The 72,089-nt window shown below is 38.4% G+C and overlaps 1 non-coding gene and 1 pseudogene across 1 annotated transcript; one reads left to right on the top strand and one right to left on the bottom strand.

The window, feature by feature from the left end:
- Positions 1-24,039: 24,039 nt before the first annotated feature.
- Positions 24,040-57,845, top strand: LOC127108013 (uncharacterized; annotated as a pseudogene).
- On the bottom strand, positions 54,510-54,616 carry LOC127110005 (small nucleolar RNA R71). Its single transcript, XR_007797245.1, has one exon. It is a non-coding gene; the product is annotated as a small nucleolar RNA R71 (small nucleolar RNA).
- Positions 57,846-72,089: the final 14,244 nt, after the last annotated feature.

Here is a 72,089-nt window from a genome sequence, read left to right as displayed (position 1 = left end):
TACAATAAAATAGTCACTCAAGCTTCCAAAAACAAACTTTATTCTTTACCTATGTGTTTTTCAAATTCTCCAACACTCTATATATGAATCACAGAAGCTCAAAGTGTTTAAAAGTGTTTTCTAATTCTATTAGATATCTCCAAAAGTTTTCCAAATTTCAAGAACACATTCTTAGGAATTCACCCTTACCTTTCTAAGATTACTAGTAGAATTCTCAAATCATTCTCTCTATCTTTGGCTATAATATTGTGAAGACAAGAATGATGGAGATATATATTTATAACTATTGAAACCTAGTGGATGCTCAATAGGCTGAAAGCACAACCCATTAACAAACTAATACACAAACTGAAACAACCAAGCATGATATATAAAAAATGCCTAGACTAAATATGATACCTAACCAACTTGAATTGACTGCCGGAACTACCGACCATTACCGCTATTTGGCGTCCAGACCCACCGCTGGCCTTGCCTTTGACCTTCGTCGACTTCCAGGTTAATTTTTTTATTTCTACAATTTCAAAATATTCTTTATTTATCTTTTACACTTAAGATTTTAAGGAATACTTCAACCATTGAAAATTATCAAAGGTAATTATATTTCTCTTGATTCCAATCCTCATTAACCTCATGTGTTATATGACTATCTTTTACTTCGATGTCTCTTACTGTGTGTTATGCAATTTGATCTAAGAGTTTTTTCTGTCATATTTTCGTTTGTGATATATCCCAATAAATTTGATATAAAGTGTTTAGGTGGCTAGGTTGGGATTTGGTCATGGTTGCTGACAATGATTTGTTATTAAGTTGTGTTGTCGATTTTGACTTAGTCTAATGATATCATCTTATTTAATCTAATGATATCATCTTATTTAACGAGACTTTGTCAAATGAGCTATTGTTACATCATATTCAAACCTCCTCTTTAAAATATTTTTGTGTATATTTATGGGAAAGATCATTTCCTTCTTTTTCCCTTCAGCATCATTCTGCCTTAAATTTAATAGTTAAAAGAATTAATTAATACAATTAATTAAAAGAGAGAGAAACAAAATATACATTCAATGGTTAGAATTAGTGTTGCAGACACACAGCAGGAGAGAGAGAGCATGAGAGAATCCTGGTTCAAATTTATGAAGCATTTTTGTACATTTAATGTGTGGGTAGTTAAACCCTCATTATGCTTGTACCGTATATGGCCATTGATTTACTACCTTTCTTAAGACTTCGATTTGTGGTTAGCCATTTTGTTTTTGGCTATATATTCTTTCTAATATTTATTTGCTTCTTTCCCTATATAAGTTTTGGTTATCATTTATATTATAATTTATTAATATCTTTTTTTTTCATTAAAAAAGCTAAGGAATATCTTAGAATTTACTTGAGATTTATATTAGTAAATACTAGATATCTCTTCAACCCAAACTTATATATTCACTCTTCGATATCTCCTAAATGTGTGCACCTCTCTTTTTTTTTTTCAAACATTTTTACTACCCACTTAATATATATTTTTCCACCATATTCATATCCACTAAGGCCTCTTTCACCATCATGTTTAGGCCTCTCATCACAAATATTCATATCCAAATAATAGTTGTCTTGAAAAGTATAATTTGATGAAAATTGATTGTCTTGCCTCTACAAATAACATAATTTTATGATAGAAAACTTTTCACAAGATTAAATTAAATCTCTACATATTTTAAAATATTGCTCTTAAATTTACTCACTTGAATTAATACTTTGAAATTTGATTTAATTGTTGTAAGCAATTTAACATTGTTGGCTCATTGAATTATAACTTTTAATTACATATTTGTAGGATAAATTTTGTATTTCCTAATTTTTCTATAGGCAATTTAATATAGTGTTTTAAACTATTTTATAATGGATCCTTGCTGTGCAGGTTCATCATCAAAATAATGGTTGGTTCAACTTTGAGTCTTTAAAGGTTTGTGTGCTGAAACCATATTTATCAGATTGAACTTAAATAGTATTTATATTTAGATATTTATGTCTTATTGTTCCGTAATTATGAATGTTTAACTATTGTTATTGTGGTTTGTATGACTCCATTATCTTTTTATGCTACATAATTAAAGCACTTTATTTTAAATTTTAACTTTGATTGAACAATGGATAATGTGACCAATTCTGAAGTGTACAATATTTCTGAAAGTAAATACAAACATCAACTTATTATGGAATATAGTAATTAATTTGAAATAAAAGATGTAACAATGAAATAGTAGCAAATTAAGATGAAACTAAAATTGGGAAAATTATAAGATTACATTTATCGATTGTTTTATAGTATATAAATAATCTTTTGAAATATATCAAAGTTTGCCACAAATATTGTTGTGAATTCCCCTTCTCCTACTGTCTCCTAAGAAGCCCCTTAAATTTAAAAAATACCATTCATATTTTAATTTTTTTTGTTACATTTATATTTTAATATTTGAAATGAGTTTGAGTGTTAAGATATTAGAATTGTTACAGGTAATGACATTTCGATATGGTGCCCGCCACGTTAAGTCTCTGCGAGAGAGCCCAATTAAAATTACCCAAGTCCAAAGCTATTCACCAAATATATAAAATGAAATAAAATGTTGTAGTTTTGCACTAAGGTTGAGGATGAAACTATATTTCACCAAAAGAGCAAAACAACATTTGTGTAAATCTATTTTCAAAGCAAAGGCAACAACTACTTAATAAGAATACGAGGATAAAGACCTTTATAAATATGGTCTTCTTTGTCTCTTATTTTGCATCAGATTTTGAACAAAGAAACATCAACTCATCTCACATTTCAACCTTACTCTTATTAAAGACTCAAATTTTATAGTATGGATTATTCTTTGTTAAGAGTAATCTTAAACACATTATCTCAATAGTTACATATTATGAAGATTAAAACGAATTCTCACAATAAACATCACAAGAACGAACTTGTGTTATACTATAAATTTGTTGAAGCTATTTAAGTTAGTGGTGTATGCAAAATAAACAAGTTCTTGAGCATTAATTGGAAAATATAAAAAAAAAAACTATGAAGACTGTGGTAACAAATTTTTCTGAACCAATACAAATTCTTGTATGAATTTCTTAATGCTTCTTTTTGAATTTTGTAGTTGATTTATACATGAACAAACACAATAATATTTTTATTATATTATTGATTATCTTCGCATATTATTTGATAGTTTTATCAGTGTAAAGAACAATTTTAAAGAGTCATTATTTAAACACCCTGGATAACGTATATTTTAAGCTGAATCAAAGGCATATTTATTATGAGAGGGATAGATACAAGTGAAAAGTTAATGGATCCATTGAGGAGTCCATTTATTAAATTAAAGGAAACTATTTATTATTTGTCTTAGCTCGACATTCGTACCGACAGTTAATAGTTGATTTTCAGAATTGTTTTGAGTTAAGGAATAAGCTTGATCAATTCAAGAACATTTATTTAGATAAGTTAGTTTGATTTTATTCATTTAATAAACTATTATTAAGAAACTATATTTTTCCACCAATTAACTTTTTTTTTTTTTTGTAAAAACTAACTTGTACTTGCTAAAAAAAGTTCAAATGCGTAACACACCTATGCTGGTAGGGGTGACTATAGTCTTTAGAGTTTGTGGTGGTTTAGCACAAGCTCACGATGGTGAGAAGTACTAATTTGAGATGTTTTCTATGAGGGGAGAGCAAGCTCACGAGGGTGATAAATTTTGTATTTTAGGGGTATTGTGGTGAATTCAAAATATATCCCTCAATCCTAAGAATGAGATATTTATAGAGGCCTATGAGTCTGGATTTGGGGAATCCTTAGAAGTAGTAACCACTCCACCTAGACTAGAAAGCATGTTAACTTCCTAATTCTTAGGGATTTGTGGATATGACTTCTTACGCACATGGTTATGGACTGCATACACGTCACCATCCAAGTTTTCCCCTTGGGTCGAGCCGCATACTGCGTGGGGATTATGCATATATCTCATATTTCGGGGCGGGCGCCTGATGGGTGTCGGCCCCATATTTCTCTGTTGCAAGTCTTACAAATATATCACTACACGGTCCCTTAAGCATAAGGAATTATAAAGGGAGAAATGTTTAACCTCCTCATCCACGTAATTTCAAACCCTTTATTTATTTCAAGTGAATCACGTAGTCATGGGTGAGTCGCTCAGTTAAGGACGGGTCCGCCAATTAGGGGTAAGTCCCTTAATTAGGAAACAAACATGTATTCAAACTTTCCAAAATGGGTCATGGTAATCGATCGTTTAGGTCATCCAATCGACTGGGATCTTAAACCAATCGATTGTGCCATTAGAATTCCCCATGGATCATCTCCTAAGAAGAAAATCAAGATGTTACACAAGATGGTTCAACATCTTTCTCATACTTCTGATTTACCACATATGGACTATATAAGACTCAGACAAGGGTTTGTCATTGAAGGGAAGGTTGATAGTCAGTCTGGAGGTCCTCCCAACTTTGAACAACCAGTAATGGTTCAAATGAAGGAGTTGAAAGATTATGGTATTCTTTCTCATATGTCTGAAGTTTTGTTTTAACGAAAAAATATGATAGTATGTTTGGTATTGGTGTTACTCTTATTGTATTGAAATATACTCCAAATATTTTTCTCCACAACGTTCCATGTGTTAATAAATTTGATTTGGATGATGTCCCACTCCTGTATGGACCTATGAGAAATACTCGTCTTTTTCACATCTTTGTTGGTGAAGAATTATAGGAATCCAATATGGGAAATCAAGATGTTGATAAAGATGTGCCCGATATCTTGTTTGACATGTTGTCAAAGTTTCAAAGGCTTAAGGAGAATGATCATCATATTCATGAAAATGTTGAGGTCGATTATGTTAAGGGAAATGGTGTTGTTAATAACCATGATCATATGAAGACATTGTGTGAAGATATGATATGTAAGGATGAAATCTTATTTCTGGTTTATGCTTATATTAACAAGGTGTATGAATTGTTTACCAATGGCACACGGTCTATAGTTCATATGACTCCCCTTAATGATGAAGACTATGATTACATTGATCTTGACATGGTGCAAGTTGTTACTAACAAATAAGGAAACACTTTACTACTTGCTGAAGAAGATGGATATTTGTGTGATACTTAATCTTTTAATTTTATTGATAATCTGGGATCCATCATATTGATACCAATAATGTCATGTATTATAAAGCTCAAACTTAATGATATGGATGTGCATAATGCCTCTATCAATAGGTACTTAAATATGGAAGTTGAAGACTTTAATTTTTCCAACATAATGGAGAATTTGACCATGTCTCGTGACAAGGCTTCTTAAAGAAGGATCAGGTGAAAAAATGTGAATAATAACAGTGATAATGTTGTTAAAGACTCTGTCAGGGCTGATGAGGGTTCTACCATGTGAACGTAGAAGTTTATGATTGGTATGAATCAGTCATTGAAGGCGTTACTTGTAAGATTGGAGTGCGCCTAAGAGGGGGGTAAATTAGGACCAATTAAAAATTATGGTTTTAGAGACAATGTTATTCTTATTTTTCTGGTTTGGTGATGAGTTTAGAAAGCGATAAAGTGCATAAAAATAAAAACACAAGGATGTATCCTAGTTCCCTTCACAGTCTGAAGGTATGTTTAGTCCCCTTTCAACACGAAAGAGATTTTACTATCTGTTAGGACTTGTACAAGACTGACATAATCACTAAGAACAAACCTCTTGTGATTCACCAAGTTGATTGTTGGTTCTAGGTGTTGGCAACAATTTTGGTAAAACCAAGAGTGTTCACAAGTTGTCACAAGGGTTGTCTTGACATAAGATAACATGTACCTACAGGGTGTTTAAAATGTGAATATGCAGGATTTTACTGAGATGTCAGACCCGATGTCATGACATCTGTATACAGAACATTCAGTCTGAATGTTATGTATTATGTGATTGTGTTTTTATGCTAATCTATGTGTGATTGATGTAATGATTTAACGCGCCCTCAATCAATAATTACAACCAGATTGACTTATTTTCTAACGAGATATAATCAGCTGTCATGAGAAGATATGAATGGAGAATAGTTTTAGGGTTTTGTGATGTCCAAGCCTAGCCAAACGATTCTATAAATAGGGCATGGAAAACCTGGTTTTATACATAAGAAATAACAAACGAAATATTGAGAGAGAATAAGGGTTTTAGTATTGTGTGGTCGTGTGTATTGTGAGCCATTCATTCATCCATAGATGATTGAATTAGAATGACTTTTGAGTTGTAACTTGTCCACTCTAAGCTTTGAAGCATGGGTGTGTGTTTACTTGATTGAAGCTTTTAAGCAAGATCAAGTATGTGTTCTTGAAGAGTGTCTTCTTTTCATTGTAATTCTTGTTTTATATCACCGCTGTGATTGAGGGGGAGTGAGTAGGATCTCATATCTAAGAGTTCTTAGGTAGAAGTCACACGGGTATAGATTAGGTGAAAAGACTGTAACTTGAAGTTGTTTACTGAGAGTCTTTGAACTAATTTTGTTTAGTGGATTTCCTTCCTGGCTTGGTAGCCCTCAGACGTAGGTGAGTTTTCACCGAATTGGGTTAACAATTGCTTGTGTCACTTGCATTACTGTTCTTTATCTTTTATCCTGTTTATATTGTTCAGATATTAGTGTCGTGACATTACCTTCGACATATCATATCTGATACAGAAATTTCAATTGGTATCAGAGCAAGGATCCTGCTCTGGTTCTGGGTGAGATCTAGGGACGGGACTTTCTGGTACTATGGATAGAGACGGAGGATTTGTTCACATACTACCTATTCTGGATGGATCCAACTATGACTACTGGAAACCTCGAATGGTAGCCTTCCTGAAATCTTTGGATAGTAAGGCTTGGAAGGTTGTTTTAACAGGATGGGAACATCCAGTTATTACTAAGGAAGGAGAAACTACAACTGAGAAGACGGATGAGGAACAATGGACCAAGGAGGAGGATGATCTAGCCCTTGGAAACTCTAAAGCATTGAATTCTATATTCAATGGGGTTGACAAGAACATCTTCAGATTGGTGAACAACTGTGAGGTGGCTAAAGATGCTTGGAATATTCTCAAAACCACTCATGAAGGCACCTCTAGAGTGAAGATGTCTAGATTGCAGCTGCTCACTACCAAGTTTGAAAATTTAAGGATGAAAGAAGATGAAAACATTCATGACTTTCACATGAATATCCTTGAAATTTCTAATGCCTCAGGAGCCCTAGGTGAGAAGATGTCAGATGAAAAACTAGTGAGGAAAATACTCAGGTCACTTCCTAAGAGATTTTCCATGAAAGTGACAGCCATAGAAGAGTCTCAAGACATTTGCAATATGAGAGTGGATGAGCTAATTGGATCCCTCTAAACATTTGAGTTGGGAATGTGTGATGGATCTGAAAAGAAAGTCAAAAGCATAGCCTTCATGTCAAACACTGAAGAGAACGAGGAAGAAAGTGGTCAAGATACTGATGAAGATCTGGCAAATGATGTAGAATTGCTGGGAAGGCAGTTTAACAAACTTCTGAAAAAGATTGATGTAAGGTCTAAGTCTAATGTCAAGAACATCTCATCTGACATCAGTAGGTCCAATTATGCTGGTAGAAGAACAAGATCTGATGAAAAGTCCAAAGAAGGAAAAGAATTTCAGTGCCATGAATGTGATGGGTATGGACACATTAGAGCTGAATGTGGGACCTACCTCAAGAAATAGAAGAAGAGTCTTGCTGCTACTTGGTCTGATGAAAGTGAAACAGAATGAGAGTCTGCTAATCTTGTGACTGCCTTGACCGGAAGATGGGGTTATGATGAAGACTCAAGTGATGATGAAGTAACCTTTGATGAGTTAGCCACTACCTACAGAAAGTTGTGTCACAGAAGTGAACAAGTGTGTCAACAAGTGGAAAGTCAGAAGAAAGTGATAACACAACTAGAGAATGAGAAGGCAGAACACTTAGAAACCATCTTTAAGTTGAAGACTGAAGCAGTGCTCTTGAACTCCAAACTGGATGAGATGACAAAGTATGTCAGAATGCTGAACAATGGATCTGACACCTTAGACAAAATTCTCCAGACTGGAAAAATGGCAGGAGACAAGTCTGGCCTTGGGTTCAATGAATCCAAACCCGAGTGTAGTCACACTGGTAGCAAACCAAAGATGTCACATCATGTGTCACAAAATCATAAGAAAAGACAACATAAAGGAAAACACCAAAGATGGAGATGTCATTACTATGGAAAATTTGGCCACATAAAACCATTCTTCTATAAATTGTATGGTTATCCTAGTCCTTCTCATCATCAACCTAGACCCAAACATCACATCCCTGTCAACAGAAAATAATGGGTTCCTAGGGCTGGTGTTACTAATCTGATAGCTCACACTTCCTTCAGAGTTTCAGCCAAAGAAGACTGGTATTTTGACAGTGGATGCTCCAGACACATGACTGGAAACAAAAACCTGCTAACTGACCTTCATCCTCATGCCACCAGCTATGTAACCTTTGGTGATGGAGCAAAGGGTGAAATCAAGGGGATTAGAAAGCTAAACTGCCCTGGAGTCCCTAACCTTGACAATGTCCTACTTGTTAAAGGACTGACTGCAAACCTAATAAGCATCAGTCAACTATGTGACCAAGGTCTAACTGTAAACTTCACAAAAACTGAATGTCTGATTACTAATAAAGAAAATGAAGTGATCATGAAAGGAGTCAGGTCTAAGGACAACTGCTATATGGGAGTTCTCAAGAAACTGGTTATTCATCAATGTGTACTCTAGCCAAAGAAGAAGAAGTGAAGATATGGCATCAAAAATTGGGCCATCTGCATCTTAAAGGAATGAAGAGGATTATATCTATTGAAGCTGTCAGAGGAATTCCAAACTTGAAGATTGATGAAGGAAGAGTTTGTGGGGAATGTCAGATTGGAAAACAGACAAAGATGTCACATCAGAAGCTCAGACATGACACCACTTCTAGAGTGCTAGAACTTCTCCACATGGTCTTAATGGGACCCATGCAGGTGGAAAGTCTTGGTGGGAAAAAGTATGCTTATGTGGTGGTGGATGACTTCTCCAGACACACCTGGGTCAATTTTATAAGAGAAAAATCTGATGTATTTGAAGTCTTCAAAGATCTTTGTCTAAGACTTCAAAGAGAAAAAGGAAGTCAGGTTATCAGAATCAGAAGTGATCATGGGAAAGAATTTGAGAACAGAAAATTTGCTGGATTCTGTGCATCAAAAGGAATTAGTCATTGTTAGATGCCCAAGTTTGCTTATTTGAGCTATCAAATGTGGGCATCTTTCACTCCTTTTTGTCGAAAAAGTGTTCGAAACCGCCCTTGCTTTTGTTGATTCGCAATACTATGGAAATGATCTTGGTACCTTAAATTTGTGTGTTATTGTGCAGGAATTAGGCATGAAAGAGTAGAAAACTAAGCCATAAGAAAGATGGCAAAGGAACCAAGAAAGAAAGCAAACATTAGCAAGCTCGCTAGGCGAGTGAGGTAGGGAAGTGCTCGCTAGGCGAGCACTCAGCGAGATTCCAGCGAACACTCCCAGACTTGGACAGAACCAAAAAGATCAAGTACTCGCCAGGCGAGCATCCAGCGAGCAAGCAACGAACAACTCTAGTAGCAAAACCATCAAAACTCGCTGTGGCGAGGGAAGTAGCTAAGTACTCGCTAGGCGAACATCCAGCGAGCAGGTAGCGAGCAATTCCAGTAGCAAAAACATCATAACTCGCTGGAGCGAATGAGAGAAGCGAAGGCTTCGCCTAGCGAAGGATTGTTCGCCTAGCGAACAGATGCAAACTTTTCTGGGATGTTTCCTCTGGATGCAGGCTATTCTGGTGGCTTATTTTAGGGCTCGCTAGGCGAACCATTCTGCTCGCCTAGCGAGCATGACAACTCAATAATCATTACTATAAGTAGCATGGGCTACTTTTTGGAAACTGACTTAGATATTTTTTCATCATCTTTTTACTTGGTTTCTTGCTATAGGTGATTTTTGTGCCCTAGAAACCCCATTTTCTCATTCTTCATCTTCTCTTGACAATATTTTGTAAAAAGAAGGTGGATTCCCATCCAATCTCGATTCTTCGACTCGGATGTTGATCAACCTTCTTCCGAAAGTTGTTGCTCAAGCTACCATGGAAATGAGTGGCTAAGTCTTTCATTTTGTCAAGGTTAGATGTAGATGATCATAAGCTTTGTATGTATATGGGTTGATCTTCATTTGTAAACTCTTTGATGATGAATGTATGGTGAAAACCTTGTTTTATTGATAACTCTTTGTGTTGGTTTATGATTGAAAGGTGTTTTACAACTCTTGACCTAGGTTTTCATCCATCCTTGTTCTTTAGCTAGAGATAATATTGAATGAGTTTGTTCACTAAAAAAGTTAAACCTAAAAGTTGTCATTTTGATAGATTGTGTGAGAAATCAACAATGGATCAAAATGGGAAAAACCACAATGTGTGTTAGAAATAAACACATTGGGAGGACTTTGTGAATGTGTTTATCATCTAATGGAGTTTATGAGTTTTGTTTGATCGAACATATGCATGCAAAGTGATCGTCGAACCCTAACTTTGATAACCTTTCTCAAATCGTAAAACCAAAACTTTTACCGTAATTTCTTACTTTTTATGCAAGCTACCGTAACCGAAAACTAAAACCCCCCTTGTTACTATAAGTTAAGAACTTAACAACTGTCGAACGGCGACAATATCACATAATCCCTGTGGAGACGATAACAAATCCCGATACTCTACCCATGTTTCAACAAAATGGCGCCGTTGCCGGGGATTGTGAATTGATATTGTGAGCATCGCAATAGTTGCTTAATCTTTAACTTCTGAATTTTTGACTTGTGCTTGTTAATTTGTTTGGTTTAGTGTGCAGCTTTCGTTTTATGCGAGGGCAGGTTCCTGAGAACCAACTTCTTTTTGATCCCGAGATCGAAAGAACCGCAAGGAGACTGAATAGCAGAACGAGACGAAGGAGGCAACAAGCTAGACAACGACAAGAACAAGGAGAAGGTTCTTCTACAACACACCCACCACCTTTCGCACCTATCATGGATCCACCACCACCACCGCCCGCTTCCACACCATGTGTCAACAGTCCGAGGAATACAGCTCAGTTTGCCAACCACCAGGGAAGGCAAGCCGAGATGAAGACGGGAACTCTTAACTTACTATACGGAAGTCCATTCACCGGAATGGACCATGAAGACCCCTTTGCTTTTCTCACCAAATTTTACGAGATAGCATTGGCGGCCGGAGTTGATCAAGCTCAAGAGCTACCGTTGTTCAAAAGACTATTTCCTCATGCTTTGCTCGGCAAAGCCAAAGATTGGTACTTGGATCAAACACCTGCAGTCATGACGGATTGGAACGTGTTGGAAGAGAAGTTCATTGAAAGATTTTTCTCCCACAACCGGTTCATGGAATCAAAAACGGAAATCTCCGTGTTTTCGCAAGGAGCCAACGAATCATTGAATGAGGCATGGGAAAGATTTAAATCCATGCTTCGGAAGTGCAAAGGGCATGGTTTTGACGAATTGACGCAAATCCACATTTTCAAGAATGGCCTTCAACCTAATTGCAAGACTTTATTGGATGCTACCTCGGGTGGTTCTTTGTTGTCTAAAAGCGCCGACGAAGCTACTGATATCATTAACCGTATGGCTCTAAATGACCTCCAAAGTCAAAGTAGAGGCAACACTTTGAAGAAACCGGGAGTGCTTGAACTTGGAACAAACGATGCTATTCTTGCCCAAAATAAACTCATTTCACAACAAGTTGAACTCTTAACTCAACAAATAAAAGAGTTGAGAGAGCCTTCAAAAGCTAAACAAATAGCTTGTTGTGAGCTTTGCAAGGGTGATCATGACACCGGGTTTTGTCCACCTCCCGGGTTCGAAGAGGTGAATTACATGGCGAACCAACGAGACTACCAACCGAGGCAACAACAACAACAACCGTATCAACAACATCCTCAAAATCAACAACAACACTTTCAAGGGAATCAAGGGTTCCAACCAAGGGCTAACTATCACCATAACCAAGGTTATAGGGGTGGTACTTCTAGCCGTCAAAATCCTTACCAACCTCAACAACCGCCGGTCGTGACTTCAAAGTTAGAAGAGACATTGGCACAATTTATGCAATTGTTGATGGCTAATCAAAAGAGCAACAATGCGGCAATCAAAAATCTCGAAACTCGAGTCGGTCAACTTGCTAAACAACTAGCGGAACAACAACCCGGACCATCTTTTTCGACGAACACGCATACGAATCCAAAAGAGCATTGTAAAGCGATAACGACGAGAAGTGGAAGGGAGTTGATTAGTGAGAGTAAAAAAAGAGATGAGAGTAAAAAAAGAGAGGATGAGAAAAAAGATGAGGAGAAAAAAATAGAGGATAGCATTGATGGTGAAGTTGGGGAGTGGAGTGAGGAAGAAGTTGAAAAGAATGAAAAAAATGGTGAAGTAGAAAATAAAGAAAGTGTGGAAGTCGAAAAAAATAAGAGTTATGAAGTGATGGTGGAGGGAGTAAAAAAGAAAAGAGAGAGGAATTCTAGAGTTTCTAAAGGAAAGGTGGTAGTGGGCGCTACTCCAATCCAAAACCTTCCGTATCCACATGCTCCATCTAAGAGGGAGAATGAACGACATTATGCCCGGTTCATGGATATTTTCAAACAACTTCAAGTGAACATTCCGTTTGCCGAAGCATTGGAGCAAATGCCTAAGTATGCGAAATTTATGAAAGACATACTTACTAAAAAGCGGAGGTACACGGAACCGAAGAAAATTGTCCTAGATACTAGTTGTAGTGCAATCATTCAACGGACGCTTCCGAGAAAAGAGGTTGACCCGGGACGAGTTACTTTGCCGGTTACAATTGGTGATTTCTATGTCGGAAAAGGGCTAATTGATTTGGGGTCAAGCATTAATCTCATACCATTGTCTATTGTGAAGAGGCTTGGCAACATTGAAATGAAGGCCATCCGAATGACTTTGCAATTGGTTGATAAGTTGACTACCCATCCTCATGGGTTAGCCCAAGATGTATTGGTCAAAGTTGACAAATTCTTCTTCCTGGTTGATTTCATTGTGATTGATATGGAAGAGGATGACGATGCTCCACTTATTCTTGGCCGACCGTTCATGAAAACCGCACGCATGATGATTGACGTTGACGACGGTTTGATGAAAGTAAGGGTCCAAAATGAAGAAGTTACTTTTGATCTATTCGAAGCCATGAAGCATTCAAAGGATAGGCGTGATAGCTTTCGCATTGATGTGATCGAAGAGTTACATCCGTGGGATGTTGAGGAGGAGGTATTGAAGAAGGAGGTTAATGAAGAAAAATCGCCGATTGAATTGAAAACGTTACCTTCTAATTTGAAGTATGCATTCCTCGACGAGACCGAAGCAAAGCCGGTTATCATAAGCAATCTTTTGTCAAAAAATGAAAAAGCCCGTTTGATCAATGTTTTGAAAAAGAATCAAGAAGCCATGGGTTGGACTCTCTCCGATCTCAAAGGAATTAGTCCTTCCTATTGCATGCACAAGATCTTAATGGAAGAGGATTTTAAGCCGGTAGCTCAACCGCAACGCCGCTTAAATCCTACTATGAAGGAAGTTGTTAGAAAGGAGGTTATTAAGTTGTTGGATGCGGGAATGATTTACCCGATTTTGGATAGCCCATGGGTTAGTCCTGTACATGTGGTTCCGAAGAAAGGTGGCATTACCGTGATTCGAAATGAAAAGGATGAGTTGATCCCGACAAAAGTGGCAACGGGGTGGCATATGTGCATTAATTATAGGCGGTTGAATACCGCAACTCGAAAAGATCACTTTCCACTCCCGTTCATGGACCAAATGCTAGAAAGACTTTCTGGGCAACAATACTATTGTTTCTTAGATGGCTATTCCGGGTATAACCAAATTGCGGTTGACCCGGCCGATCATGAAAAGACGGCTTTCACATGTCCTTTTGGAATTTTCGTATACCGTAAAATGCCCTTTGGGTTGTGCAATGCACCGGCCACTTTCCAAAGATGTGTGCAAGCTATTTTTGCCGACCTTATCGAGAAAACAATGGAAGTCTTTATGGACGACTTCTCCGTATTTGGTGGTTCCTTTGGTCTATGCTTGGACAACTTGGAAACGGTTCTTGAAAGATGTGTGAAGACAAATCTTGTTCTTAATTGGGAGAAGTTCCACTTCATGGTGACCGAGGGGATAGTGCTTGGCCATAAAGTCTCTTCAAGAGGGCTTGAAGTTGATCGTGCTAAAGTTGAAGTGATTGAAAAGTTGCCTCCTCCGGCGAATTTGAAGGGAGTCCGAAGCTTTCTGGAGCACGCCGGTTTCTATCGGAGCTTTATCAAAGACTTCTCAAAGGTAGCTAAGCCTTTGAGTAACTTGCTAGCTAAGGATCAAGTATTTCTTTTAACTGATGAGTGTTTACAAGCTTTTGAAATTTTAAAGGAAAAATTGGTTACCGCTCCAATTATAGTCGCTCCAAATTGGAATTTAAATTTTGAGCTCATGTGTGATGCGAGCGACTATGCAATCGGAGCGGTATTAGGCCAAAGAAAAGAGAAAAAATTTCATGCGATACACTACGCAAGTAAAGTTCTTAATGAGGCTCAAGTTAACTATGCCACCACTAAAAAAGAATTGCTTGCGATAGTGTTTGCGCTTGAAAAGTTTAGGTCCTATCTTATTGGTTCCAAGGTCATAGTGTATACCGACCACTCGGCGATTAAATATTTGCTCACCAAACCGGACTCGAAGCAAAGGCTGTAAGTTGTAAATGCGCCTAAGAGGGGGGGTGAATTAGGTGGTTAAAAATTCTTCGAACTTGTTTCCGGTTTTTGGTTATTTTATGTTTAAGTGCGGAAAGATAAATTGCGGAAAGTAAAAAGACACTGGAAATTATAGTGGTTCCCTTCACAATCCGAAGGTACATCCACTCCCCTTTCGACTCGAAAGAGATTTCACTATAGTTAGAATTATGGTACAACCTACTCACACCAATGGTGGTGCTTACTATCTAACCTATAGGTAAACAAGTGTATGAAGAACAATCCTCTTCAACACAAACCCTTGTGTCCAACAATCCTGGATCACAAGTCAAACAGAAATAAGTCTTTTTGATGATTTTAACAAAGTGTAGTATTATCAATCTTCTCTTGATTGATCTTCTCCTTAGATAAATAATTCACTCAATGAATAATATACAAGTGTTCAAAAATGGAATGAAAATTTTATTATGAACACTTTTATGAAATATTGAAGAAAATATGAAAGAGTGATTATCTTAAGTTTTTATGAAAATTCTTGGAGGTGAAAGTTCATTTTGAAAATTCAAGAATTTATATTGCCAAAACACCTTTTCAAAGAGGTATAAATTTTTCATTAAAAATGATGAAAAGGTACAAGTTTCTGAAAATACTTTTTCACTGAAACGAACAGTGTTAACCGGTTAACCAAATGGGTTAACCCATATAACGTTAACAGAGAATTTCAAAAACTGGGTCGTTAACCGATTAACCCATATGGTTAACCGGTTAACACTGTTGAAATGCAGAAAAATACTTTAAGAAAAAAATGTATATCATTTCAACATGTTAACAAATGGTTATGTTAAAAATGCAAATGCAGATCATGATTGTTGAACACTTGTATACTAATCTAAGAATGAATTAGATATACCTTAGAAGTGAATCAACAATCTTGCAAACGGTTGACTTGAAAAAGAAGCTTGATCAAAATGTTTCTCATGCATATGTGGCTTGATAACTTTGATGCTTGAATTATCTTTGAAGCTCTTCTCTTTTTGCATTGATACATGTTGTCTTCATCAAAATACTTTTTGGATTGAAGCTTGCTTCTACAATCTCCCCCTTTTTGATGATGACAACCAACTTTGAGATAGATGCTTGAAAGTGAAGTTTCTCTAATTTGATTCTCCCCCTAAGTTTAAGAACTCCCCCTAAATGAGAGGCATACAAAATTCTGCATAGAGAAACCATTAGAGAAACAAGTCTTCTCCCCCTTTGGCATTAGAAAAAAGGAAGAAACTTATGAAAAAGAAAAGTAGACAAGCATACACATATTATGTGATCATTAGATAAGCATTCAAGCACATAATGACGACAGAATTAAAATAAGTGTACGGTACACATAATCAGCATAATCATAATCTATAACTAAAAACAGAACAACACATAACAAGAACATAGATAAAACATAATGCTTTAATCTTCTTCCGAACAATCCTCATTCTCCTCGCCTTCCGCTTCACTACCGGCTTCACCTTCATCATCTTCCATGGGAAGGTTGCGAGAACTTAACACAAGGTTTCGAAGGCTTTTGATAGCGCGGGTGGTTTCACGGTGTTGGCTCATCATGGTGGTATATAGGAACTCGTTTGTAATGCCACCCTCCGGAAAAGGGAAGTTTGAAGAAGAAGACCCGTCATCATACTTGTAAGATCCGTCATTGCATTGAATAATCCCGGTATTCTTCATAATAGTAACGTCGTTGATCTCATTGGTGGTAGGGGTCATAGCCAGGAACGGTTCTCTCCCGATTTCCATGTCTGTTAATTCCAAAATCCTTCAGATAAGACGACCATAGGGTAGCCTTGTTTTGAGGGATAGTTGCTGTTTGAGATGATACATCATAGTAGGTAGCCAATTAATTCTGATTTTGTTCTTCACAATAAATAGAACTTGCATCTCCAAATCATTGATTTGTGAAAGGTTTGAACCCTTTGGCAGCAAGACATGGAAAATAACATAATGTAGCATTCGATCATCAACAGACAAGTTCTTAGCATAACAGAGTATGCGAGAAGTCCGTTGTCCCGACACAACAGCATCCCTTGAAAATCTACAGATTGAGTAGTAATATTCCATTTTATCATATGGAGCCCATTTTCCATCAACATGATTAACACCTTTCCGAAGAAAAAATCCTGAATAGGGAATCCTAAGAGATGCAGCCAGCGACCTTAGGTCTGTTACAATTTCACAATCTCTCACAGTGGCAGACAGCATATGTTGATCATCATCATTCAGATTCAAGGTGAAATGGTTCAGAAAAGATTTTACCAAATCAGTATAAATTTTGCCATTATCAGTTATAAACTCATGCAACCCTTGATATCTCAACAACTCAGGGAAAGTGAAAGTAATAGGGGTGAAGGATTTGAGATTCACATACTTACCCTTGAGCAGATGTCTAACCCTGACTCTGAAATCCATTCTTCTCTTCTTTGCTGTTTCCATTTTCACTTCTTCCTCTTCACTGCTAGATGCTGACACAGGAGCCTTTTCTCTTCTTGGAGGAGCCATGGAGGAAAAAGGAGGTGCTAGGGTTTTGAGAGGATTTTCGGGATTTTGAGAGTTAATAAGAGAGTATGGTTGAGTGGGGTTTAATGGGTTTTAATATCACTCAAGAAGGTTGAAAGTTGAATGAAATGAGATGAAGGGTTTATGGTGAGTAATGAGGGAGGAGAGAGTTATGAGGTGTAGGTGAAGAGTAAAGTACATGCACCAACCATAAACACACATACCACGATTTAAAAACTAAAAAAATATTAAAAAAAATTATGTATTTTTACAGCTAACGCAGAGTTGCTGTTTTGGAGGCGTTAACCGGTTAACCTATACCGTTAACCGGTTAACAGACTGAAATTTTCAAAAAATAATAAAAAATAGCAGCTCTGTTTTGAAAAAATGGGAAAAGATTTTTACAAAAAAATTTCACAAAGTATTAGCACTTATCAATACGCAACTTTTGATTTAAAAATATTTTAAAACCGATAATTTTCGGACATGCGAAAGTGAGAAAAACTAAAAACGGCGAAAGAGAAGTGCTAGCATTGCATAACATAAAAATTGAAAATAAACAATTTTTTAGCAACTATACCACATAACAAGTAATTTTAAGACAAGGTTAGATGTCACCTTCATTGAGAATACCAAGTTCTCGCCGAATCTTGAAGAATTGCTCTTTAGCCAATGGTTTTGTGAATATGTCGGCGAGTTGGTTATGTGTATCCACGAACGTAACATCTACATCTCTGTTCAGCACGTGATCTCGAAGGAAGTGATGCTGGATATCTATGTGCTTTGTCCTTGAATGCATGACCGGGTTCTTTGTGATGTTGATGGCACTTGTGTTATCGCATCTAAGAGGAATGCAGCCGAGGTCTACACCAAAATCCAGAAGTTGTTGCTTAAGCCATAAAATCTGTGCACAACAACTGTCTGCTGCAATGTACTCTGCTTCAGCCGTGCTAAGTGCGACACATGCTTGCTTCTTGCATGCCCACGACACTAGTGCATTTCCGAGAATGTGACAAGTACCACTTGTGCTTTTTCTATCGGTCTTACATCCTGCATAGTCAGCGTCAGAATAGCCAATCAAGGAACATATACTACCTTTTGGATACCATAGTCCGACGTTCGTTGTTCCTTTGAGATATTTCATAATCCTCTTCACGGCGGTGAGATGCGATTCCTTCGGGTTTGCTTGAAAGCGTGCACACAAACATACACTAAACATAATGTCAGGACGGCTTGCCGTTAAATATAGCAATGAACCAATCATACCTCGATATTTTGTAATATCTATTGAAACTCCGGATTCATCTTGATCAACGTACGTTCTGGATCCCATTGGAGTGGACATCACTTTGCAACTATCCATATCGAATCTTTTCAACAATTCCTTGCAATACTTGGATTGGCTGATGAAGATGCCATCCTTGGTTTGCTTGATTTGTAGTCCAAGAAAATAGTTCAGTTTTCCCATCATGGACATCTCGAATTCTCCTTGCATCATGATTGAAAACTCTTTGCAAAAATCTTTGTTTGTTGAACCGAAGATGATGTCGTCGACATAGACTTGAGCCAATAAGGTGTTACCCTTGATCTTCTTTATGAACAAAGTCTTGTCAACCTTTCCTTTTACAAATCCCTTTTCACATAGAAAGTTGCTGAGGCGGTCATACCACGCTCTTGGTGCTTGCTTTAAGCCGTATAGTGCTTTCTTCAACTTGTAAACATGTGAGGGATTCTTGAAGTCTTCAAAACCCGGAGGTTGTTTGACGTAGACTTCTTCATTGATATAGCCATTTAGGAAAGCGCTTTTGACATCCATCTGAAACAATTGAAAATTCATAGAACAAGCATAAGCAAGTAATAATCGAATTGCTTCTAACCTTGCTACCGGAGCGAACGTTTCATCAAAATCAATTCCTTCCTGTTGGTTGTATCCTTGTGCGACCAATCTTGCTTTGTTACGAACTATGATCCCATTCTCATCAAGTTTGTTCTTGAAGATCCATCTTGTTCCTATGATGTTCTTGTTGTCCGGTCTTGGTACAAGACTCCAAACTTGATTTCTTTCGAATTGGTTGAGTTCTTCTTGCATTCCTACTATCCATTGATCGTCGCCTAAGGCTTCATCGACTTTGGTTGGTTCTATTTGAGATACAAAAGCCATGTTGAGACAAGCATCCTTGAGATTTAGTCGTGTTGCAACGCCTTGGCTAATATCACCAATAACTTTATCGATCGGGTGATCTCTATGAGTTTTCCATTCTTTCGGTAGATCATGATGTTCTTCAATGATTGGTGAGCCATCTCCTTGTGGTATTGATTGAACCTTTGAAAGTTCATTTTCTTGTTGTGACATATCTATTATATCATCATCATCAACAACAATAAAGTTATCCTCTTTCGAGGGGTTAGTTTCATCAAAAGATACATGCATTGATTTTCAATAGAGAGAGTTCTTTTGTTGAAAATTCTAAATGCCTTACTAGATAGGGAGTAGCCAAGGAAGATACCTTCGTCGGATTTCTCATCGAACTTACCAAGGTTGTCCTTTCCATTGTTGAGGACAAAACAATTGCACCCAAAGATGTGAAAGAAAGATATATTAGGCTTCCTTCCTTTGAAAATCTCATACGGAGTCTTTTTGAGAATCGGCCGAATGTTGACACGGTTGCTAACAAAGCATGTTGTGCTAACTGCGTCCGCCCAAAAGTATTTAGGAAGGTTGGAGTCACTGAGCATTGTTCTTGCGAGTTCCACCAAGGATCTATTCTTTCTCTCTACGACACCGTTTTGTTGTGGTGTTCGTGGTGCAGAGAAGTTGTGGGAAATTTCGTGCTCTTCGCAAAATTCTTCAAAGAATGTGTTTTGAAATTCTCCACCGTGGTCACTTCTTATGGAGGTTATTGAGAGAGACTTCTCATTCTGAATTTGTATCGCATATTTTCTGAAAGCCTTGAAAGCATCGCTTTTCTGCACAAGAAACAATGTCCACGTATATCTAGAGAAGTCATCAACAATCACTAAAGCATAAACATTACCTCCGAAGCTTTTCGTTCTTGATGGACCGAAGAGATCCATGTGCAAGAGTTGAAGTGGCCTCGACGAAGATACAACATTCTTGGATTTGAAAGTTGTCTTGGTTTGCTTTCCCTTTTGACATGCGTCACAAAGCTTATCCTTGATGAACTTAATCTTTGGAAGACCAACAACTAGATCATGCTTTATTAATTTGTTCATGTGCTCCATGTGTATATGAGCGAATCTTTTATGCCATAGCCAAGCCTCGTTGTTGTTTGTCATTAAGCATTTTACCTTCAAGGAAGAGTCATCAAAAGAAGTCATAAAAATATTATTAACCCTTTTACCTTTTAGCAAAATGTCATGGGTGACTTCATGCTCTATCACACATTCATCTTTTGAGAAATTGATCCGGAACCCTTTGTCACACAATTGACTTATGCTAAGTAGGTTGTGCTTTAGGCCTTCAACATAAAGGACAACTTCGATGATGGTAAAAGGAGGTGCTCCAATGGTTCCTACTCCAAGGATCTTTCCTTTAGTGTCATCACCGTATGTAACATATCCCTTGGCCTTTAAAGATAGATGTGAAAATTTGTCGATATCGCCCGTCATATGCTTTGAACAACCGCTATCAAGATACCATTGATTCGAGGTTGTCTTCAAGCATACCTACAAAACAAAATCAAGTTTTGTTAGGTACCCAAATTGCTTTGGGTCCTTGGTAGTTAGTACCCTTTTTAACCCACACATAATGCCCTTTTGGAACGCTAAAGTTTCGCACATAACAAGCATTAGGTGTGTGCCCTTTGATTCCATAATAAAAGCAAGTAGGTTGAAAATCACTTCTATATCTAGGAACATAATTCTTCTTCTTAGAAATCATTTTCTTTTTATGACTTTGATGCATACATTTAGAGTTGTTTACTTTCTCTTTAACAACTTGTTCACTTGCTTTAACAAAAATGGTCTTATTTGTGCTTGGTTTAGAAAACTTAGAATATCCTAATCCACTTTTATCATTAGAGTACCTTTGGTGCTTAAGAATTTCTTCCAAGCCAATTTGACCTTTTTCATATCTTTCTAAAACTCTTTTAAGTTGAACAATTTGAAAAGATAAAGATTCACAATTCTTACATACAAGACTTTGTTTTTCATCCATCAACTTTTGTTTTCCACTTTCAATATATTTTTCCAAAGCAATATTTTTTTCTTCTAAGGATGAAATTTGTTTCTTTTGGGATGAAATACTTTTATACAATGTCTTGCATTCTTTTAAGAGTTCATTTATAACATCTTGTGCGTCATTGTCATAAACAGAAAAATTGCTACTAACCTCATCAATTTCTTTATCGGAGTAATGTGAAGCCATAAGAGCCATGTTGGCACATTCATCGCTTTCCGATTCCGAAGATGAACTGATCTCATTATCGTCCCAAGCGACGTAAGCCTTTTTGTTTTTGAATTCCTTCTTGCCTTTGAATCCTCCTTTCTTTGCAAGTTTTGGGCAATCCGGCTTTATGTGGCCTTGCTGTCCACATTCATAACAAGTGACGTCTTGCATTGATGTGGAGGATGCTTCCTTTTTCCTGAAATTTTTATTCTTTTTAGGATAAGAGGAATTTTTATTTTTATTAAAAAACTTACCAAGCTTCTTCACAAGAAGCATAAAGTTCTCATCTTCGGACGTCTCATCGTCTTTGTTATTTCTTGAATCAATTTTCAAGGCAATTCCCTTGGACTTCTTTTCTTGACTTTCGTGCTTCTCGAGCCTTCCAAGTTCCAATTCGTGTTCTTGAAGTTTTCCAAATAGAGACGCGGATGTCATCGTTGAGAGGCTCTTCTTTTCCGAAATAGCGGTCACTTTCGGTTGCCATTCTCTTGTCAAAGATCTTAGGACTTTCAGGTTGAGATCATCATTGGTGAAGGTTTTACCAAGAGCAATCAAGTGATTTGTTAGATGGACGAATCTCTTTTGTAAGGCAACTATAGATTCACCGGGCTGCATGCGGAACATCTCATATTCTTGACTTAGAGTGTTTAGCCTTGATCTCTTCACTTCGGTGGTTCCTTCATGTGTTTCTACCAAGGTGTCCCAAATTTCTTTTGCCGATTTACATTGAGATATACGAAAGAACTCGTCCATACTAAGAGCGCTTTGGAGTATGTTGATTGCCTTCTTCTCATTCAGAATCTTTTTCCTATCATCTTCGTCATAAGTGTTTTTCAACTTTGGGGTACCAACTCGATCCATTCACCATATTCACCGGTTTGTGTGGACCTTCTTCAACTGCTTCCCATATACCTTCCCCTTGGGCCTCAAGATGTGCCTTCATTCTGATTTTCCAGAAATCAAAATATTCTCCGGAGAAGAGTGGGGGCTTGTTGCTACTTCCACCGTCTTTGAAAACCGGGTTTATGCTTGCGGAAGCCATGCTGAATCTCTAGGAACAAGTTACCTATAACTTGCTCTGATGCCAATTGTAAGTTGTAAATGCGCCTAAGAGGGGGGGGGGGGGTGGTGAATTAGGTGGTTAAAAATTCTTCGAACTTGTTTCCGGTTTTTGGTTATTTTATGTTTAAGTGCGGAAAGATAAATTGCGGAAAGTAAAAAGACACCGGAAATTATAGTGGTTCCCTTCACAATCCGAAGGTACATCCACTCCCCTTTCGACTCGAAAGAGATTTCACTATAGTTAGAATTATGGTACAGCCTACTCACACCAATGGTGGTGCTTACTATCTAACCTATAGGTAAACAAGTGTATGAAGAACAATCCTCTTCAACACAAACCCTTGTGTCCAACAATCCTGGATCACAAGTCAAACAGAAATAAGTCTTTTTGATGATTTTAACAAAGTGTAGTATTATCAATCTTCTCTTGATTGATCTTCTCCTTAGATAAATAATTCACTCAATGAATAATATACAAGTGTTCAAAAATGGAATGAAAATTTTATTATGAACACTTTTATGAAATATTGAAGAAAATATGAAAGAGTGATTATCTTAAGTTTTTATGAAAATTCTTGGAGGTGAAAGTTCATTTTGAAAATTCAAGAATTTATATTGCCAAAACACCTTTTCAAAGAGGTTTAAATTTTTCATAAAAAATGATGAAAAGGTACAAGTTTCTGAAAATAATTTTTCACTAAAACGAACAGTGTTAACCGGTTAACCAAATGGGTTAACCGGTTAACGCATATAACGTTAACAGAGAATTTCAAAAACTGGGCCGTTAACCGGTTAACCCATATGGTTAACCGGTTAACACTGTTGAAATGCAGAAAAATACTTTAAGAAAAAAATGTATATCATTTCAACATGTTAACAAATGGTTATGTTAAAAATGCAAATACAGATCATGATTGTTGAACACTTGTATACTAATCTAAGAATGAATTAGATATACCTTAGAAGTGAATCAACAATCTTGCAAACGGTTGACTTGAAAAAGAAGCTTGATCAAAATGTTTCTCATGCATATGTGGCTTGATAACTTTGATGCTTGAATTATCTTTGAAGCTCTTCTCTTTTTGCATTGATACATGTTGTCTTCATCAAAATACTTTTTGGATTGAAGCTTGCTTCTACAAAGGCTCATCCGTTGGATCCTCTTGTTGCAAGAATTTGATGTTGAAATCAAAGACAAGAAATGATCGGAAAATTTGGTGGCAGATCATTTATCTCGCTTAGTTAATGTGGAGGTTACCGCTTCCGAGAAGGAAATTCGGGAAGAGTTTCCTGATGAAAAACTTTTCAAAGTTCAAGTTAGGTCGTGGTTTGCGGACTTTGCGAACCATAAGGCTAGTGGTTTGGTGCCTCCCGACCTAACTTCGAACCAAAAAAGAAATTTTCTCTCGGATGCTAAGTACTACGTATGGGATGACCCATACTTGTTTAAATTGGGTCGTGATAACCTTTTGAGGAGGTGTGTTATTGGCGATGAGGTGCAAAGCATTCTTTGGCATTGTCATAACTCGCCTTACGGCGGACACTACAATCGGGTAAGAACGACCACTAAAGTCCTTCAGTCAGGATTTTATTGTCTTACTATTTTCAAAGACGCAAATGCCCATGCGCAAAGTTGTGATAGTTGCCAAAGAAGTGGTGGGATTGGTAAGAAAGACGAGATGCCTCTCCAAAACATCCAAGAGGTTGAAGTATTCGATTGTTGGGGTATCGACTTTGTTGGACCATTCCCACCCTCATATGGCAATGAATATATGTTTGTGGCGGTTGACTACGTTTCTAAGTGGGTTGAGGAGATTGCCTCACCTCGGGCGGATGCTAAAACGGTAATAATTTTTTTGAAGAAAAACATCTTTTCCCGTTTTGGAACCCCCCGTGTGTGGATTAGTGACGGAGGGTCGCACTTTTGTAATGCACCGTTAGAAAACGTTTTGAAACATTACGATGTATCACATAGAGTGGCGACTCCGTATCACCCACAAGCAAACGGTCAAGCCGAAGTCTCTAATCGTGAGATTAAGAGAATTCTTGAAAAAACCGTGTCGAATTCTAAAAAAGAGTGGTCGTAAAAGTTGGATGAAGCTTTATGGGCATACCGTACCGCTTTTAAAGCTCCGATTGGGCTAACTCCTTTTCAATTGGTATTTGGTAAAACTTGCCATTTGCCGGTTGAATTGGAGCACAAAGCTTTGTGGGCTCTGAAATTATTGAACTTTGATAAGGATTTGGCCTGTGAAAAAAGAAAATTGAAATTGCTTGAGTTGGAAGAAATGCGCAATGCCGCATATCACTCGAGTTGGTTGTACAAAGAAAAGGTGAAAAAGTATCATGACAAAAAGCTTAGGAAGAAGGAATTTGTGCCCGGACAGTTGGTCCTTTTGTTCAATTCTAGGTTGAGGCTATTCCCTGGAAAATTGAAATCTAAATGGTCCGGGCCATATCATGTCAAAGAGGTCAAAAATTATGGAGTTGTTATCATTGAGGACTTGGAGAAGAAAGATAGTTGGACGGTTAACGACCAACGTTTGAAGATTTATCTTGGCGGTCTTGTGGATCGCGAGAGCTGTGCAATCTGCTTGGATGCTCCTCTGTGAGCATCTCGAACCGTCGAGCTTATCCGACATTAAACAAGCGCTTGTTAGGAGGCACCCCAACACTGTAAGTATTTACAACTTTGTGTTGTGTGGTATTGGTGTTGAAATTGGTGAAACCTTGCTGAATTTTGCTGTGCAGTGCTGTTTTGAAAAAAAACAGATACTGTCATGTTCGCTAGCTGCTCGCTAGGCGAAGCCAGTAGCGAGCTGTTCGTTAGCTGCTCGCTAGACGAAGACAGTAGCGAACATTGCGTGACAGAACTTTGTTCTATTTCACAGGGCCACTCATTTGGGCCCAAAACTCTTTATTTTGTTTTAAGTCTGAATATAAGGTCGAACTCACTCTCATTCTCACACTTTTCACTTCCATCTCACACAATCTCTAACTGTTGCATTTCAAACCCTAACCGTTGCATTTTAGAATCAATCAACCTCTTCAATCAGGTTTGTTCTGTCTCCATTCCTTTGTGCTTTCAATGTTGTAAATTCTGAAGAATGAGTCATTAGGGTTGAATTTGGGAGATTGGGTTTTCTGAAATTGGGTTTGCATGTATGTTTAGAACGAATCCTAGCATGTTAAATTACTTTGTTTCTAGAATTTGGGAAATTGGGTATCATTAGACTTTGGGTTTTCTGAAATTGGATTGTTTACAGTGGAGAACTCAGAATCCCGTAACATTCGCTAGCATCCTCGCTGGGCGAATCAAAGGCGAGCATTCGCTGCCACTTCGCTAAGCGAACCTGTAGCGAAGCTTCGCTGGGTCCTCGCTAAGCGAAGCGGTAGCGACCATGACAGTATTTGGTGTTTCTGTTTTGATCTCTAATCTGTTTTGTGGTTGTGTGTTGTTTCTTTTCTATGATTTTACAGATGGCATCCAGGTCAAGTGCTTCAAAAAAGAGAAAGGTCGGGAGCACTTCCCAAACTGTGCCAATTCAATTTGACACCGACAAATTCATTGGGCCGAAGCAAGCCGCACGTTATGTGGCGTTGGAGAAAAGGAAGATCTTACCTGAGAAGAGGTTTTTGATCAACCCCGAAGGCGATTATCGAACATTTGCAGGGTTGATACATAGCAAGAAATGGGACAGGTTGATCTCTCCACTCGAAAGCTATGATATTGAGATAGTGCGTGAGTTCTATGCGAACGCGCTGCCAAATGACGACGAGCCTTTCACTTGGACTACAAGAGTGTCAGGACGTCAGGTTGCTTTCGATAGGGATGCTATTAACCGAGTGCTAGGTGAACCGCTCCATCTGGGAGCTAATGAGAGGGATGCATACCACAGAGATCTGAGGCTCCACAGGGACACTGATTCTATTTCTGCGGCCCTGTTGTTTGAGGGAAAGTCAGTTGAGGTGAACCCATTTGGGGTTCCGGTGAGGTACCATCAGGAGGATATGATTCCCTTGGCTCAGCTGATCTTGATGCTGGTTCTGATCAATATTAAGGCCAAGTCACACACGTCGACCGTGCCGATCCTAGTGGCACACTTGGTCCACTATATTCTGACTAATGTACAGATCGATGTGGCGCGAATCATTGCGATTGAGATGAAGTTTGTGGTTGAGAGCGAGCTGAAGTCGCGGGCACGAGTTAACTGCCCCCTTTATTTCCCTTGTCTCATCATGGCTTTGTGCCAACAGTCGAGGGTGAAGCTACCCTCCCGCAGTCAGGTAAGGATTCCGTCCGCAATCGACGATCGATATGTGGCCAAGTACTGTAAGCCGAAGAACTTCCGAGGTAGTACAACTGCTGATGATACTGGGGCTTCTGATGGTCCTGGTGTTTTTTCTCAGGGGTTTGATCCTTTCCAGCAAGCTGTTTGCAATTACAATTGGGATTGGATGGCGGCAACTCAGTGAGCCATGATTGATATACATGACTCTATGCAGTTATTACAGTTGCAGGTACGTGACCCTTCTGGAGAGCATCCTATGATGACGCGTGAGCAGTTCCTGCAACATGCTAGCTGGCCTGAGGACAGACATGTTTTCGTAGAAGGGGCAGGTGCTGGTGCTTCTGATGCTGATGCTTCTGGTGGCGCTGATGATGATGGTGATGATGATGATCATTCCGGTTCTGAGGCCGGTAGTGAGGAGAGTTCTGAGTCCTATGAGGACTAAGTTTTTTTTATGATATGTTTTATTTTCTTGTATTTTCAGATATTGGGTAATTTGGTTATGTACTTTTTGGGGTGTTTTGTCCCCCACACACATTTTAACATTTTGAAGTTATAGTTGTTGTTTATGTTTTCAATTATTGTGTTTGGTTTGAATTTCTTTTGTTTAATAAAATTTTGGTTGTTGAGGGTCAAACCTTCTAGATTGGTTGCTCCTCAAAGAAGTATCCAATGAAGGTGCATCCGAGCTTGGATGGCGATGATAAAAATAAACAAGCGAATAATGCTAAGGTACATGGTTACCTCCGGTTAGAATTTTAGAATGCATTAAGAACTTTACTCTTTTCGTAATTGAATATTGTTCTTTTTGCAACATAATTGAATGAATGATTCACCTAGGACTTAGAACCACAAATTGTGAGGAAACCTCCATTGTACACTAAAATGCTGGATTCTAATAAACTGTGTTGATTCATTTGATTCATGCTTTGTCTTTTATTATTGTGAATTTGAGGAAGCAATTAGAAATGATCAAGGCGCTTGTTTTCGTTCGAGCACAACCAGTTCCAAATACAACTTACCCGTGAGCAGAGAGTATTCGTGAACCCCTTTGAGCTTAAACAGTTGAATCTCAGCTTGAAATAAGGCGAGATGTCAAAATCTTTTTTCTTGAAACCCTGAAATTTTTTATAATTGTTCTTTTGCCGTAAAAAGTCAAGAGCATTCACTTGGGGTGAGTAAAAGATAAGTTGGGGAGAACGAAAGTGAGAATCGGTAGGTGCCACAACTCTTGAATAACCGAGCAAGCATTGAGAAAAAAAATTAGAAAAGAGAAACATCTGTTTTGTGAATACGATGTGAAAAGAAAAAAAAAGAGAAGGAAAATGAAAATGAATGCTTGCTTGGAAGAAAATTAGTGAAAAACAAAAATTGAGTTGTGAAATAAGAGTTGTGAAGGTTTCAAATGAGAAACAAGTGGAACGAAGTTGAGATGTGTGAATAGCTTGTACAGTGAATGTCTCTTTTGCGTCGGCAAGTTCGTTTTCAATGGCCTTAGATATGAACCTTGTTTGTAAACCTAACCATGCTACAACCGGAAAAGACCTTAGTGATCTTCGTGCTTCCGCATTTTCATTTATAATTGTTAGACATTGTATGAATTAAATTGACTTTTGCATTATTTGTTGGAGAGTGAGATTGTCCCCGCGGTTGCAAACGCGTAATTTCTTCATTCCTTAATCGAAGAGGAGAGATAGGGTGATTCATTCAGGATAACATTGTTGTGGATTGATACATGTTTTGCATTGCTATAAGGCTTTAGTTCTTGTGTATTGTGTTATTCTAACCATTGGTAACTTGTGTCTGGTTGATTCCCTTGTGTTTGAGCCATTTTATCCGATTTCGGAGAAATCTTTTTCTTTAGGCAAATCCTCTTGTCCTTCAAGAGGCATACTTTGCTTGAGGGCAAGCAAGAATCTAGTTGGGGAGAGTTGTTAGATGCCCAAGTTTACTTATTTGAGCTATCAAATGTGGGCATCTTTCACTCCTTTTTGTCAAAAAAGTGATCGAAGCCGCCCTTGCTTTTGTTGATTTGAAATACTATGGAAATGATCTTGGTACCTTTAATTTGTGTGTTATTGTGCAGGAATTAGGCATGAAAGAGTAGAAAACTAAGGCACAAGAAAGATGGCAAAGGAACCAAGAAAGAAAGCAAACATTAGCAAGCTCGCTAGGCGAGTGAGGTAGCGAAGTGCTCGCTAGGCGAGCACTCAGCGAGATTCCAGCGAACACTCCCAGACTTGGACAGAACCAAAAAGATCAAGTACTCGCCAGGCGAGCATCCAGCGAGCAAGCAGCGAACAATTCCGGTAGCGAAACCATCAAAACTCACTATGGCGAGGGAAGTAGCTAAGTACTCGCTAGGCGAACATCCAGCGAGCAGGTAGCGAGCAATTCCAGTAGCAAAAACATCATAACTCGCTGAAGCGAATGAGAGAAGCGAAGGCTTCGCCTAGCGAAGGATTGTTCGCCTAGCGAACAGATGCAAACTTTTCTGGGATGTTTCCTCTGGACGCAGGCTATTCTGGTGGCTTATTTTGGGGCTCGCTAGGCGAACCATTCTGCTCGCCGAGCGAGCATGACAGCTCAGTAACCATTACTATAAGTAGCATGTGCTACTTTTTGGAAACTGACTTAGATATTTTTTCATCATCTTTTTACTTGTTTTCTTGCTATAGGGGATTTTTGTGCCCAAGAAACCCCATTTTCTCATTCTTCATCTTCTCTTGACAATATTTTGCAAAAAGAAGGTGGATTCCCATCCAATCTCGATTCTTCGACTCGGATGTTGATCAACCTTCTTCCGAAACTTGTTGCTCAAGCTACCATGGAAATGAGTGGCTAAGTCTTTCATTTTGTCAAGGTTAGATGTAGATGATCATAAGCTTTGTATGTATATGGGTTGATCTTCATTTGTAAACTCTTTGATGATGAATGTATGGTGAAAACCTTGCTTTATTGATAACTCTTTGTGTTGGTTTATGATTGAAAGGTGTTTTCCAACTCTTGACCTAGGTTTTCATCCATCCTTGTTCTTTAGCTAGAGATAGTATTGAATGAGTTTGTTCACTAAAAAAGTTAAACCTAAAAGTTGTCAGTTTGATAGATTGTGTGAGAAATCAACAATGGATCAAAATGGGAAAAACCACAATGTGTGTTAGAAATAAACACATTGGGAGGACTTTGTGAATGTGTTTATCATCTAATGGAGTTTATGAGTTTTGTTTGATCGAACATATGCATGCAAAGTGATCGTCGAACCCTAACTTTGACAATCTTTCTCAAATCGTAAAACCAAAACTTTTACCGTAATTTCTTACTTTTTATGCAAGCTACCGTAACCGAAAACTAAAACTCCCCTTGTTACTATAAGTTAAGAACTTAACAACTGTCGAACGGCAGCAATATCACATAATCCCTGTGGAGACGATAACAAATCCCGATACTCTACCCATGTTTCACCAGTCATGAGTTCTCATCTCCCATTACTCCTCAGCAAAATGGTGTGGTAGAAAGGAAAAATAGAACTCTCCAAGAATCAGCCTGAGCTATGATTCATGATAAGAAATTGCCCTACCACTTCTGGGTTGAAGCTATGAACACAACCTGCTATGTTCACAACAGAGTAACCTTGAAGAAAGGGACTCATACTACTTTATATGAAGTCTGGAAAGGGAGAAGACCTACAGTCAAATACTTCCATGTGTTTGGTAGTGAATGTTATATCTTGACTGATCGAGAACAAAGAAGGAAGATGGATCCCAAGAGTGATGAAGGAATATTTTTGGGCTACTCAACAAACAGCAGAGCATTTAGAGTCTTTAATTCCAGAACAAAAGTAGTGATGATATCTATCAATGTTGTGGTTGATGATCAACAGACTGATGTCACAAACGATGTTGAGACATCCCTAAATGATCCCCCAGCTGATTTCCCAGACAAAAGTAATGAGAGTGAACTCACTAAAGCTGAACCTGAATTAAACAAAATTAATAAGGGACCCTCTATCAGAATTCAGAAGGATCATCCTAAAGATCTCATTATAGGAGACCCAAATAAAGGGGTCACAACTAGATCAAGGGAAGTGATCTCACATGGTTGTTTTGTGTCCAAGATTGAGCCTAGGAATGTCAAGGAAGCCTTGACTAATGAATTCGGGATCAATGCCATGTAGGAAGAGTTAGGCCAATTCAAGAGAAATGAAGTATGGGAACTGGTTCCAAGACCTAAAGGAATAAATATCATTGGAACAAAGTGGGTTTACAAGAATAAATCTGATGAACAAGGGGTGGTTACTAAAAATAAAGCAAGATTAGTAGCACAAGGATACACTCAAGTTGAAGGAGTTGGCTTTGATGAAACATTTGCCCTTGTAGCTCGCCTTGAGTCCATTAGACTATTGCTTGGAGTGGCATGTATTCTGAAGTTTAAACTGTTCCAAATGGATGTAAAAAGTGCCTTCTTGAATGGTTACTTAAATGAGGAAGTGTATGTTGAACAACCTAAAGGATTTACATATCTAAATCTTCCAAAGCATGTGTATAAGTTGAGGAAAGCCCTCTATGGTTTAAAACAAGCTCCTAGGGTTGGTATGATAGACTCACAGTGTTTCTCATTAACAATGGATACAGGAAGGGAGGCATTGACAAGACCCCATTTGTTAAGAATGAAGGAGGAAAACTCATGGTGGCTCAAATATATGTGGATGATATTGTGTTTGGTGGGATGTCAGATCAGATGGTCGAACATTTTGTTAAACAAATGCAGTATGAATTTGAAATGAGCCTTGTTGGAGAGCTGACCTATTTTCTTGGGCTACAAGTCAAGCAGATGGAAGATTCTATCTTTCTATCTCAAAGCAAATATGCCAAAAAGATTGTTAAGAAGTTTGGCATGGAGAATGCAAGTCATAAAAGGACACCTGCTCCTACACATCTGAAAGTCTCCAAATATGAAAATGGTGTTAGTGTAGATCAAATTCTCTACAGAAGCATGATAGGAAGTCTGCTATATCTCACAGCAAGCAGACCTGACATTGCTTTTGCTGTAGGTGTTTGTGCTAGATATCAAGTTGAACCAAAAGTCAGTCACATAAACCAAGTGAAAAGGATACTGAAATATGTCAATGGCACCAATGACTATGGGATGTTGTACACTCATAGATCTGAATCTATGCTGACTGGATACTGTGATGCTGACTGGGCTGGAAGTGCTGATGATAGGAAAAGCACATCAGGAGGATGTTTCTTCTTATGGAATAACTTAATATCATGGTTTAGTAAGAAACAAAATTGTGTTTCTCTGTCCACTGCTGAAGCTGAATACATAGCAACTGGAAGTAGTTATTCTCAACTGGTTTGGATGAAACATATGCTGACTGAATACAATGTCACGCAAGATGTCATGACATTGTACTGTGACAACCTGGGTGCTATAAATATTTCTAAGAATCCTATTCAGCACAGCAGGACAAAACATATTGATATTCGTCATCATTTTATTAGAGAACTAGTGGAAGAGAAAATCATAGCCCTGGAGCATGTTACTACTGAAATGCAATTAGTTGATATATTTACAAAGGATTTGGATGCTAATAAATTTGAATGTCTAAGAGGAAAATTAGGGATTTGTATCTATGAAAATTTATAGCAGTTAATTTGGAGTGGAAAAGGTAATAAAAATATTGTCTACCCACTTAAAAGAAAGTGCCCCAATTATGGTAAATCATCACCTAGTATTGGAACTTCCCTCTATAGCATTTTCACACGCAACCTCTACTCAAACATTTCCACCTTCCTTCAATTTCATCAACCTTCTCTGCTAGGGCAACAGAAACCTTTCCATAAGAACAACAAGATGTCACAACATCCTTCACCATCTGGTTCTAAAAACACCAAACCTGAGCACAAAGCTAAAATGCCCTCTATGGACATTCTTAATGAAGACATTTTGGACGTGATTCCCCTGTCTGTCATTCCAGGCGACGCTCCTGGTTCATCCTCAACTGCATGCCCTACTCAAGGTAACAGTTCCAATATCCCCTCTAGCTCTACTTATACTCCTAGTTCTAAGGACGACATGCATCACACTGATCGTGTCATTAGAAATCTTGTCACGAGGATCCTCAATGAAGGACACTCTATAAAGGGAGTTTCTACTCCTCTATCAAGAAGGGACCCCTCTCCTGAGGTTGGACCTCACAATGAGAAGGAGGATGATTCCTCTAATTCTGAAAAAGATATAGCTGCTGAAGGATTATGCTCGTTAGGGCAAACTTTGTCTAGTAAGAAATCTGTGGCATCACCTACTACAAATGCTTCTCAATCTAAGAAGCATGACTCTGCTAAGAAGGTGATTGACGTAGAAGTTGTGAGTTCGGATGATGAAGATGATAGATTGCTTCATCACTTGAAGCCTAGTGTGGCTAAGAGGATGAAGACCAGGAACAGAAGGTCTGTGGCTGAGATGATGACAGCCAAAACTGCTAAGAAGGCTACTGCTGTAGACCCCTTGATCGGCCACCATTTACACTCAGTTTTCATCATCTATCCAGCATGGAATCTTCATGAATTGGTACCTTTGTGCGTTTTATTTTAGTGATTTCTTTAGTTTATTACATTTTATGAATTTCCGTTTGTTTTATGTTACGTTAGTAGTTTTTCGCCTTTTGCCGCATTTTATGCGTTTCTGTGTAGGCTGTTGGTTTCCAGGTTAGATAACAAGTCTGAAAGTTGCGTACCGGAAGAATGGAGGTTAGAGACTTAAGGAAAAGCGAAAAACAGACAAAACAGGGGGCTGCCACGGGTGCCCGTGTCAGCTGACACGACCCGTGTCAGCATGTGCAGAACAAGCTATCCTGAACCCAATAAACAGTGGGCTGACACGAGTGCCCGTGTCACCTGACACGGCCCGTGTCACCTGACACGGCCCGTGTCACCTGACACGGCCCGTGTCAGCATGGAGTGCCTTGTTGAACCTACAGAGGAGCCAACACGGGCAGCAGTGTCACCTGACACGACCCGTGTTAGCCATTTCGCCCCAATTTTTGATTTTTCTTATTTTAACTCCTTTGGACATCCGGAGGGCATTTTGGGCATTTTGCAATATTTTTAGTTGTTTGGAAATTATTTAGTTGGAATTTGGGCACTGAGAAAAAGGACTTTGGTATCGTGAAAAGAAAAGAATACGAAGAAAGGAAGCAACCTTGCAAGGTGTGGAGAAGAGAAGAGATCTTCAAGATCGGAAGAAATTGAAGATCAATTTTCATCAACAACAACTTGTAATGTCTTTAATTTGTAATCTTTTGTCTTTGAATATTATGAGAGGCTAAACCCCCCCATGCTAAGGGGGTGTCCCTGAATTGCTATTGTATGAATATTTTATCCATGTTCTTATAATAATTGATGTTTTCGTAATTCAAATTATTATACAACGTGCTTAATGCTTAATTTTATCGAACAAATGAAATTATGATCTCTGGTTAAGGTTTAGGTCGGACAAACCGCCTTATCCCTTGTTGTATAATAAAACTCGCGTTTAATCACTTAAGAATGAGGATCAAACTGTGGTTACCATAAATTCTTGATTAAGTAAATATTTCTTAACAGCAATTTGAATGACTAAGGAATTAGGAGTGAATTTGCCTGTTAAATGGTTTTGGCTAAGGAATTAGAGAAAACTACTCTGGAGAAACTGTGTTGAATTATAATAGCATCGATGTTATATGATATGGAAAAAGTGGAATACACAGCAATTCATACACCTGGCTCTAGCATTATTTCTCATATCGATTAAAAAAGTTTTTTATGCTTTATATTTTTATTTCTTATCAATTGTGAAAACAATCATCAAACCACATATGAACTTTTGTTCAATTGAATTATTATAAAAATTGATACTTTCTACGCAGTCCTCGAGATCGATACTTGGGATAACTCCCTTTTTATTACTACATTGGTGCAAATAGTACACTTGCTATTTTATCGATCAAGTTTTTGGCACCGTTGCCGGGGACTGCCAAAAGTATAAGTTGAAAAATAATTCAATTGGAATTTTGTTGCTCTGCAGCTAAATATTTTCTGTATTATTGTTTATTCTAATAATTGTCTAATTTGTGTATGCGAGGTAAGGCCTCAGCTGAATTTCTTTTTGACGCAGAACCCGGAAGATTATTGCGTGCAAGACGACGAAAAGCTAGGCTGGAACTTTCAGAATCATCCTCTATTGTTTCTGAGTCTGAAAAAGAAGAAGTTGTTTCAGTCCATTCGGAAGACTCAGAAGCTGTTTCTGAACTAATGGCTGAACCCCAGGGTGAAGCCCCACTACCTCCTGCAGAAAGACTTTTGGGTGACTATGGGGGTGCAAATGCTCCTACTGGAAGGTTAACAATTGTGAACCAACCGGTAAATGTTGATCATTTTCAGCTGCACCCTTCAATGATTCGTACACTCGAGAGGAGACCGTTCTCCGGAAAAATCAATGAAGATGCCAACAAGCATTTACAAAGATTTCTGACCATGACGACATCGTTGAAAATTGAGGGACACTCAGAGGAAGCTAAAAAGTTGGTTATGTTCCCGTTTACACTGTCGGAAGATGCCGAAGAGTGGTTTTACTCTTTACCCGCAGGAAGCATAACAGCTTGGCAACAAATGGAGACAACATTCCTAAATGAGTACTTCCCTGCTTCTGTGTATATCCGTAAGAGATATGATATTGTTAATTTTAAACAGAAGGAAGGAGAGTCACTCAGAGACGCTTACAAGCGGTTCAAGCGATTGTTGGTTGCATGTCCTACTCATAACATGGATGCAACCGAACAGATGCAAAATTTTGTGAATGGACTTAGAATGAAGACTAAGCAACTCATAGACACAGCTGCCGGTGGCTCAACAAACTTTACAACAACCACTGGAATAAAGAAAATCATTGAAGCCATTGCAGCAAATGAGCATCTGGAACTCTATGACCGCAGTGTAAGTCAACCTGAAGGTATCATTGATCTCAAACTGGCAAATCAAGTTGTGAAGATGGAAGATCAAATAACAACTAAAGTAGAGAGAAGACTCAAGAAAATGACTCTTGACACTCAAACGGTGGCACAAGTGCAACCGGTCTAACCTATTCAAGCTGTTAGTTGTGAAATTTGTGGAGGTCCTCACTTCGCCATGCATTGTGTGGCAACTGCTCAACAGATAGAAGAGATTAATTTTCTGAACAGAATAATCCTTACTCCAATACATATAATCCTAGATGGAAAAATCATCCAAATTTTTCCTGGAAGGACCAGCAAGGAAATGCTCAGAAGCAAGCGCCCACCCAGTATCAGAGTCAACCACAACAATAGTACCGTCCACAACAACAACAACCTTACCAGCAACAACAGTTTCACCCGTCCCAACAACAATTTCAACAACAGGTTCCAAGAAAAGCAGATTGGGAAATTGCCATTGAAAAAATGGCAGCTCAAAGTTCTCAATTTCTAGAGGAGACTAGAAGTAATATGAGAAACACTGGTTCTTCAATAAAAAATCTGGAAGTGCAAATGAGTCAGATTGCTCAACAACTTGCGGGTTCGCAAACACCAGGTGCATTACTGAGTGCTAGAGTTACGAATCCAAGAGAGCATAATAATGTGAGTGTTGTTACCACAAGGAGTGGTAAGGCAAAAGAAGTCCCTGAAAAAGATGATGAACAAGAATACCAATTGCTTGAAGTTAATTTGGAGATAAAAGAGAATGAAGTTGTTAGTGAAGAGGTGATGGCACCTGAACCTGTGGCTAAAGAAAAAGTTAGTGAATCAAAGCCGGTTGTCAAACTCCCTTTCCCAACAAGAAATAAGAAGAAAGAGAAACATAAGAAGAACTTTTAAGAGTTCTTGGAGATGTTCTAAAAGCTTGAAATCAACATTCCGTTCTTGGAGGCACTTGAGAAAATTCCCTCTTATGCTAAATTCATGAAAGACATTATCTCAAAAAGGAGGAGCACTGACACTGACTCTATTGTACTAACCGAAACTTGCAGTGCTATTTTGCAGGGTATGAAGATCCCGATAAAGAAAAAAGATCGAGGCTAGGTAACTATCCCTTGCACTATCGGGGATAGATCTTTCAAGAAGGCCTTATAGACTTGGGGGCAAGTGTGAGCCTCATGCCTTTATCCATTTACAAGAGGTTGGGGATTGGAAAAGTACAGGATATCCGAATGACACTTCAATTTGCTGACCACTCTGTGAAGAGACCTTATGGAGTGGTGGAAGATGTTCTTGTGAAGATTGATAAGTTTGTCTTTCCCGTAGACTTTGTGATCTTAGAAATGCCGGAAGATGAAGAGATATCGCTCATTCTTGGTAGACCATTTTTGGAGACCGGGAGGTGTTTGATAGATATAGAAGAAGGCACCATGACTCTAAAGGTTTATGACGAAGAGTTAAAAATTGACGTGCGCAACACCATGAAATACAAAGTTGATGTAGCCACCAGCCAACACATAGAGGTTATTGATCAAATGGTTCTGAAAGAAAATCACCTAGGTGAACAAAAATGACCCTTGGAGAGCATCCTAAGTCTCTCAATCTTTGAAGACACTCAAGAAGTGGATGACAAGGAGAGAGAAGTGTTAACTCTGTTGGCAACACAACAGCCCATTAAGGGATCCCGATCACTCCGATGGGAAAACTTAAGGGAACCTCAAGTTGAAGAAAAGAAAGATGAGACCAAGAAAGTGGCTGAGCTGAAACAGTTACCTGACAATCTCAAGTATGTTTTTCTAGACCCCAAAAGGAAATGCCCGGCTATTATAAGCTCTCATCTAGAGGTTTCTCAAGAAGACAAGCTTGTCAAGGTTTTGAAGAAACATAATAGTGCCATGGGATGGGCAATAGAAGACTTGAAGGGAATTATCCCTACGGTGTGTATACATAAAATTCTCATGGAGGATGGTCACAAACCGGTGGTGCAACCACAAAGAAGACTAAACCCCGTGATGAAGGAAGTGGTTAGGAAAGAGGTTGTTAAACTGTTAGACGCCGGGTTAATTTATCTTATATCCGATAGCTCTTGGGTGAGTCTAGTGCATGTGGTCCCGAAGAAAGGAGGACCTACAGTTATAAGGAATGAAAAAAATGAGTTACTCCCTACTAGGACGGTCACGGGTTGGCGTGTGTGCATCGACTACAGGAGGTTGAATTTAGCAACCAGAAAGGACCATTTTCCGCTAACCAGATAGCTGTTGCACCGGAAGACCAAGAGAAGACAACTTTTACATGCCCCTATGGTATCTTCACATACAGAAGAATGCCATTCGAGTTATGTAATGCTCCAGCTACATTCCAAAGATGCATGACCTCCATTTTTGCGGACATGCTTGAAAAGCGTATGGAGGTCTTCATGGATGACTTTTCGGTATTTGGTTTTTCTTTTGATAATTGTTTAACTAACCTTTCCCTTGTATTAGAAAGATGCCAACAGACCAATCTGATTCTCAATTGGGAGAAATGTCACTTCATGGTTCGAGAAGGAATAGTCTTAGGTCACAAAATCTCTCACAAAGGGATAGAAGTGGACCAAGCCAAGATTGAGGTAATCGAAAAGCTGCCACCTCCTGTGAATGAAAAAGGTATAAGAAGCTTCTTAGGATATGCGGGTTTCTACCGCAGGTTCATAAGAGATTTCTCCAAGATAGCTAAACCCTTAACTACCCTGTTGGTTAAGGACAAGGCTTTCATTTTTGATAAAGACTGTGCCATTGCATTCGAAACGATAAAAGATAAATTGGTGACGGCACCTATTGTCATTGCTCCTGACTGGTCGCTACCATTTGAGATCATGTGTGATGCGAGTGACATCGCAGTGGGAGAAGTGTTTGGGCAACAAAGAGATAAGCTTCTGCATGTTATATATTATGCCAGTCATGTGTTGAACCCTGCACAAATGAATTATGCAACTACCGAAAAGGAGTTGCTAGCTTTAGTCTATGACTTTGACAAGTTCAGGCAATATATGTTGGGTTCTAGAGTCATTGTTTATACTCACCATGCTGCTTTGAAGTATTTGTTTGCTAAACAGGACTCGAAGCCAAGACTGTTGCGGTGGATCCTGCTCCTCCAAGAGTTTAATGTGGAGATTCGGGATAAAAGAGAGTGCGGAAACACTGTAGCAGATCACCTTTCCCGGATGTCTCCAATAGAAGAGAATGAGGAAAAGCACCCAATAAATGATGAGTTTGCTGATGAACACATCCTTGCGGTTATTGGAATGCCTTGGTTCGCAGACTATGCGAACTATCTAGTAGGCGGGGTGATCCCGAATGAATTTGACTCTAACCGTAAGAAAAAGTTTGTTCATGATTGCAGGTTCTATTTGTGGGACGACCCCTTCTTGTACAAGAAGGGAGTAGACGGGTTGGTCAGAAGATGTGTTCCAGAAGAAGAACAGAGGGATGTGCTGAAAGCTTGTCACGATTCGGACTATGGTGGACACTTTAGTGGTGATAGAACTGCTTCCAAAGTCCTCCAATCAGGTTTATACTGGCCGACACTATTCAAAGATGCTCAAAAAATGATCAAAGAGTGCGATAAATGCCAAAGGATGGGAAATATTTCGAAAAGAAATCAGATGCCGCAAAATCCCATGCTGGAAGTTGAACTCTTTAATGTGTGGGGTATTGACTTTATGGCGGTGGATTATGTATCCAAGTGGGTAGAAGCAGTCGCACTACCGACAAATGATGCAAAAGTGGTGGTCAAGTTTTTAAAAGAAAACATATTTTTCAGGTTTGGAGTGCCAAGAGCTCTTATTAGTGATGAAGGAACTCACTTCTTAAATCACCTAATGGAGAAGTTACTCTTGAAATACAATGTGAAACACCGGATAGCCACTCCATACCACCCGCAAACAAGTGGTCAAGTTGAAGTGTCAAATCGGCAGCTGAAATAAATCCTAGAAAAGACGGTTAATGCTTCTCGCAAGGATTGGGCGAGTAAGCTTGATGATGCACTGTGGGCATATCGTACTGCTTTCAAAACACCGATTGGTATGTCCCCATATCAATTGGTATATGGTAAGGCCTGTCATCTACCCTTGGAACTGTAACACAAAGCCTTGTGGGCTTCCGAATTCCTTAACTTGGATCTTTATAAAGCAGGAGAATCCCAAATCCTTCAACTCCACGAGTTGGAAGAATTTAGGAACCTGGCATATGAAAATGCAAAGATCTACAAAGATCAAACGGAGAAATGGCATGACAAAAGAATCCAAAGGAAAGAGTTCTGGGAAGGACAGAGGGTACTACTGTTCAATTCAAGAATGAAGTTGTTCTCTGGAAAATTGAGATCGAAATGGTCAGGTCCGTTTGTGGTGCACAAAGTATATCCCCATGGAGCAGTTGAAATAAAAAACCCTTCCAATGGAGATTTTTTAAAAGTGAATGGCTAGAGATTGAAGCCGTACAATATGGGGCAAGCTGTGGGCCAAATTGATGTTGTTCATCTTGTCTGATAAGATGTGCAACCGTCGAGCCAAGCGACGTTAAACGAAGCGCTACGTGGGAGGCAACCCACGCTTTTGTATCTAATCATTTTCTTTGTTTGGTTGTGTGTTATTTACTTGCAGGCGTATACAATGTTTGATAGAGGAGTTAAAGGTAGCGATCACAACAAATCTCTGAAAAATTCGGAAGCTAAAGTCGTGCACATCACAAGAAAAAGAAACCAAGAAAAATGAGAAAACAGGGGCCTGACACGGGCGTCCGTGTCAGCTGACACGGCCCGTGTCAGGAAGAGGAATATGGTGTTGGAAAATTGGATTTCCAGGGGCCTGACACGGCCGCCCGTGTCAGGTGACACGGCCCGTGTCAGGTGACACGGCCCGTGTCAGCTCTGGACGAAATAAGCCGATTTTAAGCGCTTCTGGGAATGACACGACCCGTGTTAGGGGGGCGTGTTACGCTGACACGGCCGCCCGTGTCAGCTGACATGGCCGTGTCAGCTCGTGCAGTGGTGAATTTTTTTTGAAAATTCTAGCCGTTGGGCACCTTTCACCATGCAAATTTGACCGTTGGAGGAGGGGGCCACCTCCAAAAATCACCCTATAAATACACCCAATCCCCACTTCTTTCCTTATTTACCACATTACCTTCATACTTCTTCGTCTCCACCTTCTTTCTCTCAAATAGACCTAATACCTCCATAATTTTCACTCAAAAGCTACCTCCTTTCATCGCCAATCTTTGTCAATTCTCCATCCGTCTTCACAAAAAGTTCACCACTCTCTACCCTCAACACTCCTACGGTAATATTTTTCACTTAATCTCTCTTTCCAAATTCTTGTGTCTTTTTACTGTGTGCAGGTACAATATGTCTCGCCGAGTCGAAAAAAGCAAAAATATGGCGGAATCATCCTGTCCCCGACAAAGAGCACGGAGAACCCCAAACGAGGACGCCATTGTGTTCGAGAACCTGGAGCATCAGAAAAGGTATGTGGTTCATTTAAAAAGGAAATTAACCCCTACGAGGTATATGTGTAATGGCACACTGCAGGAACTGGGATTGCAAGCGGAGATACACTGTATGTTCCACACCCTAGGGATGCTAGAATTTATGCAGCTGGAAGCGCCTACTTTCGCGCGCATCATGCTGGAATTTCTGAGCACCATCGAGTTTAAGCTGGAAAACAGGTGGAACGGAACAGAAAAAGAATATTACGGTACGTTGCAATTTCGTTTATTCAATACTGATATGGAACTGACTGTGGAGGAATTAGGGAGGATCTTAAAACTCTCAATTGTAGGCCCTAGAGCGGTGCCTGATACATTTGTCCCGACGGATATTTGGACCGCCATAAGAGGTAATAATAAATATGTTTCCAAAGGGGCAAAGGCATCGGGTATCCATAACCCATGTTTTAGGTATGCACAAAAGGCATTGGCATACACCATTTTTGGTCACGGAGACAGCACATGTGTTGCCACTCAAAGGGAGCTATTCTTCCTATATACAGTATGGCATCCCAGGCTCCGATCAACGTAGCAGCCTTTGCAGCTGACTATTTAGGGAGAGTTGGTCGCGCTACTTCAGGCAACGTTTCTGTTGGCGACATGATTACTCAGATTGCCGACCACTTTGGATTTGGTGTTGCTCTAGTTGACTCCCCCCAGGTGCCAGGTAAAAGCAAACTGGACATGGCTGCCTTGATCCAGCAAGGCATGATTACGCTAAAACAAGACTACTACTCTCTTATGTGCCAAAAAGTCCATGTTCTTGATTTACCTGCTTACGATTTTATCAGTATCACTAACAGAGCCAACTGGCTCTATGACTGTCCCGAACCGGAAGAGGGGGACGAAGATTTGTTTGACTCTTTGCCTGCAGATGAACCGATGGAAGGTGCACCGAGCACCGAGGAGCCTTTTTACAAACAACCGCCAGAACCAACTCAAGCCTCCGGATCCTACTCCATGCCATCAGACCAATGGGGCTGGATCCAGGATGAGATAGGCCACCTTCGCATGGAGCAACCCAGGCAAGGTGAGGAGCTCACTAGGTTTGGAGCTGAACAACGCCGTCAAGGGACGGTTTTGGATGAGATGAACGCAATGATACAACGCATGATGTTGCATTATCCATACCCGCCACCACCTCCTCAATAATCGCTGTAAGTGCTCCTCATATCTTAACTTTAAACATTGCGGACAATGTTTGGTTCAAGTGTGGGGAGGTTTTTAATTGAATTGCTTTATATTTTATTTTTATTGTGTCTGTGTGTTATTTTGCTTGTTGTTGTGTGGTTGTTTTTATTTTTTTGAAGTTACAGATGAAAGTAGATGATGCTGGAGAAATGAGAGACTAGTGGACAGTGAGTAAAAGACGCAACCCCGGACTTTCTCCCGAGGCAACTTGGAAGGTGACACAGCTGAGAAACAAAAGGTTGGACGCAACTTGGAAATCCAGACCGAAAAAGAAGAAGGTAAGCCTAAGCTGATAAAGAAGCTATCTGTCATAAAGAATGTTTGGAGCCTGCAAGCTTACCCAACATAGTAAGATTTTAGCTTAACCAAACACAAAAAGAGCGCATTCAGGTATGACTCTATCTATCTAATTTTGCGTAAGTTCTACTGATACAGCACAATACAAAAACGCACACTAAGGCACGTTGTTTGTTTTCAACCTTTGAGCCTTTCTAGCCACCCATAATGTGTTTTCATCCGTTGCTAACCCCGTTGAGCCTGTAACCCTTTGTTTGTGTAAACCATCATGTTAACCCTTAGCCATACACTCCCTACCCTAGCTCGGCATGACTGTTGTAATGTAAAACTTGTGCAAAAAGATAAGTTTGGGGTATTCATCCGTAGAATAAAAATGTGTTGAAAAGTGGCAAGTGCAAGGAAAAGAAAGATGAGAAAAAAGAAAAACTGTGTAGTAACATCCGCTTCTACCGAAAAAAGAAGAGAAAAAGAAATGAAAAAAAAAGGTATCTATATAGAAAAATGAAAAATAAGCACTTGCCTTAGAAATAGACTCATGCTGAATTTGAGTGAAAAAAAGAGTCAAGATTGGACGACACCCCAAATAAAGTTCCTGCATAAAGAAAAACAATAACATGAATGTCGAGTTGTAAAACCTTGTGTAATCCATTTTGTTGTCTACTCTCCCACCATACGTAAGCCCCGTTACAACCCTGAAGACCTCTTTAGGTGTGTGAATTGTGTTTGTGTAGTTGACGTAGAATCTATTCAAAAGGTAAGAGTTGATATTGCATACCTTGATTTATTGAGTGCCAAACACCTTAACCTCGAGAGATCTGGCGAGTAGTGTGAAGAAGCTTGCAGGTAAAAGAACTCTCTGAAATTGTAAGGCAGTGGAGAATGTCAAATGGGTGAACCAGAAACTTAATCGGGAAGGAGAAAACCAAGTTGCGAATAACATCAGCTATGTTGAGGAAAGAATAGAATCCAGGGTTGACCTCCGTTTTGTCTCTTGCATCACTTGAGGACAAGCAATGAGATAAGTTTGGGGTTGTGATCGGCCACCATTTACACTCAGTTTTCATCATCTATCGAGCATGGAATCTTCATGAATCGGTAACTTTGTGCGTTTTATTTTAGTGATTTCTTTAGTTTATTACATTTTATGAATTTCTATTTGTTTTATGCTACATTAGTAGTTTTTTGCCTTTTGTCGCATTTTATGCGTTTCTGTATAGACTGTTGGTTTCCAGGTTAGATAACAAGTCCGAAAGTTGCGTACCGGAAGAATGGAGGTTAGAGACTTAACGAAAAGCGAAAAACAGACAAAACAGGGGGCTGACACAGGTACCTGTGTCAGCTGACACGGCCTGTGTCAGCATGTGCAGAACAAGCTATCCTGAACCCAGTAAACAGTGGGCTGACACGGGTGCCCGTGTCACCTGACACGGCCCGTGTCAGCATGGAGTGCCTTGTTGAAGCTACAGAGGAGCCAACACGGGCAGCAGTGTCACCTGACACGGCCCGTGTTGGCCATTTCGCCCCAATTTTTTATTTTTCTTATTTTAACTCCTTTGGACATCCGGAGGGCAATTTTGGCATTTCACAATGTTTTTAGTTGTTTGGAAACTATTTAGTTGGAATTTGGGCACTGAGAAAAAGGACTTTTTGATCGTGAAAAGAAAAGAATACGAAGAAAGGAAGCAACCTTGCAAGGTGTGGAGAAGAGAAGAGATCTTCAAGATCGGAAGAAATTGAAGATCAACTTTCATCAACAACAACTTGTAATGTCTTTAATTTGTAATCTTTTGTCTTTGAATATTATGAGAGGCTAAACCCCCCCATGCTAGGGGGGTGTCCCTGAATTGCTACTGTATGAATATTTTATCCATGTTCTTATAATCATTGATGTTTTCGTAATTCAAATTATTATACAACGTGCTTAATGCTTAATTTTATCGGACAAATGAAATTCTGATCTCTGGTTAAGGTTTAGGTCGGACAAACCGCCTTATCACTTGTTGTATAATAAAACCCGCGTTTAATCACTTAGGAATGAGGATCAAACTGTGGTTACCGTAAATTCTTGATTAAGTAAATATTTCTTAACAACAATTTGAATGATTAAGGAATTAGGAGTGAATTTTCCTGTTAAATGGTTTTAGCTAAGGAATTAGAGAAAACTACATTGGAGAAACTGTTTTGAATTATAATAGCATCGATGTTATATGATATGGAAAAAGTGGAATACACAGCAATTCATACACCTGGCCCTAGCATTATTTCTCATATCGATTAAAAGAGTTTTTTACGCTTTATATTTTTATTTCTTATCAATTGTGAAAACAATCATCAAACCACATATGAACTTTTGTTCAATTGAATTATTATAAAAATTGACACTTTCTACGCAGTCCTCGAGATCGATACTCGGGATAACTCCCTTTTTATTACTACATTGGTGCAAATAGTACACTTGCTATTTTACCGATCACCCCTCAAAGTCTTGGAGCAAAGTGGAGGTGAAGAAGAGAAAAGTAAGAGAAAGTTCTGACTCAGATGAAGATGTTGAAGAAGATGTCCCTGACATCTCTCCTGTCAAGAGGACAATTGTTAGAAAATCCATTGTAAAAGTTGTTGATGTACACTTGGATAATATTTCCTTCCATCTTGAAGATGGAGCAGCAAAATGGAAGTTTGTAATCCAAAGGAGAGTGGTTGTGGAAAGAGAACTGGGCAAGGATGTTGTGGAGGTTAAAGAGGTCATGAACCTGATTAAATCTGCTGGATTAATGAAAACTGTCACTGGGCTATCTCAGTGGTTTGAAGGTCTGGTTAAAGAATTTGTGGTGAACATCCCTGAGGACATTGCTGATAAAAACAGCAAAGAGTTTTGTAAGGTGTTTGTTAGAGGGAAGTGTATCAATTTTTCTCCAACTGTGATTAATAGGTTCCTAGGAAGAGGAACAGAAGGAGCTTGTGAACTAGAAGCCACAGACAATGAGGTCTGTAGGGAAATAACTGCTAGACAAGTCAAGGAGTGGCCTAGCAAGAAGCATCTCCCTGCTGGAAAGCTAACTATGAAATATGCTATCTTGCACAAGATAGGGTCAGCAAACCGGGTACAAACCAATCACATCTCTACAATCTCAAATGCTCTTGGAAGGTTCATATTTGCTGTTAGAACCAAGCTGAATTTTGATTATGGTAGATTCATGTTTGAACAAATTGTCAAACATGCTTCTACAAATGCAGTGAAGCTGCCCATAGCTTTTCCCTCAATGATTTGTGGGATAATTTTGAGCCAGCAACCTGGAATTCTAAGCAGAAATAATCTTCCTTGTAGAAGAAAACCTCCCCTGTTAGTTCATTAGAAATTATTTGAAGGCAGTCATGTCAATGACATTGTCATGACATCTGCTGTGAAGAAGCCAACCTCTCAAGGTGGTCTGATTGCTGAACTGAAAGAAACTTGTAAGGAATTGGAGTCTGGGATAAGGGTAGCTAAATCCATGAAAGAAGCTTTGGAGGCTCTGATTGAAAGCTTAGAGCAAGGTGATAGAGATAATGTTGGACAGGCCAAGGAAACAGAAGCCCAAACCTCTAGTGAGAGGTCTGAATCTCAAGATAAATCAAGTGGCAGTTATGGTTCTGAAACTGATGAAGATGCTAGCTCCTCTGACTGAGTTTGGTTGAAGATTGTTCCCCATTTTTTGATGATGTACTGTTCTGGATGTTCTGATGGTGTTTTTTTTGGCAGTCATGTTTTGATGCCTTGATGTATTTCTTGGGTTCTTTTTTATTTCTCTGGATTCTTTTTATCTCAGCTTGTTAAGCTGTGTATGTTTGTGGTTCTGTAACACCTAACAATATGTTTTGACATTCTATGTGACATTCTGTTTGACTAATAGACATTTATTTTGTCTCATTGGTCTCTTTGGTCTCTTTTGGCTAAAAAGGGGGAGAAATAGCTAAAGGAGCTAAAGTAGCTATGCTATAAACAAATGATAGATGATGTATGTTGGAGGTAATCTGTTTGTTACAGGTGATGTTGAAGGTGATGTCAGATGGGGAGGTGTATGTCACAGGATATGTCTGTGTTAAGCAGACTGAGGGGGAGAAGGAGCACAAGCGCATGTGTGTTTAATATATATTTACTAGTTGCTATTTTAGCTAGTAATGTGTGTTTTAATACTTCTGCTGCTAAACTGCTGATGTGATTATTCTCTTGTGAACAAATGGTCTAATGTATGTTTTAGCCAAAATTTGCCAAAGGGGGAGTTTGTTGGTTCTAGGTGTTGGCAGCAATTTTGGTAAAACCTAGAGTGTTCACAAGTTGTCACAAGGGTTGTCTTGACATAAGATAACATGTACATGCAGGATGTTTAAAATGTGAATATGCAGGATTTTACTGAGATGTCAGACCCGATGTCATGACATCTGTATACAGAACATTCAGTCTGAATGTTATGTATTATATGATTGCGTTTTTTATGCTAATCTATGTGTGATTGATGTAATGATTGAACGCGCCCTTAATAAGTAATTACAACCAGATTGACTTATTTTCCAACGAGATATAATTAGCTGTCATGAGAAGATATGAATGGAAAATAGTTTTAGGGTTTTGTGATGTCCAAGCCCAGCCAAACGATTCTATAAATAGGGCATGGAAAACTTGGTTTTATACACAAGAAATAACAAACAAAATATTGATAGAGAATAAGGGTTTTAGTCTTGTGTAGTCGTGTGTATTGTGAGCCATTCATTCATCCATAGATGATTGAATTGGACTGACTTTTGAGTTGTAATTTGTCCACTCTAAGCTTTGAAGCATGAGTGTATGTTTACTTGATTGAAGCTTTTAAGCAAGATCAAGTATGTGTTCTTGAAGAGTGTCTTCTTTTTGTAATTCTTGTTTTATATCACTGCTGTGATTGAGGGGGAGTGAGTAGGATCTCATATCTAAGAGTTCTTAGGTAGAAGTCACACAGGTAGAGATTAGGTGAAAAGACTGTAACTTGAAGTTGTTTACTGAGAGTCTTTGAACTAATTTTGTTTAGTGGATTTCCTTCCTGGCTTGGTAGCCCCCAGACGTAGGTGAGTTTGCACCGAACTGGGTTAACAATTGCGTGTGTCATTTGCATTACTGTTCTTTATCTTTTATCCTATTTATATTGTTCAGATATTAGTGTCGTGACATTACCTTCGACATCTCATATCTGATACCAGAATTTCATTGATATTAGAACAATCCTCTCAAATTCAACTCTCTTGCTTCCAACAATCCAGGACAACAAGGTATTTATAAAATAAACAATCTTATTTTCAACAATTCTAAAAAATAAGATGAGTTACAACAATAGATTTTGAGTGTAAAGTTTGTAGTATAATTATCACACTAAGTTATATAATAATGTACTTGATCTTCTCTTCCAATGACAATAATTCACAAACACAAAGGTGTTAGATTGCTCAAGTATTTTCTGGTTTGAATGATGTGAAAATATGAAGCAAATATTTTGAATAAAAGTTGATAATAAGAAATGTGAATTCTGAAAATTCTAAGAGTTTTGATTGGAAGAGGTGATTTTTTGAATTTGAAAGATCCTGTATTTATATGTGCATAACACCTCTAATGAAACATGGTAATGGTTTGAAAAATATCATGAACAATTATCAAGTTGAAATGAAATGATTCCATGAAGTGGTGCAGAAAGAGGTGTTAGTAAAGCTACTGATTTTTAAAAATGCATAATGGTAAATCGATTTCCCTATGGCAACGTTTAAAAATTTTCAAAATCTTACAGTAGGAAATTGATTTCCCTAAGAGGTAAATTGATTTACCTAGTTGAAAAAATTAACTTTTTGCTTTTGGAAATGTATAGGCTTCGATGGTAAATCGATTTCCCTAAGAGGTAAATCGGTTTACCCAGTTGAAAAAATAATTCTTTGCGTTTGGAAATGTATAGGCTTTAGTGGTAAATTGATTTCCCTAAGAGGTAAATCGATTTACCCAATTGAAAAATGAAAATTTTAAGCCTAAGATATTTTCCATGCACAAGGAAAGGTTATGCAATGATTGTTTGAATACTTGAGCATCTAAGACTTTAGTGAAGGTAAATATTCTCATTATACCTTCTTGAAATGAAAAAGCTTAAATTCTTGAATCATGATGCTTTATCTTTGATTAACATCTTTGTCTTCTTGTCACTTGGAGCTTTGTCTTCATCAAAATACATTCATCATAGAGAAGCTTGACTTCACATTCTCCCCCTTTTTGATGATGACAAACAATCCTCTTTGATACGTTGCAATTTCCGGAGAAAAAAATGTTCCCCCCCTAAGGTGTATAACTCCCCCTTAATTTGTGAAGCTCATAATTATGTTGACTTGATCATTTTTAAGGAGTATTTGTATCATTTGTACCTTAGGAAATTCACAAGCATTCAAGCATAATTTTCATAACACCTTTCTCCCCCTTTGACATTATAAAAAAGAAGGGAAATATGTGTCAAAGATGATATAATGACAAGTATAAAAGAGAACATGCATCATAACTTGTAATAAGAAAAAAAAACAGTCCCATATGCATTCGTAAAGTGAAAACATAAGTAATGCAAACAAAGCTATGGTACCAAGTACCTTACATAAAACATGTGTCATACCCTAATTTTCAACCTTAAGATGCCACCATCATTTGTATCATTTGCATGACATCTAACATCTTTGCATTACTAACCTATTGAAAATACAAAAGGACTTTCTACTTTGTTTGTCTTAAGCTAGGGTTTTGCATCTTTGCATTACTAATCTAGCATCTTTGCATTACTAAACTTGACGGGTGTGAGATTTGCTATCTGCAAGTATACATAACATGTCTAAGTAATATAAAAGATTATCGTTCCCGTAGAGACCAAATTGTCAATCTATCAATTTCTATTATTACGGTGTTTATCTAAGGTAGTCAAATAAGTAGGTTCAAGTACACTGAACGGAAAATAATGAAGTAAATAAATTCAGATATAACGCAAGCTCAGATGTAACTCACATCAGTTAGGAAATACTATAATTGCTTCTAAACAGACCTATTTATGGGGCAATATTTTATACTTAGAGAAGAATCAATTTAACAGGAACTGTCGCTTTCGCGTATTCAGAACCGAGTTTACTCTCTAATTAATGCCCTTCATTGTCACAGATGAAGGGTGCTTATCGCGTTAAAGTAGTAAACCTATTTTTAATAAATTAAATTCTTGACTTAGTTGAAAATTGATTTTGATTTGGAAAGTTTAACTTAAAAGGGATCCATGGATTTCGCTCAAGGATCCGAATTTTAAACCAACAAACGCGTCCGAAAAAAGTTTCAAAATCATTTTCTAATAGTGTTAAGAATTACCAATTAATCATACAAAGTGCTTTCGCTACTTTTGACCAGTTAAAACTAACCAAGTTTACCTTTATGAGTTGGACGACTTTCGATCTTACCTGTAGCGGGGTATTCGTTACCATTAGAGATATTGACTAAATCTAAGGTAAGCCATACAAGTCGAGTCGCCACCGCACTTTTATTTATCCAAAGGAATGGTTAGAAAGCGAACAAAAACCTAATAGTTTTAACAAAAACTAGTAAAAGAAACAAAGATCTGGGTAAGGGGGTTGGTTATGTAATGGGAAGGTATTAGGCACCCAAAACATCCTAGGTACTCCTAGGGAGCCCTTTTCATACTTGTTGCAAGGTTGTTATTTTGTGAAAATTTTGTTTGTGCAAACATGATTGAAGAGATGAGAAGAGAATATACAAGTTTATTTACATTTTTGTGTTTGGATGGATAAACCCATTGCCTACGTACCATCTTATGAAAGATTAGGATCAAAACCTCGTAGTTCGGGGTAAAAATCTCAAAACAAGTTGGTGACTTGATTGGTCCAAAAGCCTTAAGGTCTTTTGTTATCAAAGGGAGAAAACTCAACCTAAAACCACAAATCCACCATGTGAGGATAACTTCAACATGCTAGTGAGGGGTTAACCCTATAATAAGCATGGAAGACTCATTGTCCATCACTAAGGATATAGGTGAGTATTACATCTACCACAAAGATAACTCAAACCTAATAGCTAAAGGTTATGAAAAATTTAATTAAGAAGGTGGCCATTGGAACCACAAAAGCACATTTGAATGGGTTATATTTAATTCAAAATAAGTGTTATGAAAAGAAAGTTTGAAAATCAAAAGCATAAGGCTTAGGTTTCTAATGTTTGAAAACAAGAGTCAAATGTTTGCACAAAAAGTTTTGGCTTTGGTTAGAGTGGAGAGAAGAAGAAGAATGGTTAGGTCCTAAGCAAAAGCAAAAAGGTAAAGGAAAAGAAATGAACCACACAAGGAGTTCCTCTCTTGAGATCATATTGATGATCCAAGTAGCTTCCATCCTTTAGAATAAGCAACCACAAAGTATAAGCAATCAAACAAGTCTCACAAGAGATCCTCAATGTATCTTGTATCTTCCACTTGGATGAACATGGCAATGGTCCTCCAATTAAGCTCAAATGGAAACTCCTAGCACAAAAGCACACACATCAAAAGTTCCATGGAGTAAAACAAGAATGGACAAGAGTGAGTTTAGAGATTTGGTCCTTCTAATCCATCTTCATCATTAAGGTCCATTTTCTCCAATTTTGCATAAGGAAAGGTCCAAGAGTCTAAGTCCCAAACTCTCCATTTCTTTGCATAGGGAAAGTCCTAGAAACTAAGTCCATTTCTTTGCATTTGGTTTACCACAATCAAAACAAAACACAAGCAAAATAATATATACACAATTATATGCTCAAGTGAGCAAAAGGCAAATGGCATTAACATAAACATGTGCTCAAGTGAGCAAAGAGAAAAGAAAATGAATAATATGTGCAAGAATTGTAAATTGCATAAAAATAAATTGCATAAAGTAAATGTTAATTGTCAATATTTAGTGTTAGAAGTTAGTGTGCCATGATAACATGAAATAATATCACATTTTTGGACTCGATTTAATTAAATTATATTATTATTCACTTCAATTTATTTCATTTTATTCGATATTACTTGGTATTTTTCCTTTTATTTGTCTCAGGTAGCTTATTTGAAGCACAAGTGAAAAAGGAAGAAAAGGAGGTGCAAAAAGAAATGAAGAGAAGCAAAGTTCACCAAACCAAAGCCCAACCCAAAAGTACTAGCGCTGAGCCTGTGACGAGCGCCACATATGGTGTGACGAGCGTCACGCCCTGCTGCCTTGTGTTACGAGCGTAACACATGGTGTGACGGACGTCACACCATTCTCCTATATTTTTGGCTTCAGAAGCGCAACAGAGGCACGTTGAAGCCTATTGTTACGCTTGACCTGGGAAACGTGAAGACCACTTTTACAGAAGGAGTTTTGGAAACCGATACAAATTGGGATAATATAAATAGAGCCAAGGAGCAAACCCTACGACTCTCCTCTTCTTCGTGCTTTTTTCTCTTCCAGCCGTGCAAGCATATTTTACAGCATTACCTTTTTACAGTTTTTTACTTTTCTTTGCAATTTCTATTTTCTTTTCCAGTCAACCTTTCAGCACTTAATTAATTTTTCACACAATAGTTTCTACACCGGAAACTATTGTGTATCTTTTACCGGATCTAACCTTACGCTAGACCCTAGGTTTTTTTTCCTTCACTTTTATTTTCCTGTCCGATTGAAGAATTCAAGAACAAATCCAACTGGTCTGTGGTGGAGTGTTCAAGACTGCTATTAATTACTCAGGTTCTTTAATTATTGTTTGAATTTATATATGCCCTGCTTTATTGTTTATTTACATTATTTGCCTGAGATGTTTCTATTTAAGCATGACGATTGTTTAGATCTGTTTAGCATGTCTGGCTAATTTATTTAGGTATCGGTATGTAAAGTAAGCGGAATGAAGGAATAAAAACTAAGCTGGTTTAATTACGCTTAAAAATAAAATCACTCTTTTTATGGTCTCAATTTACAAGTTTAATACCAAGGTTTTTGTACGAGAGTAAAAGACTAAAGAAGTTAAAATCAATAGAACGAAAGTTTGAGTTTTTAACTGGACAGTGTAAATTGAACATTAATTCTAGATCAGGGCGAAAGCAATTTTTAGAGTTAATTAAATTCTAATCTTTTTCAAAAAGTATTTTTAAAAGTTAAATGTGAGGACGAGAGTTAAGCATTTAAATTTAATTATATAATCTAAGTCAACAGAGCGAGAGTTTGAGACGAGGGTGTTTAAACGATTAGTATTTTCTTAAAAAGAGTTTCTATAGATTCTATTGTTTTCAAAAAGTGATTTTAGACTTAACTAATAAGTGACAACTACGTTAATATAAAGTCATAGTCTATTCAACAGAGCGAGAGTTTGAGAAAAGTCTTTTAATCAATAGTGTCTACTGAAAAGATTTATTTTAAAACCAAGAAACCAACGAAGATTTGATTCCCTAATTACGACGAACTACATACCGATATCCGCTTAATTGATATTTAGTTTAGATCTTATTTTAGTTTTAACTTTTCCCCCGAAACAATCAAAATATCATCTGCCTTAGCTTTACGAAGTAACCTTAGAAAACGGTATATCGATTCATAAGTCCCTGTGGGATCGATATCTTTTAAAACTACGCGATATAACTGTGCACTTGCAGTTAGTACCCCATTCGACTCATAAAGTCGCGATCAAGTTTTTGGCACCGTTGCCGGGGACTTTTGTTTAGTCGATATCGTAACTCTTCTGTTACGCTGTAGAGACTAAGGCAATTTTTATTTTTTTTCTTTTCTTACTTTCGTTGATTTGTATGCCACACACTCGCTCACAAGGCGAGCCGTTTTACTTACGAATCAACGACATCGAACTATATCTCCGAGTCTTACGACGAATTCGGGAATATCGTGCTGCAAACAATCTCCCTCCTATCGAAGTGCCTGACCTCAAAAATCTTCTTCCTTCACCAATACCCGAGATGGCAGAACCAGCTCGTGCTCTTCGAGATTACGCCGCTCCATCGCAAGATGAGCCGCATTCGAGTATTGCTCCACCCGCAATCGAAGCAAACAACTTCGAACTTAAACCTTCTCTGTTGCAGGCAGTGCAACAGAATCAATTCTCTGGAAATCCTACCGAGGATCCAAACCTTCATTTATCCGTATTTGTCCAATACGCTGATACTGTTAAAGCTAATGGTGTCACTTCAGAGGCAATTCGACTTCGCCTTTTTCCTTTCTCGTTAAGAGATAAAGCTAGAAGATGGCTTCAGTCTCTTCCTTCCAACTCAGTTACCACATGGAACGAGTTGAAGAAAGTCTTCCTTGCCCGATATTTTCCTCCAAGCAAAACAGCTATGTTGAGAGCCCAGATAAATGGATTTAAACAGAAAGATAACGAGTCTCTTTTCGAAGCATGGGAAAGATACAAAGACATGATGAGACTTTGTCCACACCATGGTTTAGAGGACTGGTTAGTGATTCATACCTTCTATAATGGTCTCTTGTACAACACAAGGTTAACAATAGACACCGCAGCAGGTGGTGCACTTATGGATAAACCTTATGCCGATGCTTATCAACTTATCGAAAGCATGGCTCAAAATCATTATCAATGGGGAAGCGACCGAGCAACGGTAGAGAAACCTCAAACGAAAAGTGGCATGTACGAGATAAGTAGCCTTGATCATGTTAATGCAAAAGTGGAAGCCCTGGCCCAGAAAATTGAAAGTTTGAATGTATCACCTCCAACCACCGTGGTTGCCGCAACTCAAAATTGCGAAGTCTGTGGAATCCAAGGTCACACTCCTGCTGATTGTCAACTCCTAACCGGAATCCAAGCAGAACAAGTGAATTATGCTCAAGGAAATCCCTACTCACACACCTATAACTCAAACTGGAAGAATCATCCTAATTTTTCATATAAGAGTAATAATGCTTTATACGCACCAGGACAAGCTCCAAATCAAGCCCCAGCTATACCTCCTGGATATCAAAAGCCGACCCCTTCTACACCTAACAATAATGTTCCTAGGAAATCCAACTTGGAAATAATGATGGAGAACTTCATAGCTTCTCAACCGCAAACCAATAAAGATTTCTTAAACCAAAATATACACACTAGCGAACAAATCAAACAACTAGCAAGTAAAGTAGATGCCTTGGCTACCCATAACAAAATGCTGGAAACACAAATATCACAAGTAGCTCAACAACAAGCGCCTACTGCTTCCCCAACTGGTGCATTTCCTGGACAGCCCCAACCTAACCCGAAAAGCCACGCTCATGCAATCATACTAAGAAGTGGAACGGAAGTGGAAGGACCAATAGATCCAAGAAATGAAAACCAAAACTCTAAGAAGTCAATTGAGGAAGAAAGTACACCTAAGAAAAAGGAAGAGAGTAATAAGGAAACCGTAGAAAAGAAAGAACCTTATGTACCTCCACCACCTTATAAACCACCTATCCCTTACCCTCAAAGGCTTATTAAAACCAAAGATGCGGGCCAATTTAAAAAATTTGTTGACCTACTGAAATAGTTAAACGTCACAATTCCATTTACAGAAGCTATTACGCAAATGCCCTCATATGCTAAGTTCTTAAAAGAAATTCTTTCTAATAAAAGGAAACTTGAAGATAGCGAAACTGTTACACTCACTGCTGAATGTAGCGCTATAATCCAGAATATGCCTCCTAAACTTAAAGATCCAGGTAGTTTCTCTATACCCTGTCACATAGGAAAATTTGTCATAGATAAAGCCTTATGCGATTTAGGAGCCGGTATTAGTGTTATGCCCTTATCCATATGCAAGAAACTTGAAATGGGAGAATTAAGACCAACTAAAATGTCTGTGCAACTAGCAGATCGTTCTGTTAGATATCTTGTAGGAATTCTTGAAAACGTTCCCGTGCGCATAGGTCAATTCTACATCCCAACCGATTTTATAATCATGGACATTAGAGAAGACGAAGTTACACCCATTATATTGGGAAGACCATTCTTAGCAACTGCCGGTGCGATCATAGACATAAAACAAGGACGACTCACTTTCGAAGTAGGAGAAGAGAAAATTGAGTTCATTCTTTCCCAATTTTTGAAAGCACCTACAATAGATGACACATGTTACTTCATGGATATCATCGATGAATGCATAAAAGAAACAGAGTTAGAAAAGGACAAATCGTCTGACTATCTTGTAGAAGACAAACTCAACCAATGTTTAGCAATAACACCGGATCCTACGCAATGCCTTAAGAAACCAACCCTAGACCTGAAAACACTTCCCAAAAATCTGAGATATGAATTCCTAGACTTAGAACTTGAACGACCAGTGATAGTTAATGCAGACCTAGGAAAACTCGAAACCGAAAAACTCCTGCATATCTTAAGAAAATATCCAACCGCACTAGGATACAACATCACCGACCTTAAAGGAATAAGTCCTTCTATTTGTATGCACCGCATCATGCTAGAAGAAGACTGTAAAACTTCTAGGGAACATCAGAGGAGACTGAACCCGATCCTGAGTGAGGTAGTGAAGAAGGAAGTAACCAAGTTATTAGAGGCAGGTATCATATATCCTATATCTGATAGCAAATGGGTTAGTCCTGTACACGTGGTACCGAAGAAAGGAGGTATAACAGTTATTAAAAATGAAAAAGGGGAAACTATAACCAAACGAATCGAATCGGGATGGAGAATGTGCATTGATTATCGGAAACTAAACAAAGCAACCTGAAAAGATCATTTCCCTTTACCATTCATTGACCAGATGTTAGAACGATTAGCAAAACATTCTCATTTCTGCTATCTAGACGGTTACTCAGGCTTCTTTCAAATACCAATTCATCCTGATGACCAAGAAAAGACAACATTCACGTGTCCTTTTGGCACTTTCGCTTATAGACGAACGCCGTTTGGCTTGTGCAATGCTCCCGCAACCTTCCAAAGGTGCATGATGGCAATATTCGCCGATTTTCTCGAAAATATCATGGAAGTATTTATGGATGACTTTTCCGTATGCGGGCAAAGCTTTGAAGAATGTCTTGAAAACCTAGAAAAAGTTCTGGAACGATGTGTAAAAGTAAACCTAGTACTTAATTGGGAAAAATGTCACTTTATGGTACAAGAAGGAATTGTTTTAGGACATATCATTTCAAATAGAGGAATTGAAGTAGACAAAGCCAAAATAGAGGTAATCGAAAACCTTCAACCTCCGAAAACTGTGAGAGAAGTACGAAGCTTCTTAGGACATGCCGGTTTTTACCGACGATTCATTAAAGACTTCTCTAAAATAACTAAACCTTTGACCGGACTATTGATGAAAGATGCTGAATTCATCTTCGACAACAAATGTTTAGAAGCATTCCAAACGCTTAAACAAGCATTGATCTCCGCGCTCATAATGCAAACACCAGATTGGAACGAACCATTCGAAATAATGTGTGATGCTAGTGATTACGCCGTGGGCGCTGTTTTAGGACAACGAAAGGATAAAAAGCTTCACGTCATATATTACGCAAGTAGAACTCTAGATGAAGCACAAATGAATTACGCCACAACCGAGAAAGAACTATTAGCAGTAGTGTTTGCACTAGATAAATTTCGTTCTTACTTGGTCGGAGCCAAAATAATCATTTACACCGACCACGCTGCTATCAAGTACCTCTTAACAAAAAAGGATGCTAAACCTAGACTCCTAAGGTGGATCCTGTTACTACAAGAGTTCGATTTGGAAATCAAAGATAAAAAAGGAACTGAAAACGTAGTAGCAGATCACCTCTCTAGACTTGAAAACCTGGAACCGGAAACAACATCGATCAACGATGATTTCTCGTACGATAAACTTATAGCTAGTTTGGAAGAAAATAAAGCTGATAAACAGGTAGAAACCACCTTAGCTATATGCGTTACACCATGGTACGCTGATCTCGTCAATTATTTAGCTGCCGGAATAGTTCCACCTACTTTATCCTACCAGCAAAAGAAACGATTCTTCTATGACATAAAACACTATTACTGGGATGACCCTTTACTTTTCAAAAGAGGCCCCGACGGTATTTTCCGTCGGTGTATACCTGAAGAAGAGTTAGAAAATATAATCCAACACTGTCACTCCGCTCCTTATGGTGGACATGCAAGTACATCCAAGACCTGCTCCAAAATCTTACAAGCCGGTCTTTATTGGCCAAACATATGGAAGGATGTGCATGCGGCTATCAAGAAATGTGATAGATGTCAACGCACAGGAAACATATCTAGACGTGACGAAATACCACAAAAGGGCATTTTGGAAGTAGAGATTTTCGATGTGTGGGGAATAGACTTCATGGGACCTTTTCCATCTTTTTTCGGTAACAAGTACATACTCGTAGCGGTTGACTACGTATCAAAATGGATTGAAGCTATAGCTTCTCCAACAAACGACACACGAGTAGTAACTAGACTCTTTAAGAATATAATATTTCCAAGATTTGGTGTCCCGAGAATAGTAGTCAGTGATGGTGGATCGCATTTCATATCCAAGGTACTCGAAAAACTTCTGTTTAAGTATGGCGTAAGGCATAGAGTAGCGACACCTTACCACCCTCAAACCAGTGGGCAAGTTGAAGTGTCCAACAGAGAAATCAAATGAATTTTAGAAAAAACAGTCACCACCTCAAGGAAAGACTGGTCATTGAAATTACCAGAAGCTTTATGGGCGTATCGAACTGCTCACAAAACTCCCATAGAGACAACCCCATTTAAGCTTATTTATGGAAAATCTTGCCACCTCCCGGTAGAATTGGAACATAAGGCCTACTGGGCTATTAAAAATCTAAATTTAAACTATAAAGCCGCCGGTGAAAAGCGAATCCTTGATATAAACGAATTAGAGGAACTCAGACGAGACGCTTACGAGAATGCCAGAATCTATAAAGAAAGAACAAAATAATGGCATGACAAGCGCATATCAAGGAAAATCTTCGAACAAGGCGATACAGTCCTGTTATTCAACTCTAGGCTAAAGTTATTCCCGGGAAAACTACGATCTAGATGGTCAGGTCCTTTTCAAATTACTGATGTTTTCCCCAATGGAGCGGTGGAAATTAAAGGAAAATCCATTGAACCGTTTATCGTAAACGGGTAGCGTCTAAAACATTATCATCATACAGAAAACATTGAAGATTCACAAGTCCTGCACTTAGACGTAGTGCCCCCAAATTTTATAGATTATATTTGATAGTTTATTGTCGAGCTTGCGACATTAAACAAAGCGCTTAGTGGGAGACAACCCACAAATATTTATATTTTCATTTCTTACTTAATTATTCTTTTAAATTTTATTTAGTATTTATTCTTAATCTATTTTAATTTTTCTTCTTCTATTCTTTCGGCATTTGGCCAAACCCTGACTAAAACTCTTGTTTTTCCTTTCTCTAGCTAACACTAACCTGATGGGACAAATTGATCGTATGGGTATCAAATTCAGAGGGAAGGCTCAGAAACAAAGGTTTGAGGAACTAGCAGAAAGAGAGATGCTACCTAGTTTGTATACTGATGATTGGGCAATGACTGCCCTTGGACTAAGAGAAAGTGTCTTGTATTTGCTGAGTCAAATAGGGTGGGAAACCACTCCCATTCGTAGACAATTCGTCACTTATCGGAGACTGACTCTAGAATTCCTTAGTTCTCTGGTCTATATACCCAGCCATGGAAAAGGAATAAGCAAAGGTTTCATCCAGTTCAGAATGTTCAACATGGAGTATCAATTTAACATCCCTGTCACGAGCGTGACACCTTTTGACTATGTGAACGTTACTAACCGTTAAGACACGACCGTTACACCATCCCACCTTTTTACCTTCCCCATTTATTCACATTTACCCACATTTATTTACTTTTCAACCACTCCCTTTCCAACTCCCAAAATTTTTCCTATAAATACCCACCATACCTTTCTTCATACACCACAAACCATTCTATAAAATCAATTTCATTTCCCTTCTCTCCTTATTACCTTTTTCAAACCACTTATCGGTATGGCGGGAAACCAAGATTTCGGAAATATCATCTTCCGATCCGAAGATGAAAATTATCAAAGGGAGCAGTTTGAGCGTTTCCAACAGCGAGGCGTCCAATCCACCAGGTATCCTGATTTACATTGTTTACAAGAATTAGGATTACTTCAAGGTATAGAATGGATGCTCCGCCTTGCTGATTTAACCTTTCTTTGCACTCATAATCAACCTACCTACCAATCCCTAACCTTAGAATTTTTAAGTTCCTATTCGTACAACACTCCCACCGGTGAAGACGAGTACTTAACCGGTACCGCAACCTTCCGCATGTTCAACACCGAGTACTCCCTATCCCAAAACCAATTGAGCACCATGCTCCAATTCCCTGTAGAAGGTCAAGTCCACCCTAGGATACCTCCGAACTCCCAGTGGCATATAAACGCCTTCGACCTCTTTAGAAAAATTTCCGGTGTGGAAACCAACAACTGGGATGTATTATTTGCTTCACATATACATAACCCAACCATCCGGTACTTCATCCGTATCCTGCAAAACATTATTTTTGGTCGACCGAACAACAGCAAAGTCAACGCCAAGGAATTATTTTTCCTCCACTGCGTCTTTACAGCAGATACACAGGTAAACGCTGCCTCCTTCCTATTTCATCATATCCGCACCCTATGTGCTAGAGGCCGTCAACCTTCTGTAATTGGTGGATTAATCACCACCATAGCACTTGGCTTAAATCTTGGGGATCGACTTCAGAATTTACAATCTCTCCCACCCCTATTGATGGATATAAGTTACTGTCGGTCCAGCCGCCTAATCAAAAACAGGGTAGGCGGAGGGTATTACCTTATGGTGAACAACCAGGAAGTCCCAAGCGTTGTTCTACCCAACATTACCTTAACAGATGTCACCAATCCCAACCGCCACATCTATGATCTGAATGCTCCCGAAGCTACCGAGCCCACACAAGCAAACGCGCATCCAGACGAGTTTGCAGAAATGGAGCAGGGTGATCAGGTTCCTGCACAACAATCAGTCCTGTTGAACCCTTCCGATAATGCAGTTGGTCCATCCTCACGACGTCGTCGACGAAGAAGGCCAGCAACCAACGACGACATCATGGATGCTATCGATGGTATGCAAGCGCAGAATCTCGAAGTGATGCAGATGACGCGCCAGATGCAACAACAACAGGAAGCGAGGAATGCAATAACCGATCAGCGGTTTGCTGAGTTGCTCAGCAGGTTTGATGATTTGGAAGTACGTCAAAGATCACCAGGTCCAAGAACACGCGGCGGAAGGCAACATTGACTTTAGTTTCTTTTTCTTTTTGTATTTCTTTTTGTTTTCTTTGAAACATTGGGGACAATGTTTCATTTAAGTGTGTGGGGGAAAACCTTGTTCTTTAAATCCTCCCTTTTCAAGTATGTTATCTTTCCCTTTTCATTGTTATTACCTTTTCTTATGAATTTATATAAAAAAAAAAAATTAATTATAATATATATTTATTCTAAATTAAGTCCCTAGTGTGAGAAAATTTCTATTATCTATTCCCTCAAATTTTCATGAGCCATAACAAAAATTTCAACACACTCAGTAAATATAAAGGTTGCTTATTTTATCAAACTTGAGTGAAATCAAGACAAAATTATTACCATACCAACGCTCTAAACAAACCTCAATATGTTAGATCAGAAAGGTACCTGTTATACAAGTCCCTGGACTTTTAACTTTATAGTAACCCCGAGTAGTTTATACAAGAAGTCAGTACCATCTTAATAGCAAACTACGTGGAGGGCCGATGAATATAAGTGAATGATTCCCCAAATAAAAAAATATATATCAGGAAATGCACTAACTAAGTTAGGTGATCCTTACCAGATCATTTAATCTAAAGGTTGCATATCATATGAAAACATAATACGAAAGATCCATTATGAGTTGGTTCAGCAGGTATCTGGTGCTGAACTTGGTAGGGCGGACTACGGTCCGATCCCCCGCAATTTGCAATGGACCGAGAAACGAAGTTATCCGACTTGTGTACCAGAGCTTCTAGCAAAAAGGGGATCAGAATCACTAACCGGTCACTCCACTATGTGCGCAAAACGATAAAGGGCTTAATGTGATTTCGCTAGAATGAAAACGGGTGAAATAAGAGTAAAAGAACTAGGCTGGTTATAATAGCATGGCTCGAACTGGTTTGCATGAGGTAAGGTTATCAGATGTTGTAACGGTAGTTCTTGATGTCAAGATTTGACTCAGGTTATTGCTAAACAAGGTTTACCTGCAACCTAGTACGAATTGATGTGTGTTTTGAAACTTCATCTGGCCAAATTTTTAAAACGATTTCTATACTTTATCTTGCTTGAGGACAAGCAAAGATTTAAGTATGGGGGAGTTTGATAACATGAAATAATATCACATTTTTGGACTCGATTTAATTAAATTATATTATTATTCACTTCAATTTATTTCATTTTATTCGATATTACTTGGTATTTTTCCTTTTATTTGTCTCAGGTAGCTTATTTGAAGCACAAGTGAAAAAGGAAGAAAAGGAGGTGCAAAAAGAAATGAAGAGAAGCAAAGTTCACCAAACCAAAGCCCAACCCAAAAGTACTAGCGCTGAGCCTGTGACGAGCGCCACACATGGTGTGACGAGCGTCACGCCCTGCTGCCTTGTGTTACGAGCGTAACACATGGTGTGACGGACGTCACACCATTCTCCTATATTTTTGGCTTCAGAAGCGCAACAGAGGCACGTTGAAGCCTATTGTTACGCTTGACCTGGGAAACGTGAAGACCACTTTTACGGAAGGAGTTTTAGAAACCGTTACAAATTGGGATAATATAAATAGAGCCAAGGAGCAAACCTTGCGGCTCTCTTCTTCTTCGTGCTTTTTTCTCTTCCAGCCGTGCAAGCATATTTTACAGCATTACCTTTTTACAGTTTTTTACTTTTCTTTGCAATTTCTATTTTCTTTTCCAGTCAACCTTTCAGCACTTAATTAATTTTTCACACAATAGTTTCTACACCGGAAACTATTGTGTATCTTTTACCGGATCTAACCTTACGTTAGACCCTAGGTTTTTTTTCCTTCACTTTTATTTTCCTGTCCGATTGAAGAATTCAAGAACAAATCCAACCGGTCTGTGGTGGAGTGTTCAAGACTGCTATTAATTACTCAGGTTCTTTAATTATTGTTTGAATTTATATATGCCCTGCTTTATTGTTTATTTACATTATTTGCCTGAGATGTTTCTATTTAAGCATGACGATTGTTTAGATCTGTTTAGCATGTCTGGCTAATTTATTTAGGTATCGGTATGTAAAGTAAGCGGAATGAAGGAATCAAAACTAAGCTGGTTTAATTACGCTTAAAAATAAAATCACTCTTTTTATGGTCTCAATTTACAAGTTTAATACCAAGGTTTTTGTACGAGAGTAAAAGACTAAAGAAGTTAAAATCAATAGAACGAAAGTTTGAGTTTTTAACTGGACAGTGTAAATTGAACATTAATTCTAGATCAGGGCGAAAGCAATTTTTAGAGTTAATTAAATTCTAATCTTTTTCAAAAAGTATTTTTAAAAGTTAAATGTGAGGACGAGAGTTAAGCATTTGAATTTAATTATATAATCTAAGTCAACAGAGCGAGAGTTTGAGACGAGGGTGTTTAAACGATTAGTATTTTCTTAAAAAGAGTTTCTATAGATTCTATTGTTTTCAAAAAGTGATTTTGGACTTAACTAATAAGTGACATCTACGTTAATATAAAGTCATAGTCTATTCAACAGAGCGAGAGTTTGAGAAAAGTCTTTTAATCAAAAGTGTCTACTGAAAAGATTTATTTTAAAACTAAAAAACCAACGAAGATTTGATTCCCTAATTATGACGAACTACATACCGATATCCGCTTAATTGATATTTAGTTTAGATCTTATTTTAGTTTTAACTTTTCCCCCGAAACAATCAAAATATCATTCGCCTTAGCTTTACGAAGTAACCTTAGAAAACGGTATATCGATTCATAAGTCCATGTGGGATCGATATCTTTTAAAACTACGCGATAGAACTGTGCACTTGCAGTTAGTACCCCATTCGACTCATAAAGTCGCGATCATGCCATAAGGCAAATTTAGCGCTAAGTTAAGCAATCGTAATTGGACTTATGTAGAAGTCACAACTATCTGAGGCCGGTCAATAATAATGTAGGCAACAAACACAAGTTAGGAGTCTTGATTAGTGAACCAAGTCCCAACAACTTGCCATGCCAAAAAGGAGAGGAAAATTGATCTTGTATTGGTTTAAGCCTTATGCATGATTTAAAAGACAACCTATCCTTAATGCAAAGCCATTCACTTGATCAATTCATCAAGATGAATTAGATTTGAATCAAGGAAGGTTAAATCCCTCTATTCAATGCTAACTTATCAACCTTCAACTCATTGATCAAAAGAAAAAGAAGAAGAAGAAGAAGAAGGAGATGAATAAGAGAAAAGGAAATGACAAAATTAAAGTGCATTAAATGGAACACCATGTACCAATCCTCATATGTTGACCAATGACATTGAAAGTCAAGGTCAAACAATCAAAAACAGAAGTGAGATGAGGATTGGAAGTTAAGAAAAGAATAAAATATTTTTTGACATTTTTTAATATTAAAAATAAACTTGAATTAAAATATTAAAGAAAGGTCAAACTTCAAAATCACTTCAAATCAACGTTGAAAGGTCCAAGTGATTTATCCTAAGTTCAACAAGGTCAAACAAGGTTTGACAAAAAATTTCAGCATTTTTAAAAGTCAGAAACTATTTTTAATCAATTAAAAATGAATAAAAATAACCTCATTGAACTAAAATCTCAAATCAATTCAAAAATTGATGAGAATATTTTTCATAGATCCATCATCATTCAAATAGGTTAGGAAAATATTTTTTGCATTTTTTGAATATCAAAAACTATTTAAAATGAAATAAAAATAACCAGAAAAGAGAAAATTCACAAAAAATATCAAATGATAAAATAAAAAATATTAAAAATCAGAAATAGAAACTAGAAATTATTTGGGAAATAATGCAATTGGTCCCATATTTTTTGGATAAAAAATGAAAGAGATATTGATTTTTGAAAATAAAAGGAATTAAAGAAATTAAATCAGAAATTCAGAAAATGGAAAAAAAACCACAAGCGTCTGATCAAGCCTCATTAATTGACGTGGCTGATCAGACGAATGTGAGATACGCGCGCATGAAAGGCATGAGTCAACAACAAAGCATCCAGCATTATTGAAAGTCATAAGATTCAAAGGACACGATTCAATCTGGAAACGAGATCAAACGGTCCAGATTTAAACTGGACATGATGAAGCCACCGGAGCCACCGTCTTTTCCGGTGAGCTTCCAGATTCCGGCCAAAATGCAGAACTTCAAAAGGCAACCAAAACGTGCGATCTATACATCAATAGAAAGCTAAGATGATGTACATCATCTCTATATCATCCATTTTCCTTCTAGATCTTTATGATTTGAGAAATCAGAAGTTGAAAAAATCTGGTGTTCATCATGAACTCAATGAATTGCAAAAATTAAAAGCATAAACATGATGCCTCTATTGAGAGGACTTCAGCCAACACAAAATCACAGCCAATAGGTCAATGGACTAGGAGAACCGAAGAAAATACCAGTTGGAGTTCAAGTCTGAGTTCTGGTGATTTGAGCTTGAAACCTTGCTTGCTTTATCAAAACAGAAGTTCAATGAAGTGTATGGTGAAGGTTTAGAAGCATTAGATCTATGAATACAACCAGATGAAGCTGAATTCGAGATCTGAAAATTTTAAGAGAAATGAAACTTGCTTCTTTAGTGATGGTTAGGAAATGAATTCTGCAGCATTTTAGGTTGAAATTGGGTCTGAAATGGAGGGAATGAAGCCTCTATTTATAGAGAAATTGGCAAGGAAAGGGTGGAATGATCCGTGTGCATAAATTTGGATACCACTTGCATGGGCTTGCATGATCATGCAAAAGGCCCAAAAGCAATGCCAAATGCAAGTTGAGTTCAAATGCCAAGTGTTTGGATGTGTAATTTGTTCTGAATTGGCTTGTGCAACAAGATTTCAACATGAATTCCGCAATTGAACCTAATCATTCACCTCTTCGTAAATACCACTTAGAAAATTCAAGCATAGGCATATGGGTAATGGTTGGAAAGGTCTTTGTATGAGAAACAAATGTTATGTTGGTCAAAAGTCCTTTTGGAATGTGGAAATTTATGAAATTTGAGTTTAAAGTGTGATGTGCAAAACATATCAAGGCAAGGTTTCTAAAATTGGCCAACTTTCAAGCCCTTCTGTTTTGATGATGCAAGCTTCAAATGAAAAACCTCCAACATCAAAGTTGTAGATATTTTCAAGACAATCAAAATGGACTTAAATTTTGCATCATTTGGATTTTTGATGAAGAAGTTATGGGTACTTGAAGTTGGACTTTTTTTGACTTTTAATGCCTTTGACACAAAAGGACCTATAATGTCTTGCATTATCACATGTATTTCCTTTGAGATTTTGAAATTTTGTTCAACATAACATTTGAAGTAGACGTCTTAAGCTTTCCAATTCATTTGATCCCACCTCAAAATCATGAAAAATGAATGAGTTATGTCCTTGAGAAGTTGACCTAAAATTAGGGTTTCAGTCAAAATGACTTATAATGTATTGGAATGGCAGATGGTTTTCCAAGCTTCAAATAAAATTTTGATGAACATTAAAGTTGTTCATATTGTCCTTAAGAACACTTTTACTTTTGGAACCATCTCCATTTGACCAACACATAAAAAGTTAAGTCTCAGTGCATTTCAAAATAGTCAGATGAATTGACTGATCAACTTCTCAAATCCATGATTCATACCTTGATGAATTGATGATTTAGGATACTCAAATAAGTTCAAATATTCATGAAATGAAGAATTAAAGAACTTCCCTTGATTGTATTTGACCATGGGCTGAGGTTGCTTCATGAGCAAGGCATTGTGGTGCACAGATGGATTAGGGTTTCTTTGAAGAACAAGGCCTCAAACCCTTTGACTTTATTTGATCAAAATGATGAATTGAGACGCTAGGAAGGCATATTTGATGGATGAGAGCCTTGGGAATCATTACCATGCTTGCTTTCATCTTCTCTTGGCCATATCATTGCACAAAGGATCTCCTAGAAGCTTTTGACCTTGTGATTGCTCAAGCTACAAACAAAAGATGTTAGTGACATATTTTTGTGCTTTTGGTTAGTAAATAAAATGTGAAAAGCAATGATGATACAATTCAAGCATGCCTGGTGATCTCAAACCACTCACAAGGAGTCCCACTCAAAGGCAAAGGACCAAGATGCTCAATGATCCTTGAGGCTATGCAATGCAATGTTATGATGCTATGAGGGATCTTAGGGACAAAATTGAGGTCTTATAGATGCCCCTATTTAAGGTCATTCTATCCGGAGAAGGGAAGGTTAAAATCTTCGTCTCAACGAGGTAGAATGGGCTTAAATAATAACAAAGAGACGAATTTTGGCCCCTAAGAGACCTCATGATGTAAATGTATGTATGCAAAATGGAAACACTTTGTGGGGATATGTGTCCACAAAGGAGTAAAGAAAATCAGGAGACACCAACAATCCACATTCAATGGGACAAAATCTTGGGGACTCTTATGGGGATAAGAAAGAAATGCGTGAGCAGGGCACGACTCAAAGCTTGGGGATCAGAATTCCAGAGGGGATAAACCAATGGAAAGACTCGAGCTGACTCGAAGACGATCGTATTGGGGAATATGCCAATACGGCGAAACTATCCACAACGGATACTTCGGATAAAAATCCGGATGAGGACGATCCACTAAGGGACTTCACTAGGGAAGTCTAAAAAGACTCTCTTGGGGAAGCAGCGAGATGAGGTGTTACCGGTTACTGGGTAACAAGCTCAATGAGACATGTGATCTGAACACCGACATAAGGGTCAGAGATACAACATGCTCGGGAAGAAATGAATATCTAAGACTGGTATAAGGGTGAGAGATATCAAAATTCTAAAACATCTGAGGAAGACCTAAAAGGTATATCTCAACTCAGGGAAATCTGACTCCATAGGGGACGAAAGTCATAATAGGGAGCAGAAAGGGAGGAACACCAAGGATATCGGTTACTGGGCATATAATAGGTGACCAACCAAGGCGTGAATTGGGGAATATTCCCAAGACACTCATCATCCAACAGAGGGCTAAAAGCAAACTCGATTATAGGATGGACACTCGACTCCACAAAGGGAATACGAATCTTACTCAACTGGGGAAGAACAAAAGGCTTCGACCAAAGAGTGCATGAGATATACTATCTATTACCGTCAGAATGTAGATAATATACTCGCATGGAAGATTATCCACAACCGGTTACTGGGTTAATAAAGGATAAATCGACCGAAAAGAAAAGGCATCGGGATACCATAACTAGGTATATAATGATGACCAATCCAGGGGAGAAACAATCGTTACCAACAACAGGGTAAACGAGAGATGACTTGCTGGGGATAAATTGCGAGCGCAGGGCAATTATCCAGGTAAAAGAGGGAATATCAACATCGAATACTGGATGAAAATAACCGTCAAGGAGGGGATTACACCTACCGGATACTGGGTAGGAAACCACGGAAAAGTAACCGTCATCGATTATGATGAACCAAAGGTTAACTCTGCGAAGGGGAGAAAATAGGGTTTACAACTACCGGTATCAGGGTAGAAAACCACAAACTCCGCCGAGGATAAGTTGAATGATTACTAATTACTGAGCAATTATTCATTTATATCGCGGGGAAACAAAAGAAACGGCTTCAAGGGGCCAAATTAGGAACAAACCAAAAAGGTAAACTGAATCAAGACTCGTCCTAATGAGGATATAACTCAATAGGGAAGCCCATCCCAATATATGTGTTGGGGGGAAACAGAAACAATCATCATCCACGAGGACATAGCTCGGTGGGGAATATGGAAGAAAGGATAGACGCTTTCTGCCTATGGAGCTGACTCTATATGGAGAGATCAGACACACACATCTGCTTGGGGAGATCTATATCACCAAATAGCAGGAGACAATAAACAAACGATATATGGCAAAGAATGCATCATGAATATCTGAATGTTATAATTATGCATGTATATGCATGGTTTATGTATGATGAATGCTGACAAACAGACATATCTAACACAAACGGATCCAGGAAGTAAGCACACAAACATCCGGTACTATATCTCAAGAGAGAAAGCCAAAATCACCGGAGAGTGACCAATCCACCGGGGACCAGACACAACAATATCTCTGCAGGGGATGAATCATCAGTCTCAGCATGGGAAAGGAGTTTAATGCACAAATAGAATCCGCCATATAAGCAACTCTATCGGGGAATCTATTCGAGGGATAAAGGGATTCTGGAGGCCAACCTCCAAGAATCGAATCTTCCAGAGAGAGTACATCTGCTGAGGAGGAAGGATCACTGCTCTGTCAAAGGGAAGGGAAGTGAATAACCTTAACAAGCACTTCACTCGGTGGGATAAACCACAACAATATCTGGGAGGAAGAGGATACAGTTATGCCAGGAATATGAACAAAGGTCTTACCCTGTTGGAGATCATACCACCATTGGGAGAGCACTGGGGATCTCTTAAGTATCCTTTCGTCTTTGTGAATGTTCACTTTGTTTAAAAAACGATTTATGGAAAATTTTATTGTTTAAAACAATGATATTTTCTCAATTACAACATGCAAAACATTTGTTGAATAGAAACAAATAAGAGTGCAAATAACTGGATAAAAGGCTCAAATTTATTTGATGGAATGGTAGCCTGCAAATGGCAAGCCTCCATAGATCTTTACAAGTTTGAAATTGGTGATATATATTGGAAAAGGGCTACATTGAACATAATGACCGTTTCTCCACCAATTCTGAATTTGATGTATTCGAAGCTTTAGTTGATGACGAATGAACGAGAATCTCTGACAGATGATAATTGTAGAACAAAGTCTTGTCAGGATGCAGTTACTTGCCAAAATCCCTAATTTTTGCCTAGATTGCCCCAGGATGAGGTATTCAACCTAGCGGGATACAAATATATATTTTTTATGTCTCTAACTTTTGCCTGGACCGCCCTTTCGGGTTTTCAATCCACCGAGACGCTCATTTTTGCCTAAGCCGCCCTTTCGGGTTTTCAACTTAGCAAGCTATTCTGTTTTTATTTTAGGCGAAGTATTTCTTGACTGCATCTGAATTCACAGGACGAGTGAAATCCCGCCCATCCATATTTGTAAGTATCAAAGCACAACCTGAAAAGGCTCTCTTAACAACATATGGACCTTCATAGTTTGGAGTCCACTTGCCCCTGGAATCGGGCGCGAAAGACAAGACTTTCTTGAGCACAAGGTCACCTTCTCGGAACACACGAGGCTTGACCTTCTTATCAAAAGCTTTCTTCATTCTCTGCTGATACAACTGGCCATGGCACATGGCAGTCAATCTCTTTTCTTCTATCAAATTCAGCTGGTCATAACGACTCTGAACCCATTCAGCATCAGTCAACTTGGCTTCCATCAAGACTCTCATTGACGGGATCTCCACCTCTACTGGGAGTACAAATTCCATGCCATAAACAAGAGAAAAAGGGGTTACCCCTGTTGAAGTGCGGACAGATGTACGATATCCATGTAAAGCAAATGACAACATCTCATGCCAATCCTTATACGTGACAACCATCTTCTGGATAATTTTCTTGATATTCTTGTTAGCAGCTTCAACAATCATTCATCTTTGGTCTGTAAGGAGAAGAATTGTGATGCGCTATCTTGAACTCACTACACAGTTCTTTCATCATCTTGTTGTTCAAGTTAGATCCATTATTAGTAATGATCTTATCTAGCACACCATACCGGCATATGAGTTGATTCTTGATAAACTTCACGACCACCTGCCTGGTTACATTTGCATATGACGTCGCTTCAACCCACTTGGTGAAGTAATCAATTTCTACGAGAATAAATCTGTGTCCATTAGACGCTTTCGGCTCAATCATGCCAATCATGTCAATTCCCCACATGGAGAAAGGCCATGGTGATGAAATCACATTCAGGAGTGTCGGAGGAATATGAATCTTATCCGCGTAAATCTGACACTTGTGGCATTTCTTCACGTATTTACAGCAGTCAGACTCCATTGTCAGCCAATAGTAGCCTGCTCTCAACATCTTTCTAGCCATGGCATGTCCATTGGAATGAGTACCAAATGAACCTTCATGAACTTCAGTCATCAACAAGTCTGCTTCGTGTCTATCCACACATCTGAGCAGAACCATGTCAAAATTTCTCTTGTAAAGCACTTCACCATTGAGGTAGAAACTGCCTGACAATCTCCTCAAAGTCTTTCTATCTTTAACAGATGCCCCAGGAGGGTAAATCTGACTCTGAAGAAAACATTTGATGTCATAATACCATGGCTTATCATCTTTCACTTCTTCAACTGCAAATACATGAGCTGGTCTATCCAAGCTTATCACGGTGATATTAGGAACTTCATTCTACAGTTTTACCACAATCATGTAACTCCCACCCCACAGAGAAACAACCACAGCCAGCACAGATGCAAATATGATGAATGCAAACATAAATACAAACATAAATGCAAATATACACAAATAAATGCAACAAATGAAACAGTAAAGCAACCAAACTCTATCCTAAAGAGCGCTAGGAGACTCTCGCTTAGGGAAGATGGACCAGCAAGAGGTCAACTTCTCTTCCTATTCCCCAGCAGAGTCGCCAGCTGTCGCATTACGCGAAAAACCGGCGGGAAAACGAAACAACAGAGCCGCCACCGTGCGTTATTTATCCCAAAAGAGGGAAA

The sequence above is a fragment of the Lathyrus oleraceus genome, chromosome 7 (assembly GCF_024323335.1).
Source record: "Lathyrus oleraceus cultivar Zhongwan6 chromosome 7, CAAS_Psat_ZW6_1.0, whole genome shotgun sequence".
Lineage (NCBI taxonomy): Eukaryota > Viridiplantae > Streptophyta > Magnoliopsida > Fabales > Fabaceae > Lathyrus > Lathyrus oleraceus.
This window is presented reverse-complemented; position numbering and strand designations above follow the sequence as displayed.